Below are 72,089 nucleotides of genomic sequence, written 5' to 3' on the forward strand. Positions count from 1 at the left end.
CAGTATCACCGGTCTGAAATCAAGGTGTTGGCAGGGCTGTGCTCCCTCCAGAGGCTCTAGGGAAGAATATGTCCTTGCCTTTTCCCAGCCTCTGATGACTGCCCACATTACTTGGCTTGTGGTGGCATCACTCCTATCTGTGTCCCTGTGGTCACATTGCCTTCTCCTATTCTGTCACTGTATAATTTCCCTGTGCCTCTCTCTATTAAAGGCATTTGTGATGGTATTTGAGCTCCACTTGGATAATCCAGGATAATTTCCTTATCTTTAACGTATTCTCCAAAGACCCCATTTTTGGGGTTCTGTGCAAAATAAGGTAATATTCAGAGATTCTAGGAATTAGAATGTGGATATCATATCTTTTGGGGCATTTTTCATTCAGTCACAGGCATTGACATCCTTATTCCTCCATCTACAAACTATGTGATTTAGATGACCATGGTTATGTGATTAATTGGTTACAACTCCAATTTTCTTTTCTGTAAAATGTGGACTATATGAACTTCCTTATATATTATTGAGATTATTATATGACTCAATATATGTTAAGAATTTATGACAATATCTGGGGCTTAGTTGGAGCTAAATGACTGATAATTGTCATTATTACAATGTTCTGTGCTGGTCATGGTGTTGAGGAAACAGGTTCTTTCTGGGTCCTACAGGAGAATAAATTTGTAATATTTAGGGAAGGAGAATGAGGCAAGAGCCACCAAAATCATCATCACACACATATGTTTTGATTTAGCAATTGCACTCTTAGAAAGTTTTCTAATCCCATGCATCTATTAAATGTGGCTATACATGTTAATTTATTGCAATGTTATTTATATTGTTAAAAATGACTGCTGAAATAAATTCAGATACATTCATAAAACTGAATGCTATGCAGACAAAACAAAGAGGGAAGAGGCTCTTTCTTTGTTGACATGGAAATTACTGCAACATACATAGAGTGAAAAAGGCAAGGTGTAATAGAATGGGTTTGGAAAGCATATTTATAGTGGAAAAAAAAAACCCCAATAGTGTTTCTATTGGCTTGTATATGCAAAGAATATGCCTTGAATAGAACTCCAGATTTTAATATGGCTGGTTGCCCAAGGGGCCAGAATTGGGTGTCTGGCAGGATGGGGTGGGTACACAAATAGACTATCATTATGTATGTACTCTTAAATTTTTGTAATTTTGAATCATGTGAGTTGTACTTTTTGTATGAACATTTTTAAAACATAAAAAAGAACATACTCCCTTGGACATGAAGTCTTATATATGACTGATGGCAGTCTGATTTTACAGCTACTATTTAGTTTTCAACCTACCATTATCAGGATTAAACACCTACCTTGCGCTGGCAGTGGAAAATGTTTCTTTTGCAAACCTCAATGAGCTTTAGATACCGGTAGTCATTTTGCAATAAGTTTGGCAGCGGTGGGATTCGAACCCACGCCCCCGAAGAGACTGGAGCCTTAATCCAGCGCCTTAGACCGCTCGGCCACGCTACCACACCTGTATACTCTTGGAGCTCATCTTAATGATTTAAGAGACACAAGACTATTCTGCGTGTTACTACTTTCTTCTCAGAGCATTTCTATACAAATGATTCCGTAGCGGTCTCAACCACCGACAAAATCTGTAAATAGGTTCCTTGTCCCAGTCCCTTGTCTTGCATCTGAGATTTGCATGTGCTTTCCGTCCTGTTTCTAATACCTGAGAGTAAAGGGACAGGAAACCAGTACCTAATATCCAACAAATCTCAAGAGAATCGGTTCTTAAGAACATGATTAGAAATCACCGCGTAGGCCGACGCAGCACGGGGACTCTGAGGACTCTGAGATCGAATCTCCAGTTTGTCAGCTGCGTTTGGGGGTCTGGAGCAAGATGTTATTTTTAATGTTCGCAACCAGAAAACAGAGGAGCTCTCATCCCGATCCACCCGGAACTCGCGTCTTGGTTTGTGTGTCTGTGCGTGATTTCCTCTTGTGAAAGGGGTGGAAAGAACTATGCAAACAGACCTGCTTTTTTTGCTAAATGTGTTCATGACCTTAGTTTTTAAAGTTCAGGGCGAGGACTAGTTTGTATTTGGTGCGGAGCATCACATCCTCTCCGGACCCTAAGAGGATGTGTGGCCTGCTCACTTCAAGCCCACAAACGCCATCTGGGCTGGCACTCCGACCTCTTCTCCCCTGCTGCAGCCCCAACGCCGCTCATCTTCTTATTTAGTCTCACCTGTCCCGTTAGATGTTGCCCCTTTTTAAACGACCCCCAGTTGGACTATTTCAAATGCCAGCAGCTCCACTTAATAGCTGCAGGGTCATTGGCAAGGCACTTAAGCTCACTGGATCTCACTTTCCTCATATGTAAAACCAAGACAATAAAACTTGCCTTTAAAAATTATAGCAGAATGTTTTGATACAATGGATTTGGGGGACTCAGAGGAAAGGATGGGAGAGGGGTGAGGGATAAAAGATCACAAATTGGGTACAATGTACACTACTCTGGTGACAAATGCACCAGAGTCTCAGAAATCACCACTAAATAACCTATTCATATAGCCAAACACCACCCATTTTCCCCAAAACCTATTGAAATAAAAGAAAGAGTTAAAAAAAAAATAGCAGAATTTTTATTTTTAGCAAATGCATGTAAATTGCTTAAAACAGCACCTGGCTCATAATAAGCACTCAGTATAGTTCACTATCAGTATTTGTATTACTTATTAGCATTCACTGAACAATTTTTTATATCAAGTACTCAGTCTCATGAATGACACAGTGAGATATCTCATTTCACAGGTAATGAAGTTTTTTAAAGTAACATATTTACAAGAGAGTCGAGTGAATTATTTTTCCTAAATTAAGATGGCACATGGAAAGCTTACACCTCAACCCTACAATTTCAAACATTGGACAATTTTCGCTTTGTCAGGTTGCTTTATCTTGTATATTGTTTCTCCCTTTTCAATCATTTCACCTCATCTCTTCCCCCTTGTCTCACCTCTATTTATGCTATTCTGGAGCTCAGGACCTGTGAAGATCCTTCAGATGACAAGGTTAGGGACATTGATTTTAAGGAGAACTCTGGCAGGCAAGGAGGTGTAGCTTCAGACCCAGGCAAGCCTGCAGCTATGATTTCATTAGAGTTTATCTGCTTTCTGTGTCAGTCATTGCTTTCCGGCTGGGAGTCTTCAGGCTGTGGACCCAGCTCAGTCCCCTTGCGTCTGTATGTCACCTTCTAATAACATCTTTACACATGTTGTGGTGGGGGGTAGTGTGCAATCTAATGAAGTCTAACATCTCCCAGCAGAAAGTGGTGTTTAAGGCACAGTGGGAAAATCCACTGTGTTGTACATTTATTTAATCAAGGGGAAAGTCCCGAGATGATTTTTGTAAGTCATATGACATACTTGGAAGGACAGTAAACACATGACATAGCATACATTCTCATTTTACACTCTATTTTGAAAATCTAACTTTTCAGAAAGTTCACATAAACTTGAGAGAGTATAATTAATGGATTTGCTAAGACAGTTAGGAGTGCCTTCTTAGTGCAGGAGGCAGCACATCAGTCTCATAATATGAAGGTCCTGAGCTTGAACCTCAGAGAAGGTATGGTGATTTTGTAATTTCCATATCCTTCTGTTTGAGAAAGAAAAACCCCACCCATTAAGCTTGGATTCCTGCATCACTGACAGACAACATGACTGAAAAATGAGGCTGCAGTCCCTCAAGAACCCTACCAACTTCCTTTGTGAGTTAGATGCTATTTCAATGCACTGACTGCAGTATTATACAATACCACAGTCTGTACCAAATACCATAAATCTTTATTAGTTGCCTTTGGCAGCCGTTGGAAATTACCATGAATTTAGTGGCTTAAAATAACACAAATGCATTATCTTAAATTTCTGGAGGTCAGAAGTTTAAAATGGGTCTTAGGGAGATAATCAATGTGTGACACAGCTGCTTTCCTTCTGGAGGTTCTAGGGAAGAATCCATTCCTTGCCACATTGCTTGACTCACGGCTGCATCACTGATCTCTGCTTCTGCTGTTACATCTTCTCTAACTCTGGGAAGTCTCATGCAGCCTGGTCGATGTGTCTGTTTGGTGATGGGGAGTGCAAACTCAATATCACCCGACTGGCGCAGTTTGAGAAAACTAACCACAAGCCGGTGTTGCGGCTTTAGTTTTGCCTTCACCCAATGACAGAACCAGCAGGACAGAGATCGAGATAAACCTATCCCATTCTTAGTTTGCTTTGATAGGAACAAGAGGGCTGTATTCCCTACTGTGGGAGGCTTCCCCAAGAAGAAGACCCCTGTAGAAAACTGTCCATGAAGTCATAACTGTCTTGCGTGTGAAGGCAATAGACAGGTGGAAATAGGATCCTGCTCCCCGACAAGATGTGGACAACATGGTCCTGTCCCAGTGACCTTGGAGGCTTTTATGAGACAAGATCCTCCTCAAAGGCAGGTCCTCCTGCCCTGTCATAAATGGACCAAAGGGCCCCACCCATAGCATATGAGCAACTGCCTGCCATGGATCATGGTGTCACTCCTGGAGCCCTCCAATGCTATCGGCTTACCTCTACCCTTGTGAGAAGTCGGGATTCTTGTCTTTAAAACCTCAGTGTCCAGAAACCCCATAAACATCTGAACCCCCACTCCTTTCTCCCCTTCAACCCTTGTTGGTATGTAGAGTCACTCCACCACAGCAAAAACCAGGAGACTGTGGCCCCACTCCTAATTATTCTTCCTGGAGGGAGTAAAGTCAGGACACATGCAAGAAGAGTGGTTCTCCACCCCAATGGTGGCCACATTTTGACTAAGAGTGGATGAGGACCCTCTGTCCAATGTGCTGAACTCTGTGAGGTACTGATGGCTGTGTAGGCCACTACAACAGCAACTCCCTGCTACTTATTTATAGACTCATGGGCTGTTATAAATGGGCCAGCCATATGGTCCAGTGACGGTTGGACGGATAATTGAACAGCCAGGCCAACATGGTGAAATCAAAGGAAATATGGAGAGATATTCCCTTTGAATGGTTAGGAGGACTCAATATTATCAAGGTGTCAGTTTTTCCCAATTTGATCTATAGAGACAACATAATCCCAATCAACATCTCAGCCAGTTATTTGTGGATATTGACAAATAGATCATAAAGTGTATACGGAAAGGCAAAAGATGCAGAATAACTACACAACATTAAAGAAGAACAAAATTGAAATATTGGAGAAACACATCTGCCATGTGTTCAGATATCCATTCAGACTCTAATCTGACCAAGGCACTTTCTTCACAGCCCAGATAATGCAGCAATGGGCGTGTTCCTATGGTGTACAATGAACTTGATCTTCTCTATCACTTCCAGGCACCCAGAGTAGGAGGGGCGGTGTTAAAGCACTAGAATGAATAACTCAAGCAACAACTACAAAAGGACCATCAGGAAGGACAACTCAACGAAGGGTGGTACTCCTGCTTACTGAAAGTATTTGGGCCTTAAATAGTGCCCTCCAATGAAAGGGAAACATGGCATTGCAACGCACGCTGGGCAATGTTGACTTTGGAAGTGTGGTTGCCTGACGTGGCTACGCCCGAGGAATCCCAATCTCAGTATATCCAACCATAGTGTTTGGAGGTCAAGGCTGCAGGGAGCCACAGTTGAGCCACTGCACTCCAGCCTGGGTGACAGAGTGAGACCCTGTCTCAAAAAAACAAGCAAGCAATAACAACAAAAACAAACAAAAAACCAGAACAATCTATGCAGTAGATTGACATCCTGGACTATTGCTTCTGGTGGTAGACTGTGTTACATTGTTTGTTATCCTCCATCCAGTGACAATGGTATTTCTCTCATTCATTTAAGTATTCTTTAATTCCTCTCAGTTATCTTTTATAGTTTTTCAGTGTGCAGGTCTTGCACACATTTTTTAACTTACCTTTAAGTATTTCATAATTCTGAAGCTCATGTAAAAGGTATCTTTTTGTTTTAAAAATCCAATTTTTCTTTCCTTTGAATGTTTCACTAACTTAGGATTCTTGGAGTTTAATCCCAGGAATGTCCTGCTTGGTCATGATGTGTTATTTTATAAATGATTGAATTTGATTTGCTAAATTTTTAAGGATTTTTTTCTTCTTATGAGGAACACTGGTTTGCAGTTTCATTCCTTGTATGGCTTTGTCTGGTTTTGGTATTAGGTTAACGCTGGCCTGATAAGTGAGTTCAGATGTGTGGCCTCCTCTTTTGCTTTCTGAAATAAGTTGTGTAAAATTGATATTATTTATTGCTTAAATAGTTGGTAGAATTTACTTGAAACCATCTGGGCCAGATTTTATTTCTTTGTAAGACTGTTATAAAGCATGGATTTCATTTATTTAATCGATGTAGGGCTATTTAGATTATCTATTTCTTCTTGAATACACTTTGTGTCTTTCAAGGAATTTTTCCATTTCATCCATTGTCAAAGTTATTGGTGAAATACATTTAGAACATTTTCTTGTGTCCTTTTATTATTTGTAGAAGCTCTAGTGATATCTACTCCTTCATTTGTTTCTTTTTCTTTCTCTTTTAATACATAGTTTTTTTACTTTTTAAATGTAGAGATGGGGTCTCGCTATGTTGCCCAGGCTGGTCTTGAATTCCTAAGCTCAAACAATCCTCCTGCCTCAGCTTCCCAACGTGTTAGGCATGAACCACCATGCCCAGCCTACTCTCACTTGTCATATGTGTGTCTCCTCTCTCTTTTTTCCTGAAGAGTATGGCTAGAAATTTATCAATTTTGTTAATCTTTCCAACAAACCAGCTTTTGATGTTATTGTTTTTCCTTATTGTTTTTCAGTTTTCTATTTTGTTGGCATTTACTCTTTATTATTTTCCTCTTCTGCCTGCTTTGGATTTAATTTGCTCATCTTTTTTACTAAGTTTCTAAGATAGAAGATGAGAACATTGATTAGAAATATTTCTTCCTTTCTAATATGTTTAATGCTAAAATTATCCCACTAAGCATGGTTTTTGCTGCATCCCACAAATTTTGATATGTTGCATTTTCAGTTTTATTCAGTTTAAAGCATTTTCTAATCTCTCTGTGATTTCTTCTTCAACTTGTGGGTTATTAGAACTCCGTGGTTTAATCTCCAGATATGTGCGGCTTTCTCAAATATCTCCAAATGTTATTGATGTTCAGCTGTGTACAAGAAAAAAACTCTCTGTGATTTTAATCCTTTCAATGATTATACATCTATATATATACATATATACACACACAGAGAGTGAAAGAATATATATATATATATATATATATATATATATATATATATGGATTTGTGCAATCATGCAGATAAAGATATGGACTTCATAGCTTTAAAACATGTCTGAACTTTTTCTTTTTTGCAACTCCTTCCATCAAATTATATTTTATGTCAGTTTTCCTTACACCCACATGGACTTTGGGGGCTGCCTCCATTAATAGAATGAGCAAACACAGTGCTATGCAACTCTTAAAGTCTAGGTTAGAAAAGGTTTTGCAGCATCTACCATTTTCTCTTGGGGCACTTGCACCAGCAGTCTTCAGCCATCAGCTACCATCTTGTTGTTCCACATCCTTGGCAGCATTTGGTGTTGTCAATGTCTTGAATTTTAGTTATTTTAGTAGGTGTGTAATGGTATCACATTGTTGCTTTAATTTGCAATTCCATAATTACATGTGATTTGGGGCATATTTTCATATGCTTAGTGGCTATCTGTATATCTTATATCTGTTTAGATCTGCCTATTTCTTACATTGAGTTGTTTTCTTATTGTTGAGCTTTAAAAATTCTTTGTGTAATTTGCATACCAGTCCTTTATCTGGTATGTGTCTTGCTAATATTTTCTCACAGCCTGTGGCTTGCCTTTTCGTTTTCTTACTTGTCTTCTGCAGAGCAGATGTTTTGAATTTTAATGAAGCTCAACTTATCAATTTTTTTCTTTATTGAAGATGTTTTTGACATTGTATGTAAGAAGCTGTTGCCAAACTCAAAGTTACCTTGATTTTCTTCTATGTTATCTTCTATGAGTTTTATAGTTTTGCATTTTATATTTAGGTCTGTGATCTTCTTTGAGTTTTGTGAAAGATGTAAAGCCTGTGTCTAGATTCATTTTTTGTGTGTAGATGTCCAGTTGTTCCAGCCCCATTTGTTGAAAGTACTATCGTTTCTCCATTGAATTGCCTGTGCTCCTTTGTCAAAGATCAGTTGACTATATTTGTGTGGGCCTATTTCTGGACTCTCTATATTCTAGTCCATTGATTTATGTATCTTTTCTTTGACTAATATCACACCGTCTTTATTTATTTATTTATTTTTTGAGATGGAGTCTCGATCTGTTGTCCAGGCTGGAGTGCAGTGGCACAATCTCAACTCACTGCAACCTCCGCCTACCAGGTTCAAGCAATTCTCCTGTCTCAGCCTTCCGAGTAGCTGGGATTACAAGTGTGTGTCACCAGGCCTGACTAATATTTTCATGTTTAGTAGAGATGGGGTGTGCCACCAGGCCCAACTAATTTTTTTATTTTTAGGAGAGATGCGGTTTTGCCATGTTGATTTCCTTCATCTGGAGTTTTGTAGATTACCACATGCAGGTATGGCATATATTTTGTTAGATTTATATCTAAGTATTTCTTTTCTGGTGCTAACATAAATGGTATTGTGTATTAAATTTCATATTCCAGTTGTTCATTGCTGGCATATATGAAAATAATGGACTTTTGTATATTAACCTTGTATCCTGCAGCCTTGCTATAGACTCATATTACTTTCAGGAGTTTTTGTTAACTCGGATTTTCCACATAGATAATCATGTTATCTGTGAATAAAGATAGTTTATTTCTTCCTTCCCAATCTGTATAACTTTGATGTTGTTTTCTTGTCTTATTGCATTAGCTAAAACTTCTAGTACAATGTTAAATAGGAATAGTGAGAGTGAAGACTCTCACATTGTTCCTAATCTTAGCAGGAAAGAAACTAGTTTCTCACTATTAAGTATGTTGTTGGTTGTGGCATTTTTTGTAGATGTGCTTTATTAAGTTGAGGAAATTCCCCTCTATTCCTAGTTTAGTAGAGTTTTTGTTATGAATTGGCATTGAATTTTGTCAAATGCTTTTTCTGCACCTATTGATATAATCATATGATTTTTCTTCTTTAGCCTTTTGATGTAATAAATTGCCTTGATTTTTGAAGGTTGAACCAGCCTTGCATACCTGGAATGAATCCCAATTGGTTCTGGTGTATCATTCTTTTTATGCCTTGTTGGATTAGATTTGCTAATGTTTTGTTGAGAAATTTTGCATCTATATTGATGAGAGATATTGGTCAGTAGTTTTCCTTTCTTGTAATGTCTTTATCTGGTTTTGGTGTTAGGGTAATTCTGGCCTCATAGAAAGAGTTAGGAAGTATTTTCTCTGCTTTTATTTTCTGGAAGATATATTAGAATATTGGTATAATTTCTTTCTTTAATATTTGGTAGATTTCATCAGTGAAAGCTGAGCTGTTTCTTCTATTGCTTTAGTTTCTTTAGTAGATATAAACCTAACTGGATTATTTATTTCTTCTCATGTTAGTTTTGGTAGACCATATCTTTCAAGGAATTGGTCTATTTCAACTAGGTTATCAAATTTGTGGGCACAGAGTTGTTCATAAAATTATTTTATTATTGTCTTAATGTTCACAGACTCATAGTGGCCTCTCCTTCACTTCTGATATTAGTAATTTGTGCCTTCTTGTTTGTTTTTATTAGTTACCTGGCTAGAGGTTGATCAATTTTTCTGAATTTTTGTAAGTAACCAGCTTGCAGTATTGTGAATTTTCTCTATTAATTCTGTTTTTTATTTCATTGATTTCTGCTCTAATATTTATTTCTTTTCTTCTGTTTACTTTGAGTTTAATTTATTCTTCTTTTTCTGGTAGCTTAACGTGCAACCTTAAATTACTGATTCTGGATCTTTCTTCTTTTCTAATATGTGCATCCAATGCTATAAATTTCCCTCCAAACACTGCTTTTACTTCATCTCACAAATGATTGATAAGTTGTGTTTTCATTTTAATTAAGAAATGTTTTTAAAATTTATCTTGAAACTTCTTTAACCTATCTGTTATTTAGAAGTATATTGTTTAATCTGTAAGTATTTTGTACTTTTCTAGTTATCTTTTCATTACTGATTTCTAGTTTAATTCAATTGTTGTTTGGTAGCATATTTTGTATGATTTCTTTTCTTTTAAATTTGCTAAAATGTGTTTTATGGTCCAGAATGTAGTCCACCTTGGTGAATGTGAGCTTGAGAAGAATGTGTATTCTGATGTTGTTAGATGAAGTATTTTATAGATGTCAATTATTTACAGTTGATTGGTGGTGCTGTTCTGTTGAACTGTGTCCTTACTGATTTTCTGCCTGCTGGGTCTGTCAATTACTGATTGAGGGTTGTTGAAGTCTTTCCAGCTCTAATAGTCGATTCATCTCTCTTTCTCTCTCTCTCTTTTTATTTTTTTAATTTTTTTGAGACGGAGTCTAGCTCTGTCCCAGACTGCAGTGCAGTGGCGCGATCTCTGCTCACTGCAACTTCCGCCTCCCAGGTTCAAGCGATTCTCCTGTCGAGGCCTCCGGAGTAGCTGGGACTACAGGCTCCCGCCACCACGCCTGGCTAACTTTTTGTATTTTTAGTAGAGACGGGGTTTCACCGTGTTAGCTAGGGTGGTCTCCATCTCCTGGTCTCGTGATCCACCCGCCTCGGCCTCCCAAAGTGCTGGAATTACAAGCGTGAGCCACTGCACCAGGCTTGTTTTGTTTTGTTTTGTTTTGTTTTGGCAGTCTCGCTGTGTCATCCAGACTGGAGTTCAGTGGTGCCTGGCCTCAAGTGATTCTCCCAAGGTAGACTTCCAAAGTGCTGGGATTACAGGTATGAGCCACTGTGCCCAGCCTATATTTCTAGTTTTGTCATTTTTAGTGGTTGTTTTCGTATTTGCTATATACACTTACAACTAATTCAACTCCGTTTTCGAATTACCCTACACCACTACACAGGTATTAATAAGTCTTCCCAGTTCCTCCCTCTGGCCCCTTATGACATTATTGTCATTCATTTCACAGCATCTGTAAGCTATATCATTGAAACATTGTTGATATTATTTTGAACAAACTGTTACCTGTTAGGTCAATTAAGAATAAGAAAACTAAAATGATTTTACTTTCTCTAATTCTCCTTTAACACTCTTCCTTTCGGCCGGGCGCGGTGGCTCAAGCCTGTAATCCCAGCACTTTGGGAGGCCGAGGCGAGTGGATCACAAGGTCAGGAGATCGAGACTATCCTGGCTAACATGGTGAAACCCCGTCTCTACTAAAAAAATACAAAAACCTAGCCGGGCGCGGTAGCGGGCGCCTGTAGTCCCAGCTACTTGGGAGGCTGAGGCGGGAGAATGGCGTGAACCCGGGGGGCGGAGCTTGCAGTGAGCCGAGATCGCGCCACTGCACTCCAGCCTGGGAGACACAGTGAGACTCCGTCTCAATAAAATAAAATAAAATAAAATAAAATAAAAAAATAAATAAACACTCTTCCTTTCTTTATGTAGATCCAAGTTTCTGACCTGTATCATTTCCTTCTTTCTCAAGAATTTTTATCATTTCTCGCAAGGCAGATCTTCTGAGTACAAATTCCCTCAATTTTTGTTTCTCTGAGAAAGTCTTTATTTCTCCTTCATTTTTGAAGGATAATTTCATAGAAATACTGTATTATATGTCTTTTTATTTGAAGAATATTTCTATTTGCTACATCATACCCACGGAACTAATAATTTAAAGACTTACAAGACTTACATTGTAGGTCTTATTTTTTTAAAGCTGTTATCTCATGCACTAGATGGTCATAACTTGAGGGCTCATACTCAGTTATAATGTATAGGTACTTTACTGAATACCTTACAGGGTCTTGCACCTTGTAAATTTCAATAATGAAGATAAATCCTGAGTAATGACTTTCAAATGGAATTTGCTTTTCTGATTCAAAGCAAAAAAGACACTGAAAGAAAACAGAAAGGTCAATCAGCCACCAATTTGTTTGGTACCTCTCACATTCTCCACACTGGATGTTCAAAGTTTTCATTTTCAGGATCTGATGCACAGTGTGAATGCCTTCCTCATGTGTAAAGCTCTTGGGCTGAACTTTTCCATGTGAAAACTTTGTTCAATTGATTGAATATGGAGAATTAGTAAAAGGAATTTATTAAATTATTATCATTTGAGACAGAGTCTCACTCTGTCACCTAGGCTGTAGTGCAGTGCGATGTTGGCTCACTGCAACCTTCACCCACCCAGGTTCAAGCGATCCTCCCACCTCAGCCTCCCCAGTACCTGAGACCACAGGCATGCATCACCATGCCTGGCTAACTTTTGTATTTTTGATAGAGAGGGGTTTTTGCCATGTTGCCTAAGCTGGTCTTGAAATCCAGGGTTCAAGTGATCTGCCTGCCTCAGTCTCCTGAAGTGCTGAAATCTCAGGCATGAGCCACTATGGCTGGCCAAAAATTTACTTTGAAAGTCTTTTTAGGCCAGACTTGTTAGCTGGGCATGGTGTCCTACGTCCATAGTCCTAGTTACTTGGGAGGCTGAGGTGGGAGGATTGCTTGAGGCTAGGGGGTAGAAGTTGCTGTGAGCTGAGATCACGCCACTGCACTCCTGCCTGGGAAACAAAGCCAGACTCTCTAAAGCATACCCCAAGACAAGGGATGTGCCTTACTGAGTATGTGACTTACTGAGAAAATGATCCTCTGGATGGGGAAGGAAAAGTAACAACGCAAAGATGTGGTCTCACATAAAGTCTAGCCTTGGCCTGACCCATGAGACAGGGGCTCTGGAATATAAATTGCATAGCAGAGTGGTCACTGAGTCAAGGGACTTGACTTTTATACTCCTTCCCCCCATCCGTCAGTTATCAGCTGCTGGGAATGGAATGGTGATGTAATCTACTAGATGTCTCCAAACAGCCAAGGGCAATTCATGGGAGAACTTCACAGAGTTACACCATTGTGGGGATGGGTGTGTAACTTCCCAAGGGGTCCTTCCTGTCCACTGCACCCAGAAAGATCACAACATTGCAGTAAAGAAAGAGTTTAATAGACACAAGCTCAGCCACACCACATGGGAGATGGCATTAGTACTCAAATCATCTCCCTGAAGGCATGGAGGTTATGGGCTTTTCAAAGACAGTTTGGTGGGCAGGGGACCAGGGTAGGGGGCAAGCTGATTGGTTGGGTTGGAGATGAAATCATAGGGAATTGAGGCTGTCCTCTCATGCTGAGTCAATTCCTGGGTGGAGGCCACAGGAGGGGTTGGCGGGTCCAGGTGAGGACATGTGGTTGTCAGAAATGCAAAAACCTGAAAAGACATCACCATGTTGTAGGTTGTACAATAGTGATGTTATCTGCCAGAGTAATTGGGGAAGTTGCAAATCATATTACTTCCAGAATAATGGCTGGTAAGTATTTAGAATTCAGACCTTCTTATCCTCTAACTTGGTGGCCTTTTATTAGTTTTATAAGAACAGTTTAGTCTTTGGGAAGGGGCATTACCATTTAAATTATAAACTAAATTTCTCCAAAAATTAGTTTGGCCCATGCCCAGGAATGAGCAAAGACAACCACCCACTGAGGCTGGAAACAAGATGAAGTCAGCATGCCAGATTTCTCTTACTGTCATAATTTTGCAATGGCTGTTTCAGGTGTAGTGGCCTGTAAGAAACAAACTAGGAAGAAGAAAAAGAATTGAGAGAGTTTCCAAGATTCTGTGCTAGTGTAAAACAACCAGGTAAGTGGAATACTCTACATTTGTAATTTTAAGCTGAGGTGTGACTGTCCCAGATGTCGTCTGTTATTTAGGAAAAATAATAGATTTCATTTACTTGCTAGTATAAATCACTAATTTTGTTTTAATGTTTTGCGTTAGCTTCCTAGGGATGTCATAACAAATTACCACAAACTGGGTGGCTTAAAGTGATAGAAAGTTACTTTCTCACAGTTCTGGAAGCCAGAAGTCTAAAATTAAGGTGTGGACAGGGTCATGCTCCTTTAAAAGCTCTTGGGAAGAACCCTTCCTTGCCTCTTTCAACTGTGATGATTGCCAGAGATCCTTGGTGTTCCTGTAACCACCTAACATGTTCTCCTTGCCTGCTGCCTAGACAGAGCCAACTTATCAAGACAGGGGAATTGCAATAGAGAAAGAGTTTAATTCATGCAGAGGTGGCTGTACAGAAGACTGGAGTTTTATTATCCCTTAAATCAGTCTCCCCCAAAACATGGGGATTGGGGTTTTTAAGGATAATTTGGTGGGTAGCGTTCAGTGAGCTGGGAGTGCTGATTGGTTGGGTCAGAGATGAACGCATAGTGAGTTGAAGCTGTCTTCTTGTGCTGAGTCGGTTCCTAGGTGGGGACCACGAGATCAGATGAGCCAGTTTATTGACCTGGGTGGTATGGCTGATCCACTGAGTGTAGCATGTGTTAGGTTTTACAATAGAATAGTGATGTTATCACTAGTAGCAATTTGGGGAGTGTCAGAATCTTGTAACCTCCAGCCGCATGACTTCTAAACCATAATTTCTAATCTTGTGGCTAATTTGTTAGTCCTACAAAAGCAGTCTAGTCCCTAGGCAGGAAGGGGGTTTGTTTTGGGAAAGGGCTGTTATCATCCTTGTTTCAAAGTTAAACTATAAACTAAGTTCTTCCCAAAGTTACTTCAGCGTACGCCCAGGAATGAACAAGGACAGCCTGGAGGTTAGAAGCAAGATGGAGTCAGTTAGGTCAGATCTTTTTTACTGTAATAATTTTCTCAGTTATAATTTTGCAATGGCAGCGTCATTCCTTGGCTTGTGGCTAGTAACTGCAATCTCTGCCTCCATCTTCACAGGGCCGTCTTCCCAGTGTGTCTGTGTCTCTGTGTCCAAACCTCCCTCTCTTTCTTCGAATACAGATCCAAGTCACTGGATTATGCCCCACCCTAATCCAGAATGACCTCATCATAACTTGATTACTTCTGCAAAGACCCTAGAAAGGCGATTTATTAGAGAAAGTATAAAAATAGATTGCAAGAACGCAGTGGCCAAATCAGCATGAGAGAAGCTGACTGCAAAGAAACAAAGGCTTGCTGGAGATTTTATAGAATAGTGTTTATGCTGTAAACTGAAAAGGGCTTTGTGCAGTACTGATAATGCCAAAGTTGAAATGAGCTACCTTGCAGGTGTGTGGTGATGGTTGAGCTCAGGAAGATTGTGAATTGTTTGTACAAGAGGGCTATGTGTCCTGGACCATGAAGAAAGGCAGACTTATAGCTTATCTGCTTTCTGTTCTTGCTTTCCCTTGGTCCTGCCAGCTTGACTCTTTTTCCCTAATTAGGACTCCACAGTTAACTTGGTCCATGCCCAGAAATGAGCAAAGGCAGCCAGCCTGTGAGGCTAGAAGCAAGATGGAGTCAGCCACAGCCATCTCAGATTTCTCTCACTGCCATAGTTTTGCAAAGGCAGTTTCAGAGTAAAAGGATTAAACACTTGGCCCTAATTGTTCAATAAATAAGACAAATGATAAAAAAGCAGCAATATAGTGAAATTTATTGCTTGTTTACGTGCCAAATATCCTTCTAAACTATGTTGTGTGTATTTACTCAACAAGCCCTCCCATCAACCATATTAGGTAGGCTTATTACTATTTCAGTTCCACATGTGAGGAAAGTGATACTCATGGAGCTAGAGCAATTTGCTAAAGGTCCCTTAGGCATCAAGTGGAGCAGCTGTGACCTATACGGGCAATGTGACCTAATTCAACAAGGTCCCAATCAAAATGTACAGCAGTGAGGTCCAGACATAAGGGACCATTTTCCAATTATTTTACCTTGCTACTTACGATACTTAGAGTAACATAGTAGCCACATTGTAAAAATATTTCTCATTAAAAAGTAAAAACCAGGCCAAGCGCAATGGCTCACGCCTGTAATCCCAGCACTTTGGGAAGCCAAGGCAGGCGGATCACTTGAGGCAGGAACCGGAGACCAGCCTGGCCAACATGGTGAAACCCCGTCTCTAATAAAAATACAAAAATTAGCTGGGCATGGTGGCACACGCCTGTAATCCCAGCAACTCTGGAGGCTGAGGCATGAGAATATCTACCGCACTGGAGCCTGGGCGACAGAGTGAGATTCCATCTCAAAAAAAAAAAAAAAAAAAAAAAGGCAAGCATGCCCCTGCAAATGTCCTAATTTTTGTTTGTATCTACTAATGGGTTTGTTGCTCATTAATTTCTTATCTTATAGAGCTGGAGATTTTTAGAATCTAGAAAGATTTTATTTACCTGCAAGCCTACAACAGTTATCTACATGCTTTAAACTGTAACACGTTGTAAGTGCTCAAAAACATTTTACCACAGTTTAAAGCAAGACATATGAAATTGATAGAGGTGGGTCACATGCGTTATTCTTTGGCAGTGCTTTGCATTTGCGTTGTCTTCCTCCTAAGCATTTACTTTTTAAAAGTAAGGAATCTGAGCAGGATGCGGTTAAAGAACTTGGAATTTATCCAATTGTGTTCTACTGCTGTTTGACAATTTCTTTCCTCATCAAGAAAACAGTTTTCAGAAACAGCTGATTTTCTCGGGAAAAATATCAGGCCCCACTGGGAGTCGAACCCAGGATCTCCTGTTTACGAGACAGGCGCTTTAACCAGCTAAGCCATAGAGCCACGCGGAAGCGCCATTTAAAAGTGAATCTATCTCATTTTACTTTGACAAAATGAGTTTATTGAGTGTTAACTGCTGTCTTCAAAAAACATGCCAACTCGAGAGATGCTTCATTTCCTCAGTCTCTTTTGAAGACATACGAATACACGGGGAAACGTATTCGCCTGTTTACAGTGTCAAGGGATTTTTCTATTAATCCAAGAAAGAGCATTACAGAAAGCTATACAATACGTGAAGACCATTAAAAGGAATATATCTATACATAATTTTTAAAAACCTTCGAATCTTGAAAGTCACTCACTTAGGGTACGTGAAGCTGCCAAATTTGTCAGAGGAGGAACAGGCATCTCTCGCATGGAGCCGTGGGACTCGGCGTTAAGGCACTCTTCAGCTACAGGTGTCAGCCCGTTTAGCTCCTCTTCAGGTCTTGTGATGTCATTCTCAAGAGGAGAGTAAAGTTCTGTGTCGTGTGGGGCCTCTCAGGAAGGGTACGGAGGTGGGGGAGGGGCGGGGCGTCAGGACTCTCTGCAGTTTCGCCCTGAAGGAATTTGGTCGACACTTTAAGACTGACCAAGAAAAAGTCATTTGGCCCAGTTTTCTCCCACCCTTTGTTTACTTCTGCTCCTCCTGGGCTTGTTTTTTTGTTGTTGTTGTTGTTTTGTTTTGTTTTTTTTCGGTTTTTTCTCTTTTCTTTTTCTTTTTTTTCCCCCCTCAGTTCTGAAAATCACCTCCCAGAGCAGATAACGCGTTCTCCTCTGTAACCCGTCCTTGCACTCCCCGCGGGGGTCCCGGTTCTCATCCCTCCGGGGACCTGCAAGGAACCCCGCCCGCGGGGTTTGAACCGCTTGCTGCTCAGCGTCCAGGAGCAGGCCCCGCGTAGGGCCGGGGAGGGGCCGTGGGAATTCAGGTGCTTCTGCGGGGCCCAAGGCCCCCAGGGCAGGCGGGGACTGAGACGACTGAGGAGTGAGGGACAAGGAGGCTGGGACTGGGGAGGGGAGACCCGGGATCCGCCCAGAATGCTTTCGTGGGGTTGGAGAGGGCAGGACACAGCCTCTTCCGGCCCGGTAGGATCCGAAGACACGCATCAAATGCAAACGGATTCCCGTCCTGGACTTTGGGAATTAAGGCCCTGAACGCAGTCAGCAAAAAGTAGATCTGTCTGTACAGACGTTTCTTTCCACGTCTCTCATAGTAAGGGCTTTATTAAAAAGCAGGGACTCGAATCCTAGGTGGGTAGATGGGAGGCTGGGACTGGGGAGGGGATGTCCTCTGTTTTCTGGTTGTGCACATTAAAAATAACTCTTTGCCACCTACTCCTAAACACAGCCAGCAAAAATGAGACGTCAACTAAGCGCTGTCTCAGCCCCAGAGCCAGGTCGGCCATGGGGTTTTTCAAGCGTTTTCTTAATGACTCATTTTTCTAGAAGCTAATGGATTTTATTCTCCCAGATGTAAAGGCTAAGGCTACCGCCTGCTTCACACCCGGATAACATAAAAGACAGCGATGGGACCGAAACTCGTGTCTCCTGGGTCCTGGTTGGCTGGAGAGAGGGGCAGTGAACTCCCCGAAAATAATTCTGTCTTTTCTCAGTATCTGGGAGGACTCATTACAGGGTAGATAATCAGGGTGGATGTTTGGCAAGTGGGAATCTTTGAGATCTGTGCACACAGTTTTAACTCTACTTTTGCCAGTTTGGAGGACATGAAATTCCCGATGAGTGTATAAAAGTATGTTAAAAGGGAATACAGAAGGCAATATACACAACGTTCTAAAAGAATTGCTTTTCATGGAGGCAAAGTGGCTAAGCAGTCCAAAGCGCTGGATGAAGGCTCTAATCTCTTGGGGTATGGAGATTCTAGCCTGTTTAGCCACAGAAGTCATGAAACCACTATGTGGTATTTTTTAAATAATGAGTTTTGATACTTAAAATAGAATTATTGGAGTGAATTTTGTTTGTTTCTGTTGAATTCATTATTCTTACACACACCAGCCAGATTCTACTTATTAATATTTTATTTGATATGTTGACCTTTAGATGTATGAATTGGATTGTTCTCATTTGATACGTTTTGTTTTTGTTTTGGGTTCTGTTTATGTCTGGTTTTGGTAACCTTAATGAATAGATTCGGCAGTCATCCCCTTTTTATGTCCTGAAACTACTCAACCCACAAGGATTACCTGATCCTTGACAATTTGACAGCACTTGCCTAAGAGAATGAGGACCTTTCATGGGGCTTAGAAATAGAAAGACTTTTGACAGCCTCTTCATCTATTTCTGTGGTTCTTATTCTATGAGGATGTGTCACTTGAGTATGTCATAGAGTGTCTCTGATTCTCAGTTTCTTATTTGTTGAGGGATAATGATACTGAAGATTAAATGACTTATTGTTTATAACATTCTAGTATGATGCCAGGGCCATTCAAGCTTTCAATCAATGTTATTCTTATTGTCACATCAATATTGGTAATTTATATTGTCCTAAATCCTATCTCATTCACTATGCTTAGATTATCAGGGATTATCAGACATAGAGATATAAAGTTGTAAATAATATTTGCTTTTCCCTTAAGACACCTATCTCTTCTCTATTTATAAATGTCTCCTCTCTCATCACTAATTTTGAATTCTAATTTTATATTTTCCCTTGATTAGACATTCCACAGATTTGTATTTCAGTTTTATTTACAAAAATACTTTCTTAGCTCTCCTAGCATGTAAACAGATTTTCCCTGTGAATTCCTTTCTTCTGCTTTCATTTGGTGTGTTTTGTTGGTCTTCTAGTTGTTTCTGAAGTGAAATACTCACCAGTATTTCAGTCATTTAAAATCTTTCTAATTTACTTAAAAGATACACTTAAGTTACAAATGTTCTCCTCTGACCTGCTTTTGTAGCATTCCGCAGGTAGTGATATATGTTGTCTTATTGACATTCTATTCTACCTAACCTGTAATTTTAGTTTTGATTTTCTCTTTGAGCCAAGATATTTTAGAAGCATTTGACATTTTTAAAGTATAACATTTTATACTTTTCTGATTATATTTTGATGCTGATTTCCATCTTTATTTTCTAGTACAGTATGAATTTTCTAAATTAAAAAGTATTTTGATATTTTCTTACTGGACCATTGTATAGTCAATTCATGAATTTCTTGGGCAGTTTAAAATAGGGCAGTTAAAAATTCGCTATAAAGAATGTTATGATATCTATCAGGTCAGTGTTTTATTCTTATTTGTCTCTTATAATATCACTTATTTCTTTTTCCACTGATATTTCTTGAACTGAGTGCAATAAATTGAAGTCAATTACTAAATTGTGTCTGCCTTTCCACTTGGGTCTCCGCTGAATTTCTGCTGAATGAAAGTTGCTGCTTTATTTTGAGGATGAATATCAAAAACACAAAAATCTTTATCTCCACTTAAACTGTAATTTTTAGCATTTTGCAGTACCCTTCTTTGTTTTTTTTTAATAAGTGTTGTCCAAAATCCCACCTCACATGATTTTAAGTCCTTGAGTTCTTTCTTTTTGTGGATTTGCCTGATATTTTTGTCTCTTCTTTGTTTTCAAACTTCCGGATTGTTTCCAAGCCTGTGTGTAAGTGGCAAGCTGTGGGGAGGCTATGTGACGAGGTATATGCAGGGAACAAAGAGCTCAGAAAGACTAGTTTTTTATTTTCATAGCATTTTAAAACCCTAATTAAGAAATACTTAATCTTCCACTGGTTTATGTGGTCATAGTGAGCATTGTAATTGGATATTGAATATGTCAAATGTGTAGCTCTATAGAGAAATTGTGGGAATGGAATCTCTGATTCTAGCCAAGAACTTCCCAGCGGCTTGAGTAAAATATGTTTCCAACCTGAAAATCTAGTGCAAGTGGAAGATTCAACCTTTTAATGTTGATGTTTTCTAGGTTCCATGTTTGGTTGCCCTTTTTTCTGAGATGGTATTCAAAGGAATATTCCATACACACATATATTTGAACCTTCCAAAATACTTTCAAATATCTTGCATATTTGGAATACTGATAACTTCCAAATATGTTACATAGACGTTTTTAGAATACCATATGATTATAGCCACTGCCTATAAGACATTTCCACCTTAGTATCTCATAGACACTCTGGACTCATCAAGTTCCTCCTATTATTGCTTTTCCTTTTGAATAGCACCACAACCTATTCTGTTAAACTGAAAACTATGTGATTACTGTAAATGACTCTCTTTGTCCCCTCATGCATTTTTTTCCTCAAGTGAATATGATGTCACTGCTCTTTAGATTCAAATAGTGATCCTTCCCTAACTAGCCACGGCAATTAGTATGATATTCTAAGCAGAACCTGCTATTGTGAAAACATGATTTCATGGAATTGAGAGTTTTTGCTATTCAGTTAAACTCTTTTTAACTATTTGCTATTCAGTCAAATATGCCAAATGTAAAATTCCATTTTTAATTTGATATTTGTTTTGTCTCTAGAGAAGCTTTTATTCTCAACAGAGAGATACAAACCTGATGTTTTGATGCACACATTTAAAAATCTGAATCAAGTTTGACATAAAGAGACAGTTAAATTTGCCAAAAAAAAAAAAACTTATGAGAAATAATCACAAAAGATGGAATATATTATGCCAAATTTATTCTTTTTTGCATGAAGGGAATTGTGAACATTGACCTGATTAGTTTGGACCATCAAGAGCAGAGTTGAACCGTAATCTCCACAGCACCTCCAAATCCTGAAACAAGCTTTTCATCCCCACATTAATGCTGATTTCTGTCCCTTCTGTCCCCCAACTGATGGGGCCCCTTAAAATGTAGGATAAGTTTGAGCTTTGGTTCTTGACAAGGGACCCAGTTATGGAGGATCTGGAAGTCTTTTTTTCCCCCCGGGCCTTATACCCTATGCATATAACGCAGAGTCCACATTAATTGTCCGTTCACTCTTAAATTGAGAGAAGACAAGTTGGAATAAGGAGTTTAAAGTTTGTTTGTATTTGGGACTTAGATAGGCTCTGTGAAAATGCAGTGCTGGTTTAGGAAGGCATAAAGTGGCTGGTTTCAGAAGTCCTTGATAGCAGACATTGAGAGCTTGGCTTTTACATAATGTTGCAAATTATGAATATAGATTGAAGCCAGAAGGTACCCATGTACCCTTAGAACTCACAGTGACTGATGCAAATTAACTTTTTAACTTTTTTTTTTTTTTTACAGAGTCTCGCTCTGTCAGCCAGGCTGGAGTGCAGTGGCGCCATCTTGGCTCACTGCAACCTCTACCTCCTAGGTTCAAGAGAGTCTCCTGCCTCAGCCTCCCAAGTAGCAGGGATTACAGACACCCATCAACACACCTGGCTAATTTTTGTATTTTTTAGTGGAGACAGGGTTTCACCATGTTGGCCAGGCTTGTCTCGAACCCCTGACCTCAAGTGATACGCCCGCCTCGGCCTCCTAAAGCGCTGGGATTACAGGTGTGAGCCGCCACACCTGGCCAATTTTTTAAACTTTATATTAAGCTTCTGAAACAGATTATTAAAGCCATTAATAATTCCTCTCCTCCTTTGGTAGGAAGTTACAATTCGAGGACTCAATTTTTCTCTAATAAGAGAATAGAAAAATTGAATGTCATTTAGTTTTGATTACCATTCATCTTTCTGCTCCTTTCCAAATAACACTATTGTTTGTTCCATTATATATTCTATTTATGCTGTCTGTAACATATCTTCCATGTTACTAATGTACTTGTATGTGCATTTAACACAACTTACGAATTCTGCCTCTGTATCACAAGCTACTTACTAATTTATCTGTAGTTAACACATCTTGTGAATTTTGCCTTATCTTGTAAGTTATTAGTTTATGTACTATCTCTATTGGTTTTATCCATCCAATTTGTTTTCCTATTTCCTATATCTGAATATAATAAAATCATACAGCAAACTCATATTTCAGGAGCCACTGAACTTAGAAGTCTTTGTTTTTGGAACGGGAGCCCTAGAAAGTCAGTATTCTGAATAGAAATGACTCTGAGGTTCTACAGATAAAGATAAAGCTATCTTTCTCAGGTGTAGAGTGTCTTCAAACATAACTTATTAGGTGATAATTCCATTTCTATTAACTTGTCTGGCTGGAGGCAAAGAAATACAGAGGAAATTGGAAAAAGAGAAAAGAATAAAGACCTGGAAAAAGGGAAGATCCTTGAGTTATCTTTGCCTTAGTTCCTCTGAAGTTATAATCTAAAAATTGGTATAAGCTCTACATACACTCTAGGTGGCACTCTGAGGTTATAAAATGGTTTTATAAAATGGCCACTGTGTTTTATTTTATTTTATTTTATTTTATTTTATTTTATTTTATTTTATTTTATTGAGACAGAGTTTCACTCTGTCACCCAGTCTGGAGTACATGGTGCAATCTCTGCTCACTGGCGTCTCGACCTCCTGAGCTCAAGTAATCCTCCCATGTCAGCCTCCTTAGTAGCTGGGACCATAGGTGTGTGTCACCTCACCTGGTTAATTTTATTTTTTGTAGGAATGGGGTCTCACTATGTTGTCCAGTCTCAAACTCCTGCCTCAGCCTCCCAAACTGTTGGGATAACAGGCATGAGCCACCACTCCTGACCTCACTGTATTTTAAAGGCCAAAAGGAGTCTGAAAGAATTAAAACTAGTTTGCTCTTCCCTTTACAAGGAATCAAGAAAAAGTAGACAGTCAATATGGTTTTATAAAGAAAATTTTAGAGGGACATGGAATCCCTATCCAGGAACTTCACAGAGATTCAAAGAAGAGAAAGTTTGTAACCTAACACTTGAAAGAGCAAGAGAAAACTTGCAATCAGAGCAATGCCAGGTGGTGGTCAGGAGGGGAAGGGATAAAGAAAGAAGAGAAAATGAGAACTTTTTATTTTACTCCAAATCACAAAGTATTTGAAAATACATATTAAAGAAAGATTATTTTGGCACTTGGTAAAGTGCTAGTAAAGACTTTATTTAAGACTATTGCAATTAGAGAGAGAGACTGAACTCAACTCTGAATACAATCGGAACAAGTGGAGATTTACAGCCAACAGGCAGAGTGAAGGCATGGTAGATGATGGAAAATTACTAAGCACAGATATCAAAGGGAGGAAGATTCTTGCTAAACTGGCCTAACAGGATTCTTGCTAATGGTAGGCTAAGGACTTAGAAATTAAGGGTAGAGGATTAATAATCTGTGCAGATACCAGACTTGGGGAGATGCTCAATAAACTGATAAGAGTCTTGCTGAAGGCAGTCAAAAGCCAAGGCCTACCTGAGAAGGCTAAAAGAAAAGACTGTTTTTCTATACTCTCACAATACTTATGACACCATATGTGTGGGTTTTCCGCTCCAAGCAATTCTCCAACTCTGCAGTCACAAACTGGGTGTTGACACTGCAACTCAATTCTGATACTAACTACCTGTAATTAGTGCAGACCCTACAGGTGAAGGGCTCAGTTCCACAAGACTGCCCCCCACTTCACATGTCAATCATAAGTCCCAGGTTGTCATTCATATTTCTAACCAACTGTTGTAAATTGAGGGTTCCTACAACTTCCTCCTGAAGTTTGATAATTTGTTATAAAAACTCACAAGACTCAGGGAAACATTTACGTATGTTCATCGGTTTATTATAAAGGATATGACAAAGGATATAGATGAAGAGATACACTTGGCAAGGTATGGGGAGGAATATAGAGCTTTTGTGTCTTCTTCGGGGCACCACACTCCCAATAACTCCATGTGTTCACCAACCCAGAAGCTCTATGAGTTCTGTTGTTTAGGAGTTTTATGGAGATTTCATTACACAAACATGATTGATTAAATCATTGGCTTTTGATGACTGGGTCAATTATCAGCTCCTCTGCCTTCCTCAGAAGTGGGCTGGGGTGTTGAAAGTTCCAAATCTTTAATCGCCATGGATGGTTTCTCTGGCAACCAGACCTCACTCTGAAGCTATCTGGAGACTTTCAGCCACCAGTCATCTCATTAACATACACAAAGACAGTTACTATTTAGGAGATTCCAAGGGTCTTAAAAGCTCTTGTGCTGGGAACCAGGGACTAAGACCAAATGTAACAAAAGAACCTCTTATCATCCCTATCAGTCAGGAAGTTATAAGGATTTTAGAAGCTCTGTGCCAGGAGTTGGGAGGAAAGACCAAATATATATTTCTTATGATGTCACAAAGGCTCAGAGAACCCTGATTAAAGCTGGGTCAAGGAGGGAGTCTTTGTCAAGATAACACATCTTGAATTTGGACCTAAATGAAGATGATGTGGATCAGAGACTGAGGAAACTAATAAACCAAGGGCATGGCTGAATTGTCCATGTTAACCCTGGGGACACCTAAAGGCTGAGTGGGAGGCAGTGTGGCTTGACTGTGCAGAGGAGTCAGTAGCCACATGAAGTACAAGAGTTCTCTTTACTCATCCTATGTCAAAATGACAATATTTTTTGCAAATTCTCCATTCCTTAGAGCAACGGTCCTCAAACTTTAGCATGTATTAGGATCAATTGGAAGCCTTTTGAAAACAGACTTCTGGGACCACCCTAGGGCTTCTGGGTCAGTGAGCCCAGGAGAGATCTGAAAACTGCATTTCTAAGTTCTCAAGTGATGCTACTGCTTCTGGCCAGAGGACTATGCTTTGAGAACCAATTTCCTAGAGATAGAAGTCAAGAAAGGGAAAATGATGATTGATTGAAGGATTGCCAATGTCCTTTTCTCAGGGCCTCTACTCGAAATTTCCCTCAATAGTGACTCATTTGAGGAAGGTGATAGGTGGTCTCCACAGCCTTACCCAGATGGGCTTTACTGGGCTAGTGCCTGCATCTCCACTTGCTCTGAGTTTTGGCTGCTAATGGCTCAGAGCTGCCCCTTCAGAGTATTACTCTCAGTGGCCACCTTCTCCAGAGAATTTTCTTCAGCCAAAGGGAGCCACCTCACCTGGGAGTGTATGCCTCTAGAGTTCAAGGGTGGGTCCATAAGCCAATGACTGACTCACGTGGGCTACCTTGTAGGCTATGTCTCATCCTTCAAGATGGGACTGATTATAGCGTGATTTTTTCTGAAGTTAAACTCCAGCAGAAATTGCATTTTAATTCTCTCTTTTCCTGGCCCTGTCCTGCTTCACAGATTCCCTTTCTTCTGAGACCATTCTTTCAATAAGTTATATGTACCTCAATTCTTGTCTCAGATTCTGTTTACAGAGAACAGAAGCCAAGTCAAGAGGTGTTCATAAGACCACAGAAGCAAGATTTTATGTGCTCTGGGATAGACTGTGTCCTACTTCTCGTATTTTGAGACTTCACCTCCCAGAATTGACATGGGCACTCTCCAAGGCTAAGAGCCACCTGTGTCCACACAGTCCACAGAAAAGATATTACATCCACAGATTAACTGCCACAGGGGAGACCACAGTGGTGTATTACCTCCTGCTATGGGCTGCTTTGCAAATCTGGGAATAGGGTGATTAGAGGGGGTCTGAGTCCTGGTTTTCTAGGACCTTAGAATCTTCCTGTCCTGCCTGATACTCTTTCCAAAAGTTTTGTGATCAGCAGAGCCTTAATGATTCTAGATGCCTGGTAGGTTGTTTGTGGGGTAGTGGATTTATGGACCCAATTAGCTCTAGTGTACCTGATTTGCATAATAAGTTGTGGGAACTTCTGGTTAGAAGAAAAAATTCCACAGCAATAATGGTGCCTGTGATGGTAATGATGATAATCACCTGATAGTAAACTTTTAACTACTATGACAGACTGGAGCTCCTGAGGCACTGCTGGGAAGTCCACCTACTTCCAGAAGGTTCTAAGTGTAACTTTCCTTGGGGACTGCGTTCTGCTATAGGGATTGGTTGAGGAGGAGAGAAGTGGAAAACTTTATGTCTTGATCCTCTCTTTATAAAGACATTTTACATGATTATTATATTTTACATTATTATTATTGCCATCATCATCATCATCATTTGTGGCACTTTGATCTGGACTGCTACCCCCAAACCTACCCCTCACCTATGCCCACCTCCCACTGCAAGGACATTTCTGTTTCTCATTTCTGTGGTCTTGGCTCTCTCCAGAACAATGTTTATTTTCTCTTCAGGGACAGCCACTGGAAGGCATTAGGAGTATGGAACCTGGATTTTCAGAGCAGTGGCAGGATGAAGACTTTCCTGGATACTCAAGCACAATGCATTCAGGCTGAAGGCTGCAGTCCTCTTTCTTCATTACTATAGGAATGTTGGTCACCTGAAGCAACCGCAGGTTCCTGGGTTAGGCTGAACTGGTAACTGGAGAGAATTTTATATTGTGTCAGCTCATCCTCCTCCACCTACTTTCTGGACCTTGGTTATCCAGATCTTACCAGGTCTGGAACCCTTCTGAAGACTATTACAGTCCCAGAGGTACTCAACCTCTTCAGAGATTTAAAAGAAGCTAAAAAATGAAACGTGTTTCTTAACACCACTGGTAGCTGGTTCTGTAATCTCCTCACTGCCCTCACAACCGCCATAGTGGTTAGTAAAAGATTTATGGAAATCTCAAATCCTATGGTTTACAGCCAAGGAAAGCCAGATTTTTAAAAATTCATTTTTTCTTACTAGATGTTAAGTTTAAGAAAAGAAAACATCCAAATATTTTGATAATATTTCCCATTTTTCATGTATTAAATATCCACCACTTATGAATTTTAAGGTCTTAAGAATCATTTTCCTAATAGTTTTTAGTTTAGTCAATTTTCATGTTACTGAATAAAGATTAAGTCATGGATCACATTTCTTTTTCTTTCTTCCTTTTTTTTTTGAGATGGAGTTTCACTCTTGATACCCAAGCTGCAGAGCAATGGTGCGATCTTGGCTCACTGCACCCTCCACCTCCAGGGAACAAACGATTCTCATATCTCGGCCTCCCAAGTAGCTCGGATTACAGGCATGCGCCACCACACCTGGCTAATTTTTTTGTATTTAGTAGAGACGGGGTTTCACCATGTTAATCAGGCTGGTCACGAACTCCTGACCTCAGGTGATCCACCTTCCTTGGCCTCCCAAAGTGCTGGGATTACAGGTGTGCACCACTGTGCCCAGCCTACATTTCTGTTAGGTACACAGCAGGATTATGATCCCTACAATGTTTGAAATTACTCCCTGATAATTTAAATTTCCTGCATTTTTTATGCAAAAAAATATTTTTAAGTGCTACTACCTATGTTCCAAGTAATTTATGAAAAGGAAAAGAAAAACAGTGATTTTATTTTACTTCCTTATCTAATTTCTTTCCTTAATATCTGGTTTTCTGAAATCTACTTCCATTATAAAACACTGTATTTTAATTATAAAACGGCACAGGGCAGATAGGGCTTCCTAGCAGGTCCTTTGCACCTCTGATTAGAAGTGGGTTTTGTTCCATTTTGTTTTGTTATGCTTTTTTACTTTTATGTGCTTTCAGATTTTAACACTGAGCATGAATTAATTTTATAAACAGAAATGTATGCATATTTGTTGTAGAGAGAGAGAAGATTCTTTGAGAGGCAAGGATTCCTGTCATGTAGGGGCCTGGTCAAGAGACCTGAACGGGAGGGTACAGAGGGACCTGATCTGTGCTCACGGTCACAGCAGCTCTGAGCAACCAGTTCCAGCCGGTTCTTTTATATGTGCCGAGGAAAGTTCTAGAGCATTTTTGAGAAAAACAAAATACTGAAGAACAAGGCAAGGGAATCAAGAAAGCAGGGACAAAGTGACAGAGAAAGAAGAAGTATGACTCTGGACATAATATGGGACTGGGAAAACACCACACAGAGCCAGGTTGCTGCAGAATTTTTTAATTTGAGACAGTGATCAGAATAAGTTTAAGGTTGAAGAGCCTCAGGGTGAGGAGAAAGCCCATCATTCAGAATACAGGAACATCCAGCCCAGGTGCCATGACCTGAATGCACTAAGGGACAGGCACCAAGGAAGGCTCTGGCAGGGTCCGACCCCGAGAGGTTTTGGGACCCACCGTCATGGAGATGCCCCTCCCTTCATGTGAGGTGAGGTTTCTGCTCTCACTCTGCCTTCAGAGGTCCTACATGAGAACTACTGGGTGGCAGGGGAATAAAGGAGAATTAAGGAGAGAAGAGTTTACCAATGCATGCCTATCTTAGAGGAGAGAGGCTATGAAGGAGGCCTAGAGTCTTGCGGCCAGCTCCTGCTTTCTTTAAACTTTCAGGAAGGGGAAAGGATAGACGTCACAACTTCTGGGGATTGCTTTTTTAGAGACACAAGATAGTATGATTCATCTACCCTAAAACATGATTTTCCTTTGGAATAGATATTTCAGGATCAGAGAGTTGGGGAGATAGGTGTTCTTTTCCTTAATCTTCAAACACACACACACACACACACACACACACACACCATACATACAAACACCTATGCATATACCAACAAATGCAATTCTACATATCCATACACACACACACACACAGCTACACACACATGCTAAGCAGCTGCTTGGGTAGTACAAGATGGTTTGGTCATCAGGAGGCTGGGTAGGCAGGAGTGTGGAGCAAAGATGGAGGAAGATGGACACTTTGTTAGACATTCCTGCAGGTGGGAAACAGGGTAGTTACTTCTGCCAGTCGCTAACCCTTCCTAGTGGGCATTGAACTGCTTTAGGTACTCCAGGATGTCTGATTTGACTGTGCTGACTGGAGCCCGGTGGAACCAGCGCATGACAGGGACTCCATCAGGCCTCACCAGAAATTTCTCAAAGTTCCAGCGGATGTCATGGACCTTCATGGGCTCCCAGAAGAGCTGGCTTGATGAGCCCAAAAGATCAGAGGTTGGAGGGCAGGAGTTCTGGAGCGGAGACATGGAAAGTGGAAACATACATTTATTTCTACTTTATTTCTACTTCTGTGTGGTACAGTCTTATCTCCAGACTACAGAGTCTACTCACCACTATGTATTTTAATGTATTAACTACTTTGCATGCTTCCAATCAATCACAGACACTGCAATGTATCAATACCAATACACCAACTACTAAACAACCGAGAGCTAGAGAGTATAATGGTAAATAGAAAGCATTCCTCCTTCCCCTGTCTTTCCTCTATTCCCATTATTTTATCACGGCAATTCAGTAAAAGACTATTTTCTGTTTCCTTGGGCGAGTCATATCATTTCTACAGTTTGTTTCCTTAGCAGAAAAAAAAGATAGGTTGATTTAGAGTAGTGGCTCCCAGAATTTGGGGTTTCCTAGGCTTCATAAGCCAGTAAAATTTCAATAACTATTTCCTTGGAGATTAACGTACAATCACTAATATTCATTTTGCCAATAAGAAAAATTAAAAGTCTACTATAAGCATAAATTTAAAAATTAAAGGGTTTTTAATACCATGTTGAACCACATAAAATTGATTATAGTGCCATTTTTGAGTAAGTAAAGGGCAATTTATATGGGTAAACATAATAGTAATTTAATGTCAGAATAAATGTCAGTCTTATATTCAATAAGTTGAGCTGTATGAAAAATTCTGCATTGTCTTTTTTCCCTTGTTTGCTGTGGATGAGTGAAAATTTCAGCAGGACCAGCCTTGTTTTGCAGACCAGTATTTGAGGCTGAGTAGACAAAGAGATCCTCGGGGGTCCTTCTATCCTGGTATTCTGTAGTTCTAACACTCTGTGACTCTAAAGGCATTTAGCACATGGTATTCTGTATCATCCATGTCTGTCTCCTGATTAAATGTGAGTTCCTTCAGGGAAGAGACTATGCCCTATTAATGTTTGTTAACTCATTATATGGCACATACTGAGATCTGATAAATGATTGCTGAATGAATGAATCATTACCATTCAATACAGGCGGCTAGTCCATGTCAGAGCTGTTGTCCATCATGGGCTTCCTCTACTTAAAGCTAAAGCCTCACAGCAGATATTGCCATGAGCCTTGAACTTACCTGAGCATCTGTTTTCCAAGGGGTCCAACCACAACCCTAGACATGAGCCCCACTGCTTTCAGAGCATTTCTAGCTAACCAATCCATGCCAGGTTTATACTCACTCACCTTCAGGAAAGTAAAGACCTTCTGTTCTTTTTCTCCATTCACATCCCCTTTCTCAAAGAGCTGGAAATTAGGGACAAAGCCACTACCTGGACGCACATACCTGCAGTGAATCAAAGTGTTCCCAGCAAGATCCAAATTAAGACATGGATGGAAAATAATGACCACCACCAATTCACAGGAAATTAAAGATAAAGGGAAGAGGCTGTGCATAGGGAAGATAAGAAAAGATAGTCTGTGGGAAGCAGGACTTCATGCAATAGGCTTTATGGAGCCAATAGAGAATTCTAAGAAAATTGGAAGGCAATATCTTGAGCTTAGGTTTCCTGCTTCATTTCCATTTCTTATAATCCCTTCTTTCCTCTATGCTTCTTTTCCATTCAATCTTCCCTTAGCCTCATCATTGAATAATTCAAAAGTATAGAGAATATTTGAGCCCTGCAAATAGAATAGATTGAATTCAAAACATCATAAGGATATGCTTCAACCCATGTATCTATATCCTATCCCAGAAGTTTCCAGAATAGGCAGGCATCTAGGTGGAATGAGGAATGGAAATCCTGACAGGGCACCTGCAGAGTCCCATGCAAGCACTCACTTGAGTCCAAGAAGTATTTCTGAGTTTGTTCCTGGTTCTTGTTTTCCAAACTGGTTGCAGGGAAAGGCCAACACAACGACACCAAAATTCTTCAGCTCCTCCTGTAGTGCATTCAGTTCTGTAAGTGGAGAATGAATAGCATTGGTGGCTTGGTCGGGAGGCCTACCTCAAGCAGTGAAAGATCACTGAATGTATCCATTTATGCTATGAATAAACCAAGGACTATGAAGGGAAAGATTCAAGATTACAGAGATCAAAGGAGTAGAGAGAAAAAAAAAAAAAAAAAAAAAAAGACTAGAGCACATGTTTCCAGAAATGCATCTAAATGGCTGCTGTTTTTCTTGTACAGTAAGCCATGCCTGGCTATACTTTACCATCCAATGAGAACTCTTATTTTTTTAAAAAAAAAACACAAACACACACACACATTGGTAGCCTTGTGTGGGAGTCCTGTTTGATTCTAAAGAGAAGTCAGATTTGAGTGCCACTGTCTTCCTTAGTTGGTGAACTGATCAAAAAAATTTGTAAGGAAAAAGTAAACAAAATGGAAATACTACCCACCTATCCCCGCATCCCCCCAGCTCCACTCATACATTGTCCCATGGTGACACAACCAGACACTCCAGTGCCAGTTACATTCCCAGGAGTACTCCTTGGTGCTCCACCCTGAGAGTGGTAGAGAAAGGGAAATTCCAAGGCTATCTCTACAGTATTCTGTACCCTCTCCTCAATTCCAGTGACCTAACTGATGCTGGAATATGCCCTAGAACACTCCCTGGGACTCCAGGCCACAAACTCCAAACTGCTCTTTACCACTGTCAGGAACCTTCCAACTTGTGTGTTTAGACTTGAACAATAATTTCCATATTCAGCTATTTTCAGGTCAGATTTATTCAGACCTCAGAACCTCTATTGGCTGTTCTCATTCAGATTCAGCTCTGCCTGCTGGAATGTCCCCTAAGAACCTCTTCTTAAATAGAGAGTGTCTTCCTATTTTTCTACAGTTCTTTGGTTACTATCAATACTCATCCCTCTCTTATCTTTGGCCATCAAGAGTATTTCCTTTCTATAGCAGACACACTTAACAGACCCTGATTCTATTCCTTTGGTAAGTTTCTTTAATTCTCTCAATTTCCTCATCTGGAGTAAAATTTGAATGAGATGCTCTTTTAAATTCTCATGAACTAATTTAATAAATTATATCACAGCAACACAATGGAATACTATGCCTTAAAATGAATAAGGAAACTCACCATGTTTTTTTCTTTTGTTTTTAGACAGAGTCTCTCTCTGTCACCCAGGCTGGTGTGCAGTGGCAGGATTTCAGCTCACTGCAACCCCCGCCTCCCAGGTTCAAGAGATTCTCATGCTTTAGCCTCCTGAGTAGTTGGGATTACAGGCATGTGCCACCATGCCCAGCTAATTTTTTGTATTTTTAGTAGAGACAGGGTTTCACCATGTTGGCAAGGCTGGTCTCAAACTTCTGATGTTCAAGAGTGATCTGGCCACCCTGGCCTCCCATAGTGCTGGGATTACAGGTGTGAGCCACCACTCCCGTCCCCAAGGTATGTGATATATGTGAAAAAGTAATGTGCATAATCATTTCCATGTGTATGTTTGTGTATGTGTATGTGCTTGAGAGAAAGAAAGTGAGAGGGAAATGTTTGCTTGTATATGCATAACAGATTTCTGGAAATATACACCATAAACTGATAATACTGGTTGCCTAAAGAGAAGGGAACATGGCAAGTGTCACTGTTAAACCTTTATATCTCTTGAATTTTGAATGTTGCAAGTATATTGCCTATTCAATATGTAGCAAATTTAAGTTAAAATTAAATTAAATTAAAACAAATTTAAGAGCAGCTTCATATTCCATGGAACTGCTGTTTACACATCACAACTTTTAAAATTTACCACATTTTTCAAATTTAACTTTTTGAAGAGAGGAGAATTCTTGCTTGCTAAATGATACAAAACTGTTGTTTGGGCTCTAATACCTAGGTCCTGAGGTCCTATAGTAGATACACTTAGCGGACCTTGATTCTATTCCTCTGGCAAGTTCTTTTAACTTTCTCACTTACTAAATGATACTAAATCATTGTTTGGGCTCTTATAATAAAAATTTAGTCTGTAGCTTTTCAGGTTTTCCCTAGACTTGATTGTACATAAAAATAAAAAAACTGAGGCCAGATGTGGTGGCGCATGCCTGTAATCCCAGCACTTTGGGAGACTGAAGCAGGTGGATCACTTGAGGCCAGAAGTTTGACACCAGCCTGACCAACATGGCAAAACCCAGTCTCTACTAAAAAAAAAAAAAAAAAAAAAAAAAAAAAAAATTAGCTGGGCGAGAAGATACACACCTGTAGTCCCAGCTATTTGAGGCTGAGACAAGAGAATAGCTTGAATCCCGGAGGCAGAGGTTACAGTGAGCCAAGATCGCACCCCTGCACTCCAGCCTGGGCAACAGAGCAAGACCCTGTCTCAAAAATAATAATAATAATAAAGTGACCCCAAATTATTTTAAAAGTGTGATTCTTATCCTAATATGTACTTTTGAGAGTATCTTTTTATGCATAATTTTACCATTAAATTGGAAAAATATTTAGCTTCTTTTGGTAAATGTAAGCCATTTGTACTTCAGAGGAGCAGGCATTTTATTAGAATTTTTGCTTAAATCATAAAGCATCCTCTGAATGTTAATTTTAAAATGTCAAAATTTGGTGAGCCAGATCTTTTAGACATGAGATTATAATATGCTTGACTTTAAGTGTTATTTAAAAGGGATACAATTCTGGGATTTTTATTATTGAAAATCCATTAAGAAAAATTGATAGGGTTTATATATTTTTGATCAGTTGAATAGATAACAGTGTCAACATGTGGAAAATTTTTCTTAAAACTTGTTTATGTAGAGGCCAGGTGCGGTGGCTCACGCCTGTAATCCCAGCACTGTGGGAGGCCAAGGCTTGCAGATCACTTGAGGTCAGGAGTTTGAGTCCAGCCTGGCCAACATGGCAAAACCCTGTCTCTGCTAAAAATGCAAAAAGAAAAAAAAAAATTAGCTAGATATAGTGGTGCATGCCTGTAATCCCAGCTACTTGGGAAGCTGAAGCACAAGAATCACTTGAACCTGGGAGGTGGAGGTTGCAGTGAGCTGAGATCACACCACTGCACTCCAGCCTGGGCAACAGAGCGAGACTGTCTCAAAACAAAACAAAATTTGTTCATGTATTATTTTGATCCATTTCTCTGTGGCATTTGGTGCAATAAATATTTTAAATTTATCTTGAACCGTTTTTTTTAAAGCATAAAATAAAGTTCTTGGCCTGCCCAAAGTTGTATCTATCTCTAGTATAATTGATCTAGAATTTTAAATAACCTTTTTTGGATCAATAGTAATACCAAACTCTTCTCTGTTAAGGGCACAAAGAAAATGGAAACACACCTCAGCTACCACAGAAGGTTAGGCCAAGGTTGGCAAGATGGAGCATTCTTCTACATTGCCAGTCACATTACACAGCCCTTGCACTAATCAAAGGCTGCCCAGACAGAAAACTTCATTTCCCTCTTTGTCATTTGGAGTTGCCTACAGAACCCAAGGGCATTTTCCGGAATGTCAAAGATCACTCATCTCTCCTGTTTTTATCAGAAGTAACCGCTGAGAAGCATAAAATCAGTGCTTGAAAGCCAGGTATCTGGCCTGGGAGTCACAGCTAGGCTTTAGCACTCTCCTAGAAAACATAAACAATTTCATAGAACTTCAATATCACATAACATGTGATCATGATGAATCAAGACAAAAACAAGGTCACTGCATAATTGTAACTGAACATAGACAAAGCATGAACATTGTCCAAATCACAGCAATGACCAGGTACCACCCTATTCTTGCCAATATGAATGACTGGTGCTTCTTTACCAGGTACAACTTTAGCCTTAGTTTCTCTCCCCATGTAGATATAATTGATCAAGATACCAAATCATATAATTGCTCCCAGTTCTTGATGGCATCCAATTCAGAACAGAACTTCAATTCCTTGAACTCGTCTCCAAATCACCTAACAAAAGCTCAGATTCTACAGTAAGTACTTTCTAATACTTTCATGTTAAGAAGCCCCATGGTTCTCCACAGAACATGTTCTCTTTCAGGGCACCGAGTAACACACTCAACTTGTTCAACTACAAGTGTGCTCCTGGTGGTCTTTAAGTCTTTGGGAAAGTCTTAGTTCTCAAATCTGGAAATAATTATCTTGATATTCTAAGGAGCAGAGCAGGAGCAGCATTTAGGGAGGCAGAGTCACCTGATCACTTCTCCCACTGCATCCTCTAATAACACATTAGTAAAACCTTCTGGAATTAGAATATGGTTATCTGGCAATGCTGCTTCCAAAAGAGTTGAAACGTGAGTTCTTACCAGGATACTGAGCTGCCAAGCCTCAATAGGTGGCCACATTGACAAACAGGACATGCTTGCCTGCAAACTGCTTGAACTGGATGTACTCCTCACCGTTCAGGGTGAGGGCTCCATACTCATAGATGGTGCCTGTCACTCCTTTGTTGCAATCCACCTGGAATGTTACAAAAATAACCATAACGATATAAGATAAACAATAATTTCCAACATTTGTGGACTTTTTCAAAACACTCAAAGACCCTTCATGTAACATCTTGAAATTCTAAGAACTGAAGGGACATTTCCAAGTAAAATTTTTAGTTAGAGCTGATGCCATAGCTAGAATTTATGTCTTCTAACTTATAATCCATTTTTTGTGTGGGGGTGGCAAGAGAAGCATTTCATAATATTCTTCCTGTTTCTAGAAGATTAATACCATTTACTTCTGTTCCCTGACATTGCATTCTTCCCCGACATCCTAACACCCCATTCAAGTCATGCCGTCCTCTCTCAGATACTCTTAACAGATTTTTTGCAGGATTTCTCATAAGTAAGTTTTGCACAAACTTCTCATCTATATGTTCTTTTTTTTTTTTTTTTTTTTTTGAGACGGAGTCTCGCTCTGTCGCCCAGGCTGGAGTGCAGTGGCCGGATCTCAGCTCACTGCAAGCTCCGCCTCCTGGGTTCACGCCATTCTCCCGCCTCAGCCTCCCGAGTAGCTGGGACCACAGGCGCCCGCCACCTCGCCCGGCTAATTTTTTGTATTTTTTAGTAGAGACGGGGTTTCACGGTATTAGCCAGCATGGTCTCGATCTCCTGACCTCGTGATCCGCCCATCTCGGCCTCCCAAAGTGCTGGGATTACAGGCTTGAGCCACCGCGCCCGGCCTATATGTTCTTATATTGTAATTCCTATCCCCCAAAATCAGGCCCATAACTTCTCCAGATGCCATTGAAGGGCCTTTCCAGGCTTCCCAGTGGGGTATTCACTGGTGATGGCGGGGAGGGGCAGCGGGAAAGTGCTGGGTAGAGAAAGGTGGGTCCCTGACCAGGGCTCCACCCTGAGGCTTGTGCCCACGGACCTAGGTGAGGACAGGCACTCCTGCCTCTCACCCAAATGTTGCCTGCCCCGCCCCCATCCCGTGACTATAAAAACCCTGAGACCCTACCAGGCAGACACACAGACGCTGGACGTGCAGAGGACCACATCTGCGGAGGAACACACTCGACTGCTCGGACGCGGAGAGGGAAGCACCAGGGTAGGAGCACACTGGAAGGCCATTGACGGCGGAAGGACAAGGAGGTTGGCCGAGAGGTAGGAAAAGAGCCCGGACTCCAGGGAAAAACCATCCATCTTTTGGCTCCCCCATCTGCCGAGGGCCACTTCAACTCAATAAAACCTTGCACTCATTCTCCAAGCCCACGTGTGATCCGATTCTTCCTGTACCCCACGGCAAGATCCCTGGGATATAGAAAGCCCTCTGTCTTTGTGATAAGGCAGGGATCTAATTGAGCTAACACAAGTCGCCTATGGATGGCTGAACTAAGAGCACCCAGTAACACACGCCCTCTAGGGCTTCAGCTGTAAACATTCACCCCTAGACACTGCCTTGGGGTAGGAGCCCCACAGCCTGCCTCTCTGTATGTTCCCTCTCTGCTCCCCTAGAGGTTTGAGCAGTGAGGCACTGAGGAAGCGAGCCACACCTGCCATCGCATGCCCTCTGAGAGGGACAAGGGAACTTTTCTGGTTTCACTGGTACCTTCAGAACTCATTCTTGACACCCACTTCTCATCTTTATATTGTGAAACATCCTGGACTGCTCATGAATTAAAGTTCATAAAATAGAAAGTACAGAGCGGAAAAACTTTCTACCCACAAGCATGCCAGGAATAAAAGGCATGCAGAACCTGGAACAAAAGGCTAAGATGTTATCTGGTAAGAGAGGCTATATTCCTGGCCATATGACGAAAAGTCATAGAATTTTAGAGTAATTTAAACTGGGCTTCACAGGATCTCAGTCCTTAAAGGCATACCCCATGCAGTGAAGGGATTGCCTATGGGTGAGCTACTGTGGGGAAAGTGGGGCAAGAAACTCTTTACCATCTTCGGAGTCTGTCACCAGGACACAAGACCATAGCTTCTCCTTCATTATCCTTGGAGAGAAGGAGGCTTGACCTAGGCACAAGCCCTTTCCTTCTGAGTCCATACTTCTCTACACATCTGCGCATATACATCAGTCACAATATTTGGGAACATTAGCCTAAGAAATCCACTATGATGGGGTTGTCATCTATGTGCCTGCATTCTCTTTGCCTTCATGACACCTTACCTCTGAGCTAAATAATTTCCAGCATTTGTCTTTCTTGCTACTATAATAAAAAGTCACACGGAAATCACCATGTGAGCTGTCATTTGTATGCCTCCATTTTCTTGCCTTTGTGCTACCTTAGCTCTGAGTGTGACACCTTCCAAAGGTTTGCTTCTCATGTGGATGTCACTCTGTGAAATGAGATGCAGAATCCCAAGAAAATTGCAGACTCAAAGAGCTCAATCTTTCCTACCCAGCTTCCAGTTCTGCTCTAGTTTGCTTACATCTGTTTGAAGAAGACAGAATACCCTAGAACACAGCTCTTAATTCACAAGATGATATTTTACATAGAAAATTCCACATCCAACCAGGCAGCAGTGGCTGACATAGATCTGGATGACCCTCGGAGGTTGTCCCTTCAAGTAATCTGTTACCTTTCTTGAAAGTAAGTAAGTAAGCTGTCTTACGGCATTTAATAGACACCATCTTACACTTCATATGAACCCAATAACAGAGATTAAAGCTCAGAGCTTCAGGTTTGTAGACCTGCATGAGTATCAACTGGAAGCATTTTAGAAAAGCAAGTTCCTGGGCTCCCCCTAAAACTTACTGAATCAGAAACTCTTGGGTGGGGCCCAGCAATTGTGCTTTAAGCAGCTCTCTCTGAGGTAAGCTCAAGTCTGGGAATCACTGCATTATATGATGGGCATTGTTCCCCACCTTTTATAGAGGAGAAAAAGGAACTAACAAAAGATATATAATTGGCATACGGCCACCACTGAGGCTGCTTTTGAATAAATTCATCTGATTATAAAGTTAAACTTTGCAGGTGCCTCAAGTGAGCTGCTCAGTCTGCATCCTAAGACATATATACACATCTTTTACAGGGGTGGCTATTGACATCCAGTGGGAGAACTTTTCTAAATGGCATCAGGAGATTTGGGAGCAACACCAAGGTCTGAGAACAAAGCCTACTCTGAGCTGAGCTTTGTCTCTACCTCACCTCATGATCCTCCCTAAAATTAATATTGGTGGACAACCATATTGGCCTTGTGTGTTTTATTTTTCTAGGGGTGTGGGAGTAGGAGGAGCTCCTCTTTCCGTGACCTTGAAACTCCTGGTGCAGATCCCAACACCAGATTCTCTCACCTCTCCCTCTGGGTTTCTGGCTGAGCAGCCTCTCCAGGAGTAGCAAGGGCAGCCTCCCTGCCAATCCATTTGCTACTTCATGCCTCATTTGTTGGGATCCACAACGCTACCCCAAGTTACAGACAAGCATGAAGGGGACAGGCTCTAGGCTATCAAGGGGCCACCAGGGGGAAGTGGCAAAGGGGAATGTGCTGAGGCAGCCCCCAACCCCACTCCACATACATGCAGTTCAAAGAGCCACTAGGTGCAGAGGAAAAGATGCAAGTAAGAGACAGTGGATTTAGGGAGAGCCCGCTAAGGATAGCAATGTCAGGATTTGTGAAAATCTGCTGGGAATGCAGATCTTGTCCTTCGAAAGGAGAGAGGAGAGAACTCCTCACAACTCTGGCAGCCCGGTTGGTCATTATGTGCTAGAATCAGCTTGGATCTCCTGCCCCATGCTCACCTTCCTATTTTGAGGCTTCAGGGTCTGCTGAGCAAAGCCGACCAGGAACAGCAGGACAAGACAGCAGGCCTGAAACTGCCGGATCATGGCTAGGAGTTTTAGTCGACTCTGAGGTCCCCAGGATTTCAGCCCCTTTTGAACCCTTGGCAGGGACCAGTTTGAAGAAGCACCCTCCAATCGCAGAGTGGCATTCATACACACCCACCTCCACTCCCTACACACACCCCCTTCTTCTTCAGTTGTAAACCCCTCACCATCGAGCTTGCTCCACCTGCCTTGCCTCTGCCAGCTTCACACAAAAGGCATTCTCTGCCTCTTGAAACTAAAGTCTGGGTGAGGTTGAGTTCTTGTGAACTCTCTTGAAATACAAGCTTTTAGTTATCTCAGATTTCTGAGCTCTTTTCAAAAGCCTATAATCTATGTCCTAATCACTGATACCTGATCCAGCTATGCAGCTCCTTAGGGCAGCAGGTCAGATGCTATCCTCTTATGGAACAGACCTACACACATTCCCAAGCTCTTTACCCTTCTGCTTTTAGCTCAAAAAAAATGGCTGAAGCTTTGACTACAAGGCTATAAAGACCATTGAAATCAATACCTATCAGTGCAACTGACTAGCTCCTTGACTCTGAAATAAAAGTTAACGTGTCTGTCCCCAGTTTTCTCATCTGTGAAATCAGCATAATAATATTATCTACCTTATAGGGCTGCTGTGACAATTAAATGTGATAATAACTATAAAGCACTTACCACATGGCCTGACAATGGTAAACAACTAGAACTGTATTCACACAGTTTCATGTATGAGAAAACTGAAGCTCAGAGAGAGACAGAGATAACATATAAAAAGTCACACAGTGGGTAACAGTGAAATGGGGCAACTTCTGCTTCCTACTCCACATCTCTTGCTCTGGTTCCATTTGGATCATAATTATTGTGATGAAATCTTTACTATCTGAGACAATTTACATTTGCTCACCTTGTAGTAATGAGCCCTTGAGAGGTAAGGAGACATTTCATTATAGACCCCATCAGTAGGTCAAATGGCCTAAAACCGCAACTTCATAGGTTTTGGTGTTCCCACATTCTTGATAGACTTTTGAGTACCTTGGGTACTTGCCTCCAGGAATGAGAAGTGAAAGTACAGGAGCACACACTGAACAGGAGGAAACAAAGAACATTTTATATCCCTGGTCCACCCAAAGGTATCATGGGGCTGCAATTGCCCTTCACCCATCCTCCTTCAGAGCCTTGGTTCCATGTTATCTCCTTCCAGGAATTTTGCTTTCATCCCTTAGCTGTCTCCTCACTTCCAGGATCTTCTCCAGTCCCTATTTCCTTCACACTCTGCCTCTATAACTTTTCTAAAGGTCAGGTTTGTTGATCTTGCTCATGTTAAAGTGCCCCAATTCCTCCTGAATTCTTACACTTTTAGTTTGAAATTATCCCATGAAGCACTCAAGGTCCTTTCTGATTTGACATCAGCCAGATTTCCCTGATGTAACCTTCCCTCCAGAAATGTTCTGATTGTGGCAGATAGAACTGTCTTCATCATCAGAGTCTACCTATCTGGGGTTGACTCTAGATCAAATCTTGGCAATTACTTTGGGGATCATTCCTGAGAGATTTTATGATATACAAATTACATATTTTTATTCAAAATGATGGATACGGCTTTATTGAAGAAGACTTCCGAGGTAACTTTCTGAGACTTGAGTCACAAATCAGGGTTCTGGTGAGCTTGACCAGGCCTCAATATATATTAGGAGCCAGTTCACATCCTCACCCTCCTCCTTAGAATTTGACTTAATTTATTAATTTACATTTTAAAACCTATTCTGTCCACAGATAGAAACATTATTTCAGGTCTGATTTCATCAATCAAGAGCATACTCTTTGGATACTAATCAGTAGAGTCCACAATGGCATTATTTTCTCTAGTATCTTTGAAACATTATTGGTTCACTTATTTTAGTTTTTAATTTTTATTGGTTCACTTTTAACTTAAGGTCAAATAAACATCAAAGTTTATACGAATTGCCCCTGCAATGTTGGTGCCTATTATTGCCTATCCACCCAAGCAATTGATCTTTTAAATCTGAATTCTGTCATCTATCAGACTAGCTGTATTTATCATCTATTAATGATCTACACATTTGATTAGCATACGTTTTGCATCTTCCACCAAATACATTAAAGTTTATAGGATAGAAAGAAGCCAAACGCAGAAGTTTCTGCCCAGGACTAGAGTTTAACTTACTCCTTCTTATTCAAGATGCTTGTGGTTGATTTTTGGTTAAGCTATGTTCCCATTCAGTGATCAGTACTCACATATGTTCATAAGTCACTTGTTTAAAATATGTCTTAAAAGGTAGTAGAAGCCCCAAGTGGAGCTTTTTCTTAGGTTCTGAAGTTTATTTCCCTTACTTTGGACAGTCAAAACATTTGCATGTCTACCAAGACATGTAGCATTCGTGCTTGCAGGCAGGGATGGTCCTCAGTGTGTATACACAGGAATATGCACGGCAGTTGTTGGAGCCCAGGATTTGTTCTGATTGGTTGTGCCCATGGCATACTTCTAAATATATATATACACACACACATACATTTTGGGACAAGGTCTGGCTCTATCAGCCAGGCTGGAGTGCAGTGGTATGATCTCGGCTCACTTGTAACCTTTGACTCCAAGGCTCAGGCCATCCTCCCACCTCAGCCCCCTGAGTAGCTGGGACTACAGTCGCATGCCACCAAACCCAGCTAATTTTTGTATTTTTAGTAGAGATAGGATTTTGCCATGTTTCCCAGGATGGTCTTGAAGTGGTGATCTCAAATGATCCACCCACCTAGGCATCCCAAAGTGCTGGGATTACAGGCGTAAGCCATCCCACCCAGCCCTGCTAAATATTTTAATGTCAGCTTTGATTGCAGAACCAATACAGGCAACATAAGGTTTTAATTTTTTATCTTGAGATCTGCTTGTCTGTGCTGTGCTGTGCCAACAAATTCACATAGAACAAGTAGATGACTTTTATTAATATCTCAGGTTTAACTTTAAATTTCCTTTTTGTTCTACATTTTTTTCTTCTTTTAAATTTAAAAAATGTATTTTTCTTACTGGAGAAGAAAGAAGCAAAGGATGTGTTAAAAACATAGCTTTTTATCACTGTCAAGGTGTAACACTCTACCATTTTACTCAAATTATGTATTACCTCTTCCTTATTCCTGTTCTGTTATAATTTAGCTTGAGCACACACACACCGCCCCCCCCCCACACACACACACAGAGACACACACAAGAAGCCAGTGCAGAGCCATCAGAGGGGAGGCACAAATGTTTGGGAGATCATGGATCCTCCTGGTTGTTGCCTCTGTTTGAAGATAGGCACTATAAAATTTCTTCTTTCCCAGCAGCAAGCGCGGCAGAAGGCATGTAATGAATTTTCTATTAACTTGCCTTCTATGAAAGATTAATCATCCCTCAGAAGGGTCAAGGTTTGAGCAATGCCAGCCCTAGTTACCTCCTATTCCAGTGATAGCTTTGGAAGGCTTCTTAACTGCTTCCCTGATTCTGAATTCACTGAATCTCACTTTTTTCTTTTTCTTTTACTTTTTTTTTCATTTCTACACTTTTTACCCATTGCCATCTCTCATTACTTTATCCTTTTCTCTCTCCTCATTGTGTACAAGAAAAAGAGTTTGGATTCAGGATTTAAACAATCCTGGCTTTAAGTTGTTTCTCACTACACAATTTTGGGCAAGTTATTTAATTTTTCAGTGTATCAAGTTCTTTTTCTTTTGTAAAAGAACATAACAGTAATGACTTCTAAAATAAAGATTAAGTAAGAATTTATATCTGGAAATGCCGGGCACATACAGTAACAACTCAATAAATGCTGATATAAGTTCCCATTATTTCTTTTTCTTCTTTCTTTTTTCATTTTCCTTCCTGCTCCATTTATCTCTTATTTATCTTCTTATCTGCTCTATTCCTTTTCTATTCATCAACTAAAGAAGCTCCCAACCTTGAGTATCTCCAGCTTATTACATTTTAATTCAACTTTTTTATTAAGGAAAATTTCAAACATATATAAAAAGTAGAAAGGAGTATAATTAGGCTCATATACCTGTTGCCCACTGCATCTATGATCTATGATCAACACAACTCACCACCAATTTCATTTTACTTACATCTGAAAAAGCTTGTTACCACAGCCCCCACCCTTGCACACATACCCATCCTCACTGAATTATTTGGAAGTAAATTCCAAATGACATATCACTTTACCTGCAAATATTGTCTGCCCTTTCTGATCATAGCCAGGAAAACAGCCAATATTTGTCCCTGGGATATCTCTGGGATGTCTACATGGTGTTTCTATATCAAAACCTGGTGTTTTCTGACTGGCTTTGATGCCTTTCACAAGTTGCCACAGGCTGAGGGATTGCAGAGTGGGAAAGGAGAAGCCAGACTGTCTCAGCCTTTAATTTGTTCTAAATCAGATTCTGATTGCAACTGTTGTGGGGGCACAGTTGTAGATTTATCTAACCTAGGCCTTGTGACTTGGATGAGACAATCTCTAAACTTTACTGAGCATCTGCTTCTTATGAATATTGTTGTGGCCTGAAAAACATGACCTATAAGACATATGTTTGAACTCAAAATGTATTGATTGTTACTCGTGTTTCCCAGTCTTCTAGGAGTAAGAATTGGTCAGATAAGTGCCAACGATGAGAATCTCTGAAAAGCCGAGAAACTAAACTGTCTGCCTTAAAAGGGACTTTGGTGGTTTTTCTGATCCAACTCCCGCTTTGTGCAAATAGGTAAATTCAGGCCTGTAGAGGAGCGGCGTTCTCCATGTTCCACAGTTCTACTGAGAACTGTGATGGTCTGCAGTGTATGCTGGTGATGTAAGGCATATTTATTCTTTCCTGGGGAGCAGTAAGGATCTGAGTCATAGATTGCAGAATTTCCAGGTGGGAGGGCATCTGGTTTTGAATGGTGTGGGTCACTCAAATTCCTGTGTGTGGGCAAGGACACAGTGCTCTCTCCCCCACGTCCTTCCCAGTCCGTTAAAGCAGGAGTAATAGGAACACTGTCTAGGGGAGTGCGCATTATTTCTCTCACCACCTCCCCACCCCAACCTCCAAGAAGCAGAGTTCTTCCTGGAGCAGGTTGGAGGAGGAAAGCTTGGCATTAGTAACAGACCCTTCAGGAAGTCTGTGTGTCAGGGACAGCTGCCTCAGTGAAAGATGAGGTTTAGGGCCACAGCCAGCTTCAACCATAGATGAGTCCCAAACTTCATCATGTTTGGGGAAGAAGATCAGAAAGTTAAGAACATGTGAGAATGAAGATTAAATTCCAAAGGACATTCAGTGATCTCTCTAGAATTTGCTTCCATTTCCAAACACATACATTATGAGTAATTGAGCCTTGAGGGTGAAGCTGCAAGTGGATTTGAAATTGAAACTCAAGTTTATGGTCCATTTACACTATTGTGAATCTTTGGCCAAGTCGCCTTTCCTTTCTGAACTTATTTTTCCATTGCAAATTCGAGCTGAAGATGCCCATCCTACCTCTGTAACTGGCTGATTGTAAGGGCTAAATGAAATTCTTGATGTGAAACAGGCTCGTAAACTATAAATTCTGTATAAACATAAGTGAGAGTAACTTAAAATGGCAGACTTGGAGTAGATCCTATGCTTCATGCTTACAAAACTAGAGTAAGGAAAATCCTGGAGGCCTGAATGGAGATGCCAGATGCCAAGGGAGATTTTCTAATTCATGGAAAATAGTCAAGTGAAACCAAAGGGTGGACAGAGATCTCTAAGTCAGATTTCGGTGGTTTCAGAGGTTGTGGTTTGAATCTGAATAAAGAGGTGTACTGTCCCTGAGAAGGAATCAAACCTATTTCCTTTATAATCAAAGGAACTAAAAACAAAAAATCTGATATTGACTTTCAGGTAGGATTAAGTCATTACCAGAAACTAGGACAGGGAGTCTGAAAGGCCTCATTTCAATTTGTAAACTGCCACTCACTAACTACGTGACCTTGGGCAAGAAACTTATTCTCATAAGAATAAGGAAAAATTCTCAAGGAAAAATTAGAGTCCGGTTGGGAAAATTAGGCAGCGATTGAGACACTGGTTTTTCCCACCCAGGTGTCCCACCACGTTTAAGATCATGAACTGCTTGTAATTACAAGATTGTTAAAGTCAGGAAGTGACAGATCTTATAGCTTAATTTAGGCCTGGATTGGCTTTTTAGCTTTAATCTATGGCTCAGGCTATAAACATTTCCACCTAAAATCTTGATAGGTAGGCCAGGTGCAGTGGCTCATGCCTGTAATCCCCAGCACTCTGGGAGGCCGAGGCGAGTGGATCACCTGAGGTCAGGAGTTCGAGACCAGCCTGGCCAACATGGTGAAACCCCGTCTCTACTAAAAATACAAAAAATTAGCCAGGTATGGTGGTGGACACCTGTAATTCCAGCTAACCAGGAGGCTGAGGCAGGAGAATCTCTTGAACCCGGGAGGCAGAGGTTGCAGTGAGCCGAGATCATACCTTTGTACTTCAGCCTGGGTAAGAAGAGTGAAATTGTGTCTAAAAAAAAAAGATAGGTAAAATTTGATAAAATTGTATTTCCTGTCTTTCAGTGGGAATTCCTTCTCCTGTCAGATTACATATATGTATGTATAATTTGCATAATATATATAATTTGGGCCAGGGGAGGTGGGATCTCAATGTTCTCAGCACAATTGACCCCCAAGGTTAAAAATTTAAATCCAAAGAGGTGTGTTTTAAAGAATGGAAAGAATATAGCTGTCTGAGAGATTCACATAGGGAGCTAGTAGGAGTGAAGACTAGAAGGAGGTTAAGAGCACATCAGGAGAGCTTCGAATACCTTGCTGGAGATTCTGGATTTGATGCTGTAATAAACTGGTTAGCAACGCTGGCTCTTTTTAAGGGGAGAGATGTCATCAGATAGGTGTTTAGAGTTTCCAGTGGCCATAGGGTAAAGGAAAAAGTATAGAAAGGAAGAGTCTGGAAGACAGAAGACAAGGAGGAGATGATTTCAGCATTCCAGAAAAGAGGCAACAGGGATTTGATATGGGCTCTGGCTGGGAGGCAGCTGCTATGTGAGACAGTCAGGGGAAGATGACAAGTCCCTCCATGTGGCCTCCTGCTGAGCATGAGCTCCCTGAACAGAGTTCTTGCCTCCAGGGAAACTAAACCAATGGAACAAGGGGCTTGAGAAGGCCATTCGATCTGACCATTGAGGCATAGTTTATGATGAAAGTTTCTCTTCTGCTCTAGAAGTAAGGTATCATGTGACAAGCAAAGATAAAGTGGCGAGGAAGGTAAGGCATTTATAACAGCAAGGGGGGAGCAGCCATCACTAAACACAGGCTTTGGGTAAGTCGGATTTTCTATTCGAGCACCAGTTTGTTCACCTGTTGAATTAACACTGGGTGTTTTTCTTGGGCTGGGTCCAGTGCTAAGTTTAAACTAATCTCTTTTTTTCCCCCTAAAATTAGCCCTATGAAGTTCATATTGTCCTACCAGTTTTACAGATGAGGGCCAGAGGCACAGAGAGCAGATTAAGTCACATAACTTGGGAAGGAATGAGGTTTGATATTTTAATCTCCACAGTTCTTTGAACTGTGATAGAGGGGAGGAGGGCAGGCAAGTCAGCATCTGGGGTCAGGAGGTGCCACAAAGCAGGAAACCTGAAGGGCTTTGGGTGTTTTGTGGCTAGGTCAGGCATTGCATGGGCTCCTTCCCTTAGATTAGAGGGCTCTAAGAAGAGATGAGACATCTGAGATAACAAAAAATTTCTGTTTTTCAAGAGAGCTCTTAAATGCCCAGACTTCCCCAGACTGGTGGAAAATTAAACCCAGTAAGACTTCAAGAATTAAACCTCACTCAGACTTCAGTTACAGGGAGGCAGAGGCAGGATTTTGTGTGAACCTGGAAGAGGCAGGGCTGGTGGAGGGGGCTGGTTGGAGACAAACTTAGAACTGGAGAGGAAGAACTTATCATTTCCTAAACACGAAAGTTCAACAAAGCTGGGCTGGCAGTGCCAATCCTATGGGAGGACGGGAGATGTGTGGGAAGAGCGGTAAGGGAAACCACACTGAGCCTCTTCACTAATCCACAGATTTTTCAGCATCTCTTTATCTCATTAGAGCCCATTTGTTCCTGAATTCACTCCTTTCTTGTAGTTTCAAAGCATTAGAAACAGCCAACGCACCAACACTTTCCAGTCTGTAATATTTGTTCCTTAGCCACTCCTTCTCTCCAAAAGGTAGGAAAATGGCAGTGGACTGGGGACAAAAAAAAATTTATATTAATATGAGAGAATCCCTGCACAGCCTAATGATGAGAGATGCCATAAATTTAAGAGTTTAACTCAACCCTTTGAAACTGAGGTCCATATGGGGGGAAAAAAATGAGTAACTAATTTTTTAAACTTTAAAGAGCTAATAATCTAATAAGGAATATATAAATTGTTCAAGAATACAAATAATATGCATATTAAACATATTAAATATACTTATGATAGTGAGGGGAAGGAGAGTGGAGTTTGGGAATCAAAGGATATAAATAATAAATAAAACAAGACAGGGGCCTTGCAAGGACAAATGATTATGAACTTAGGAGTATGATTAATTAAACATTAATTAATGTTTGCTAGGGGTCCAAACATCAAAACTGTATGGTAGCCAAAAGGGAAGAATGTCTTGGTCCATCTCCTGTGAAGTCAGCAGGGATTAGCTATGTCATTTATGTGAGAAACCCAGCAATTCCAGGGGCTCCAGGCCTGCATTCCTCAATTCACACATTCTAAAATTTTAGCCAAGACTACTGAGAGGTCATTGGGAACTGTTGCTGAATGAATGGGGCTTGTATGCCAGTTGAAAGGCAAAGCAACTTTATTCTTGAAGGGACTTCTGTCTCATTTCCATGATTCTTCTTGGGCTCTGGGCTTCCAGGCTATTAAGAGGAGTGTTTGCCACTATTCACAATAGTAAAGACATGGAATCAACCTAAATGCCCATCAATAATAGACTAGATAAAGAAAATGTGGTGGCCAGGCACAGTGGCTCATGCCTGTAGTCCTAGCACTTTGGGAGGCTGAGGCGGGCCGATCATGAGCTCAGGAGATCAAGACCATCCCGGCTAATGCGGTAAAACCCCATCTCTGCTAAAAATACAAAAAATTAGCTGGGCGTGGTAGTGGGTGCCTGTATTCCCAGCTACCAGGGAGACTGAGGCAGAATGGCGTGAACCTGTGAGGCGGAGGTTGCAGTGAGCCAAGATCACGCCACTGCACTCCAGCCTGGGCAACACAGCGAGACTCCATCTCAAAAAAAAAAAAAAAAGAAAAGAAAACGTGGTACATATGCACCATGGACTACTATGCAGCCATAAAAAAAAACAAGATCATGTCCTTTGCAGGGACATAGATGGAGCTAGAGAGCATTATCCTTAGCAAACTAATGAACAGAAAACCAAATATCACATGTTCTCACTTATAAGTGGGAGATAAATGATGAGAACACATGGACACATAGAGGGAAACAACACACACTGGGGCTTATTAGAGGGTGGAGGGTGGGAGGAGGGAGAGGATCAGGAAAAATAACTAGTGGGTACTAGGCTTAATACCTGGGCAATGAAATAATTTGTATAACAAACCCCCATGACACAAGTTTGCCTATATAGCAAACCTGCACATGTACCCCTGAACTTAAAATAAGTTTTAAAAAAATAGAAAAAAAAGGAATGCTTGCAATTTTTTGTAATTATATAATTATTTTTTAAAGTGATTTACTTTTTTAAAGCACTGCATTCAGAATGTCAGATTATTGTCCAGAAAGTTGGCAACATTAGTATTCCCCATTCCCCCACCCATCATGTAAGAGCCTCCTATACCAGACTGAGCCCAGGCTGGGAACCACTATTCCTTTTAACTTTTGCCAATCTGATAAGTGTGGAATGTGTCTTTTCATATTTATACTTCTTTGATTATTGGTGAGAGAGAACATTGTATCCTAACATAGATGCCATTTGATTTTCTGTCTCATGCCCATTTTTTTCTGTTGGTCTAGTAGTTTTTTCTTACTGCTATATAAGCACTTGAAATCATTTCCAAGCATTTGTATTAATTTGCTGTCCTTCACATATATTGTGACTATTTCCCCTCCTCGGGCCAGTTTCCTCCTAACTCTTTTTGAGAGATACTAGATGGCTGGCCCATCCTTTGATTTTTTTCAAGCTCAAATAATATAAGAAATAACATTTGAAATGTCTAGACCAACCCTTTTGCAGTGACTTTACTGGGAGGTTGCATCAGCATCTAGACACCTCCATACATTTAGGAAAAACAGACTGCAGTGTTTAAGGACCTCAGAGGGCTTGCCATCACCCATTTATAATTTTCCCAGAACTTGTGAGTCCCAGGTCCTCATTGCACTGGTGAGCGCTGAGTGCTCACGGGGGTGTGTGTGGGACAGGATGTGGTTTGAGTTCTGTGATCCTCACCCCGACCTCATGCGCCCAGAATCCTTGCAGCCCTGTGATTGGCCTGTGGGGGCTTGGGCTAAGTCCCTGCCAAGATACCAAAAGACTGCGGAGGTGGGCAAGGACCTCAGGCCCCCAGACTAGCAATCTACAAACACTAGTCATGACTACACAGTTAAGGGTCGTCCATCTGCTTCCCCTTCTCCTAGCCTGCTTTGTGCAAACAAGTCCCAAGCAGGAGACGATGAAGGTGAGTGAGCTCCAGAGAGGGCATGGTAGTTACTCTTCTGTCCTACTTCTAGACCCTGCCCTCCAGTCCTTCTTGTAAGACTCCAACTCCTGCTTTCTTCTTCTTTGCCTGTTCCCCTAAATCTCGCTTGTTTTCTCCTTGAATCTTCTTCACTCCTATGGATGGGTGTTCCTTGCGTTGAATATGACTAGGGAAGAAAGGGTCTCTATACTGTAGTCCTTTCTCCCTTTCTTCAGGTGGAGGCCCCCTGGAGACCTCTCCGGCCACATCAGTCTCTGCTTCAGAGCTGGGTCTGCGGCTGGGACAGCGATGGGCCTTACAGTAGGTGGGGACTGGGGTTTGGAGGAGAAGCTGAGTGGACTCATCTCAGACACAACTCAGCAAGAACCCCTTGAAGAGGAGGAAAAAACAAATGTGGAAGTTTTAAGGATGGATAAAGTCAGAGTTATCAGAGAAGCATAAAACATGAAAAAAAAAGAATCAGAGCCCTAAAACAACTGGATTTGGGGTCAGGCATCTTGGATTCTGGCCTCTGTTCTATGCGCAATTAATGGCTCGTTACCTTCTTGATAAGACACATGTGTCTGGCAGCAGAAGGGGCAGTTCAGGAAAGGATAATAATGAATGCGATTAACTTGGAGGCAAAAAATAATCATGAAGTTAGGTAAAGGCAAACTTTCATTTACATAATGGGTTACCACTTTTGGCTTTGGACAAATTAACCTCTGTTTTCTCATTGTAAATTTATGGGTAACGGTAACTACCTTGTGGGCAGGTGAACAACAATTTTATGCATATAATACATTCTACAAAATGCAGTTCTAATAAGATCTCCCCATCCCTCGCCTCTAAAATTAACTAGATAATTTCCTGGGTGAACTTCTATTTTGAGAATTGATATGGTTTTTATGTTACCTGTGGTGCTTAATTGAGTATGGAGACTCTGGGCTACAGAATTTGCTTAATAAAAGCTGCATTTAGAGATAATTGAGACGTGGCATATAGACTTCAATAAATTTGAAACAGCAGTCAATATCAGAAGTAAACTGGACTAAAAGGAGTCTTCGAACTGAGAGTCTCTCTAAGCTCTTGCATCCTGGTACCCAACACGACTGTGAGTAATTGTCATTGCAGTAGCAAAAGAAACAAAAAGGCAAATTCTTGCAAATGTTTAACTTGATACTAGGCAACATGAAGATAAGAATGGATACTTTCACACAATATTCTCTTTATAGATCCCTCAATTTTGCTAGTGCACATATATGTGTATAAATTTAGGGAAAGGCGTAAAAACCTGCATAGAAAAATATCTTTTTCCTCAAGAGTAAGAAGTGAGTAGCTACAACCTAGTATGCTAGTGATAAAATCAGCGGGATTACAGGATTCGAAAAGTTGTGTTTTGTTTTGCGTTACTCCTCTGAATGGGGGCAGATGGTGTTCAACCAAAATCCTTACTAGACTACTGCATTTCCAGGAAGTCTAGTTTAATCGTAGTTTAAGTCTGGACATTCCTTATTAGATAATGCCCTTCTTTCTTTTCTTCAGCCAGTTCCTTTCCACCTTCTTCTCACTGGATGGTTTGGAATATAGCTTCCTTTTCATATTCCTGTCATATATGTTTTGTATTCCATGAGCAGTTTGTGGCAGCTTCCCCAGTATAAGAAAAGGGATCAGCGTGTGCTGGTGAGTACTGTGGCATCAGTACACTTTGGGTACTGCATGAACCCTGTAAGGGTAGAGACAGAGGAGGAATAAGATGAGACCTGCCTTGTAGAGGAATTTAATAAAAGAACATGCGATGAGAATTTCAGGCAGGACTAATTTATGTTATGTGGAACTTAACAAATGTTGCGTGGAAGTCTGCTCAAATATTAATATGTTCATGAGATTTGAGAAGGAAGGGGATAGGCGGAACGGAGGATGAAGGTGGATATTAGACACCTGGAGCACAATGGGCTGAAGAGCTGGGTGAGTCGCGGGTTGGATGCTGCCGGACAGATTTCAGGGACTTACCTGCAGATGGACTTTAGGGTTCTCCATCTCTTTTCTTGAGAGCTACCAAAACCTGGGATTTCACAGTATTGGCTTACACGACCACCATATTAGTAGGAGAGTGACGAGAAAGTTATTCGAGGTGAAGATAATATTAGAATCTAGAATGTTAAACATCGAAGCTCACTTGGAGTTCTAGTAAGAATCTAGGTAAATATCTTCATTTTACTCATGGGGAAACTGAAGGCCTGGGATGGGAATTGCCCAGATTCACAGAGGAATTTAACAATGGAGCTGGCTTCTGATTCCCAGGACAGTGTTCTTTCTACTCTATGTGCTAATGAGTGGAGTAAGAGGTCAGAAGACCTGGGGAAAGAGAAGTAACTAAGTTATCCTAAAAACAGTTCAGCAATTTAAAACACGCCCTTCTCAGAGAGTCCAGGCAGGAGGCCTTCAATCCAGAGCCAAGGAGTAGCCTCTTTTACAGAAGCATGTAAGGCAAGCGTGCTTTTCTCTTCAGCCCCACTTACTTCCAGCTCCTACCATCCCAGCTTATGAATCAACACCCTTTTCCATTATCCATGCATTTCCTGGTATCTCACATCTTTCAAAATAATAGGAAACTTGATTCTTATGTGTGTGTGGTGCAGAGAGGGTACATAATAAGTGTGTATATGTATAGGGTACAGGAGATGTTTTGATACGGACATGCAATATGTTATAATCACATTATGGAAAATAGGGTATCCCTCCCCTCAAGCGTTTATCCTTTGTGCTATAAACAATCCAATTATATGCTTTCAGTTATTTAAAAATGCACAATTAAGTTATTATTGACTACAGTCACCCTGTTGTGCTATCAAATACTGGGTCTTATTCATTCTTTCTAACTATCTTATTTTGTATCCATTAATCATCCCAACCTCCCTCCCACCCTCCTAGTATCTTTCCCAGCCTCTGGGAACCACCCTTTTACTCTCTATCTCCATGAGTTCAATTGTTTTCATTTTTAGATCCCACAAATAAGTGAGAAAATGCAATGCTTGTCTTTCTCTGCCTGGCTTATGAGACTTGGTTTTTTATTTCCAAGTTACAAGAACCAAGTTTCAGTCTTGTCACTGATACTTTAGACAACTCTTGTTTTCTAGGTCTTGGTCAGAATGTACCTATTCTTTGACTTCTTTGAAAGATTACACAGATGCTAGGAATTGTTGTTACCAATATTATCACTTTAAAAAAAAATCTTCCAGATGGATTGTCACAAAGATGAGAAAGGCACCATCTATGACTATGAGGCCATCGCACTTAATAAAAACGAATATGTTCCCTTCAAGCAGTATGTGGGCAAGCACATCCTCTTCGTCAACGTGGCCACCTACTGTGGTCTGACAGCACAATATCCTGGTAAGAATTCATAGCTCTTTGGGACTAAATTTTCCAGCTGATTATATTCTAAATTATACTTGGAATTATAGTTTAATTCTAATTATGTACCAAAATAAATACTCATAAATCAAGTGACTTCATCCCCCATATCAGAAGTCAGCAAGTTCTGGCATACAGGCCAAATTTGGTCAGCCTGGCTTTGTTAACAAAGTTTTATTGGAATGCAGCCATCCCCGTTCATTTATACATCACCTATGGCTGCTTTCATGCTGTAAAATAGAGGTCAGTAGTTGTAGGAGTAGTGGTGATGGAAACCATATGGCCCACAAAGTCTGAAGTATTTCCTATCTGGCCCTTTACAGAAAAAATGTGCTAACCCCTTCCCCATGCCCTGCCTCTGCTTTTCCCTGAGATTTCCAGGGGAATCAATATGTACTTGAGAACTAGGAGCCTCTCAGAAGATTCCAGAAGTCTTCTTGATAAATACAGGACAGAAGACCCATGTTTTTGAGACTTTTGCAAGGTTTTACAGGTAACTTACAATGACAAGAAAAAGGAGTTTTATACCTGGAACTGCATTTGATTAGAGTGAGGGCTGGCAGATGAGGCTGTAATAGAAGCAAATACTCCCTCTCTAACCTCAACCCCTTTTTAGGATGTAGTTTTTCCTCCCTTTTTGTACATTATTCAGGGAAGAATTTTCTCATATTTTAGGGCACGTTGTTTAAAAATCAGTGAAAACAAACAGGATGGATTATACCAGAGACAAATGTACTTCTTATATTTGAAGTAATAAGACCTTCATTTTTTGTTTTTAATTATGTTTTGAATAAGTATTATATTCACAAGTCTCAAAGTTCAAAAGGAAAAAAAATTTGAACCAAAGGTTTCCACCTTCTTCCCCTCCCTTCAGTAGACCAATATTATCATGTTTACAGAATACATAGATATTCTTTTTTCTGCTTCTCCCTCCCAAGCTGATAACACACTATAAATACTATTTGCTGCCTTGATTTTTTAATTAATAAAATACATTTGAGTTCAGATCATTTCCTCATTCTTTCTTAAGACTGAATAATATTTATTGGAACATAATTTATTTTCCCAGTTTATAGGGACTTTAAGAATCGATTTATTCAGTTTCCACCCTGCAAATAACAGACAATGGAAGGATATAGGGAGGGGTACTGAGGAATCCTGTGAAAACAGGAAGGCAATCTCTGTTTTTTTTTTTTTTAAAGGACTAGAGGAGGTGCCAGTTGGCTGAGCTGAATCTGAGTGGGACTGGTTAGTGTTTGTCAAGGGACTAAAGGCATCTGGCTCAGAAAGGGTTAACAAAGAAGCTGATTATAAAAGTCTGAGCAGACAAGTTGGAGAATTTCCTGGTAGTGGACGAAGGCAGCTGAAGCTTGTGTTTCAGCATATCACTGAGGATTTTTAGGAAGAATGCATCTTCAGCATCATGAGGATTGTTGAAAAATGTTAGGATAGTTGACTTCAAATTTCTCTGGTTCTCTTTGTCTTTGTCAATTTTACTTCCACTCCACTCAGGGTGAGCCAGGCTGCACAGAGGAGAGGAGCTCAGTCCTCATTATCTGTGTCTTTTCCTTTAAAAAAGAAAGATTCAGGTCGGGCGCTGTGGCTCACGCCTGTAATCCCAGCACTTTGGGAGGTCGAGGCGGGCAGATCACGAGGTCAGGAGATCAAGACCATCCTGGCTAACATGATGAAACCCCGTCTCTACTAAAAATACAAAAAAAATTAGCTGGTCATGGTGGCATGCACCTGTAGTCCCAGCTACTCGGGAGTCTAAGGCAGGAGAATCGCTTGAACCCAGGAGACGGAGGTTGCAGTGAGCCGAGATCGCGCCACTGCACTCCAGCCCGGGCGACAGAATGAGACTCCGTCTCAAAACAAACAAACAAAAAAAATCACCTGTTGAGCTTTTGAGTAATAAAAATGACTAAGCCGCATTTCAAAGGAACAGAAAACTCTCTGAAATGGGACCTGGGCATCCCTATTTTTAGGGAAGGGCGTTCAGCTGATTCTGATGCGCTGCAGATATGGGAAACACGGCACCATAACAAAAGGCTTTTGAGTGCACGTCTGAAGATCCGGCCTCTAACTTCAGCTATGCCACTAACAACCTTTCTGATGTACAGCTGTTTCCCTCCCTGGGCCTCTGTTTCCTTCTCTGTAAAATGGGTAACCCCAGGGAAAGATCCCTGCACAAGGCAGAATCTCCACCCAGACTAATATGTTGTCCCTCCTCTAACCGCAGAACTAAATGCACTCCAGGAGGAGCTGAAGCCCTATGGTCTAGTTGTGCTGGGCTTTCCCTGCAACCAATTTGGAAAGCAAGAACCAGGAGATAACAAAGAGATTCTTCCTGGGCTCAAGTAAGTGTCTTCTTTAAATCCAATAGGAGGTGCCTGTGTACCTTTCCTCAGTCTCCAGAGGCCCTTCCAGCTCAGGAACTTCTGGGGAGGTTTGGATTAATAGGCTCAGGGGCATTGCAAGCAGCATTTAACTTCGGCCTACCCTGATAAGCGTCTGGCAGTTTCCAGAGACTCTTTCTCCATCCCTGGCTGAGACTTGGACTATGGAAGACAGAAGGGATGGAGGAAAAGAGACGGGTCATGGGATAGAGAGAGAATAAAGTGAGTCAGAGAGCCCAAAGCCAAAACATGACCGTATTCCTCCCTATGCACAATGATACTTTCCTCTTTCTCCCCTTTTTCATGATTTCGAATCCTAGTATCCCATTATAACCTTTACTTGCATATCCTGGAGCTTCCTGGGAACATTATGACTTGTTGCAGGTATGTCCGTCCAGGGGGAGGATTTGTACCTAATTTCCAGCTTTTTGAGAAAGGGGATGTGAATGGTGAAAAAGAACAGAAAGTCTTCAGCTTCTTGAAGGTGAGTAAATTCCTGGCATAAGCCGCCTCCTCTTTTCTAATATTCCTAGCATAGAGTTGGTGTGGCAGAAATGGATCCATGGGCTCTGGCCTAGAGGTAGGATTGGTCTTTTTGGAGAAAATCTCCAGATCAGCATTCCACATTCCACATGCTGATCTGGAGATTAATCTGTGAGTATCTGTGGGGCTCTAACTTGTGTGGTGAAGAGAGTTGTGTGGAATGGCAACTTTTACTAGGACCACCCTCTTTTGCTCGTTGACATTCATTCATTCATTCCAGGTACACTTGATGAATGCCTGCTATTTATAAAGCAATCTGAATAATAAGGATATAAAGATGAATAAGGCACAGTCTCTACCTTTGATGAGTTTATAGTGGAGAGAGAGTTAGAAACCATTAGCTATCTAGCTGGTTGTGGTGGTTCATGTTTGTAATCCCAGCACTTTGGAAGACTAAGGCAGGACAGGAGAATTGCTTGAGTCCAGAAGTTCAAGACCAGCCTGAGCAACATAGTGAGACTCTGTCTCTACAAAACAAATACAAAAATTCCTGGGTGTGGTGGCATGTGCCTGTAGTCTCAGCTACTCGGGAGGCTGAAGCCAGAGGATTGCTTGAGCTCAGGAGCTGGAGGCAGAAGTGAGCTATGATTGTGCCACTGCATTCCACACTAGGCAACCAAGCAAGACACTGTCTCAAAAAAACAAAAACAAAAAAAATAACAAACCAACAGGTATGATACAGGGTAGTAGGTACCTTTTATGAAAAACTGATTTTTAGACATAGAGAATGCCAGAGCTGAAAGAACCCTAAAGATTACCAAAGTGAATTGTTCCTAAATGCTGGACTGTGAACCAAGACTAGTCCATGTTAAGACTTTATATATCCTCAATAAGTTGAAGACAATAGAACAGTGTATCATGCCTCTGCACCCCAGCCTGGGGGACACGGCAAGACTTTGTCTCAAAAAAAAAAAAAAAAAAGAAAAGGAAAAAAAGGAACAGTGTAAGAAGCTTTTTTATGAACTCAACTCGTCTAACTTATAGGGCTTCCCTTTATTCACAAATTATGACCCACATGTAGTTTATTTTTCCAATGGTCTTTTTAAATTAAGTGATAAATGATGGTGTTTTAAAAATTTTTGTTTTTTGACAAAATATTAGTAATTCAGTGTTGGTCCCAAAAGATAATTATTGAAATATTAGTGGCCCATGGAACCCTAAGACCTGGAAAACCACATTCCAATCCAAGCTATTTACTTTGAAGAAAAGGAAACCAAAAGCATAAAAGGTAACATGTCTTATCCGTGGCAGCAAAATTTTGTGATAGGGTTATGGGGAGAAACTGAAAGAGAGCAGATTTTGCTATAATATCTATAATATTCTTGGTAGTTGGCATAGTGGTGATTCAAGAATCTATGGAGATTTTTAGGAATAACAGGAAGTTAAAATATCTAGGTATAGGAGGGGGTGGGTTACCCGTGGGTAAAAATAGCCTGGATCATCCAGGAGCAGAAATAACATTGTTTCTCTTTTCCATCTCTCTGCTTTAGCACTCCTGTCCTCATCCCTCTGAGATTTTGGGCACATTCAAATCTATATCCTGGGACCCTGTAAAAGTCCATGACATCCGCTGGAACTTTGAAAAGTTCCTGGTGGGGCCTGATGGAATCCCTGTCATGCGCTGGTCCCACCGGGCTACGGTCAGCTCAGTCAAGACAGACATCCTGGCGTACTTGAAGCAATTCAAAACCAAATAGGAAGGTGTAGTTAAGGGCAGGAGCAATCCTACTTCTACTTCTCACCTAATGACTTGCTCCCCCTCTCCCCGCAAAAAAGGAATATCTATCTTCTCACCACACTCTTTTCCTGCATGGGCTCCACCTGAGCAAATCACCTCCACATACTGCCAGAATTCCCACTCTCCACAAACTAGATTTATATTTGGAAGGATACTGCTCTTTTGCCTCTCAAGAGTATGTGGGTGAAGACTGAAAAAAATGGAAACCTAAAATCCCCAGACCTCTGTTACAGGTTGAATCATTCGTATCCACCAGAGGGAAATCATCCTTCCACGACAATGGTTCAGTCGGCCATCACATCCTGAAGAAGAACATTCCTAGACGTTCTGACGCTTCCATCTCTCTCCACCCTAGAGGTGTAGAAATAGCAACGGGGTCATAGTCACACAGTTTAGGTTCCACTTCATAACATTTTTTGTCTCCTAGGACAAACATGTATCATCAGTTTCCAACTGTTTGGGCTCAGTTTTCATCCATGACACCTCCCCCCACCAGCCATTCTCCTGTGGGAGCAAGAACATTGCTTCACAAGAAGAGAGGGCATCTCCATGCTGGTGGGACCCAGAACCTGTCTCTGGCCCTAAAAAAGTTTTCCTTATTGTCTGATCTTTAATGCATTCAGGTTACAGCACCTGGACAGGAATGCCCTTTATCTTTTGAAGGATGGGATTTCCCATCTCAACCCTGGATCTCAACCCTCAGCTTCAGAATGAGCCCTGCCACTGTCTCCAATAAAATGTTTTCTGCAGCATCGACGATCTCTATGGTGGTTTTAAAATCCCGTCTGGTCCTTGAACTCATTTTATCTCCCTCCTCCTTCTTACTCTGTCACAAATGATGTATTGCCCACATGACCTGAGCCCCCCCAGACAGAAAGATTTACATTTGGAAGGTTGTCTCCCGATACCTCTCAGTTGTCATTCCTCTTCAGAAATTGCCTCAACCTAAGTCTGTCCCCTTTCCAGGGCAGCCTGTATCTAGTTACTGGTCCCCGAGAGGCATAGAGGCCAAACCCTGACTGCTCAACTTAGCACAACTTTGAAGGGCCGTACTAGCTCTAGACATGCACAAGGGGTAGGCCGGTGGCATTTTGTGCTTGCACTGCACCCTGATTTTTCCCTCTGACAAATTCTGCTTCTCTTCTTTGCCACCCTCCCAACCCTCCATGCTGATTCTCAGTTAGTGCCCTAGTAAACTTTCTGAACGCAAATATCCATCTTAGAGTCTACTTTCTAGGAAATCCAACCAGTAATTGTTGGTACCAAATATGATCTGAGAAAGAAGATGCTGAGAGGAGGTTTTTGAAGTTGAATTATTCACCGTCTGGTTGACAATGAGGAGATGGGTGGAGCACAAACAACCACCGGCACAAGTAGCAGTGCGGTTGTCAAAACTTTCGCCAAACCTGAACTTGTATGGTAAACTGGCGGAAGAATACGCACTAGCAGACATGAAGTTTCAGGTGCTTAAGAAACATGAGGGGAATGGTAATTATAACAATAGAATTGGATGGTCGTTGCCAGAGGAAATAGATGTTTTGGAGAGCGATAATTAAAGACTGAGGATGATATATTATTAAATTAAGGCTAATTGTGAAAGTGTGTCTCCATGGGATGTATAAAGGACCTCTCCTATCTGCAACTTAAGAGCACCAAAATCTAAAGTTCAGGCTCAAGACTTAATCATAGGAATAGTATGTAAAACTCTAAAAGAAGTTAGCTTCCAGCTAGGCATAGTGGTTCACGTCTGTAATCCCAGCACTTTCGGAGGCAGAGGCAGGAGGATCTCTTGGGTCCAGCAGTTCAAAATCAGCCTGGGTAACACAGGGAAAGCCCATCTCTGCAAAATAAAAAACATAGCCAGGCATAGCGGCACACACCCATGATCCCAGTTGCTAGGGAGGCTGAGGTAGGAAGACCACTTGGGCCTAGAAGTCAAGGCTGCTGCAGTGAGCTGAGGCTCAACATGGAGACCTCTGGTTTGAGGTATTAGAATATCCAAATCCCCAAAATTTCCAGGACCCTCAAAACTTTTAAAAGTGGCCCACCCCTTCTTATTGAGGGTTAGCATATCCTTCTCACTTGAAAACAATGCGGATGACTCTGGCCAAATATTATGTGCCTCTGCTCCCACTCAGAATCTGCCTCATATCGAACTAGGTTCTCAGAGTACCTGAAGAAGGGGAGTGCAACGTCAAGTTAGATAAGGAGACTTCACTGATATGGGAGCGCTCTCCCTGAATACAGAATTTTTACCCTCTGTCAAGAACCCAACACACTGTTCGGATGGCTCCTACTCAGAAAAAAGGAAAAGTGTCTCTCTCTCAATGTGGTGGAAACACCAGAACTGTTTCAGCAGGTGGTAGAAATAGGGGATCAAAAGTTCAGAAAAGTGGGTGGGTTCAAGTGATTTACCATGCAGTGCTGGGAACTCCACTAGATAAATGTACATCACCGGAAGGCCAAAGGACATTCAGTTTGAAAAAACAAAAAAGGAATGTGCTGGTGAGAGGGGCCATTTTGTTATGTTGTTCAATTACTTTAACAAAAATTTTAAAAACATTTAATCTTTCTCTGTTGAACCTTCATAGAAAAAGCCTGACATGAAATATAACAAATGTAAACAATGGATTTCTCAAGATATGAGACTTTGGCAAATTTTTAAATAATTATATTACTGTTTTTCTGTATTTACTTAGCCTGCGTTGCATCTATACGTCGAAAACAGTGATTTTTGTAAAGGAAATACTCGCTCTCTGAGTGTTTCCCAGCAGCAAAGCATTTTAACATTAGATTTAAAATCAGCGAGTGTCTGGATGGGAGTGGGAGGCTGGCATTTCATTTAAAGTAGCAAATAGTGTAGCCGAACGCAGAGTGGAGAGACAGGAACTAGAATGTGGAAGATGGATAGCCCGCGGGATTCCGAAACAATGGAAAATGCGCTCGCTGGTTTTGTGCAGGCGGAATACGTACTTTTTGGTGGAAACTTCGCTCGGAAGGTAGTGATTGACACGTCCATTTTACATGCAGCCATCTTAGCTTCCTGCTGCTTTTGGTGAACCGATGTGACTTTCATTCAAATGTTTTTAAATTATTGTCTGACTTTAGAGAAGCTGTGGGAAAATCTGAGCAGAAATTCAAGGTACCGGTGAAGGCAACCCTGAGTCCCCAGGGCATCTCTGAGTTGGGAGGAAAAGGGCTCCGGATCAGCTAATTCCGGGGTTCCCTTGATTGTTGCTTTTAATCCCATTCGTGGAAGTCCCGTATTAGAAGGTGCCTAAAACTCATATTATTTAATACCTTAAAAAACAATGTTTAAAGAGTTCATCTTCAATCTGTAACAGCGTCTTCTCTTATACCTTTCCAAATCCATATTATCTCCGTGGCTCCAGTGGCGCAATCGGTTAGCGCGCGGTACTTATAAGACAGTGCACCTGTGAGCTATGCCGAGGTTGTGAGTTCAAGCCTCACCTGGAGCAGTTTTACTATTCTCTGACCTGTAGAAATCCGAAAATGGGGATCGCTTATTGCATCTGCGATTCCTTTCAGCGATGTATGTACCGTTGTGATTTAGACTGTACTCAGAACCCTCGTGTGATTTGATTTAAAATTCCCTGCTTAAGGTCATGCGTGATAAATGTCGTCACACGGTCCTTTTTGATGCTTGCCTTTGTCCAATACTTCGGGAACAAGTATGTGACAGTCGCTAAAACAGCTCTTCACAGTATTCATTTCAATAAGAAACTGACCGGGCATGGTGGCTTACGCCTGTAATCACAGCACTTTGAGAGGCAGAGGAGAGCTGGTCTCTTGAGCCCAGGAGGTCAAGACCAGGCATGGGCAACGTGATGAAACCCCGTCTCTACAAAAAATACAATTTAGCCAGGCGTGGTGGCACGCGCCTGTGGTTCCTGGGTGACAGAGTGAGACCCTGTCTCAAAGAAACCGGACCTTCACAGTCTCAGGCCCAGATAGATTAGGCATATATAAAATTTCATGACAAGTATTTCTGTGTGACTTTTCAACTCTGTGAAACAAGGACGATCTTAGGTTTTAAAATCATTGTATAAGTGGGACTTTTCTTGTCTCTGAATCTGCTTTCCCTACCTCAGTTTCTTCATTCCTCTGGGATTCTTAATGAGTCTATGATGTCTGTAGTTATGACAGAGACACGGGTATTGAGTCTCAAAAAATAAACTGACCCAGTACAGCCTCGGAGCTGAGCAGGAAGCCTACATGTGGGCCACCAATCTCACCTTCTGGATCTTAAACATCTGAGACATCCTGGAGACACAATACAGCTCTCCCTCTTCACAGATTTATGACTGCCCATTTGCAAATGCTCAGCACTACCCGTTCTTTTCTAGCTGCTGCTGCATTTTGAAGTATTTACATTTGCCCTAGTCCCATCCTGAGCTGCCCACAAGGTAAAAGTGGGTTCAAAACAACACCTACAGACCAACTTGAATTAACACTTGGTTTAAAAAAAAAAAAGTGATAGTGGATAATTTACTTAACCAAGATATGCAATGAACATATCAATAGGAGGGCTATTCACCGTGTTGTTTGATAATAAATTAACAATTAATGGCCGCAATAATAAATTAACGATTAATGGCCGCAAGTTCCTCCCATCTCTGTATGCATATCCCTCTGTAATGTGTGTGTGTATGTGTGTTTGGTTTGTTTTGTTTTTTTGAGACAGGGTTTGGCTCTGTCCCTCAGGCTGGAGTGCAGTGGTGCGATCTTGGCTCATTGCAATGCCACCTCCTGGGTTCAAGCGATTCTCATGCCTCAGCTGCTCAAGTAGCTGGGATTACAAGCATGCGCCACCATGCCTGGCTAATGTTTGTATTTTTATAGTAGTAGAGTCAGGGTTTCGCTATATTGCCCAGGCTGTTCTCAAACCCCTGAGCTCAAGTGGTCCGCCTGCCTCTGCCTCCCAAAGTGCTGTGGTTACAGACATGAGCCACCACACCAGGTCTGTAATGCGATTTTGCAGCAGCTTTCATCAAGAGGCCAAGTCTGTTTCCTTCCCTGTTGTATGTGAGTTGACTTTGTGATTTGCTTTGACTAATAGAATTCTGTGAAATGGTGTAGAAATGGTGGTGTAGGAGTTCTAAGATTAGGCCTCAAGAAACCTTGTCACTTACCTCTTAGAACCTTGTTACCACTGTGTATGGAAACCTCATCGAACATCTGAGGTGGAAGACCACATAGAGAGACAGTCTCAGCTATCTCAGCCATCCCAGGCAGTCCAGCTGACACCCCACACATGTTAGTGGGACCATCACGGACCATCCATTCTCAGCCAAGCTGCCAGGTGACCACAATCAAACGAGCGATACGAGACAAAACCAACAAAATAATTGCCCAGCTAAAGATAGCTCAAATCATTGACCTGAAGAATTGTAAACAGAAGAAACAATTGTTGTTTTAAGCCACTAAATTTGAGTAAGATTTGTTACATAGATATAAATGATGGATATAAGCAGTAAGCATATTTCTGAGCACAAAGTAAGCAACCTAGGGTAAGTTAGGAGTTATGATTTTGGGGGATCTTCTCATTGCCCCAAGAAGTTGGTCTTCTCTCCTCTTGCCACAACACGGAAACTCCAGAATCATTTGGAATCCTGGGCTGTTCAAATTGATCCTTGGAGTAAGCTTCTGATTCTTGCACCAAGCTCAGGGTTCCTGCTCTGAAAGACCCAGAGCTTCCATATCTCTAGAGTGAGTTGAGGTATTACTGGATAGGGGTGTCCCACAGTCCTTGCCTGATTTTGTAAACTAAACTGCAGAGTCCACAGTTATTTCTAGCTGCATTTTCCTAGTGCTGGCTGTTCTTTTGGTAGGTGTGCTGATTTGCCTTGTCACCCATGACAAGGAGAAAAGGGTTTGATATCCATATTGAGAAATATTTGAATACTTAATTTTAAATAATTGTAGTAGTTTAGAGATGCCAGATAGTCATACTTGGTAGCTTGTTTCCAGTTTGCCTAATATTCTTTCAAGAAAATTTCATAATAGACAATTCTTATGTGTCACATACTTGTCATCATGGTGGCTAGAAGCAGGGTGTACAGTTCTTTTTTCCAGATACTCCTGAGTACATTCCCACCAGGCAAGATACCAGAATCAGGCAAAACTTTTTTTTTTTTTTTTTGCTTTAGATTTTAAACTAAATCTGAACAGAAAGCAGCATCTGTGAGTTTTATTCAGAAATGTTGCATTTGATAGAAGAGTTGAAAATGACAATTGAACAATGTCATAAATTATGACAGAATTTCCTAATTTATTAGTAAAACTATCAATCAAACAAACCGAGTATGTTATAAAGCCATTTACAGACAGAGTCACCCTCTCAGAAAATTCCTAGAGGTTATTCTCCATCAGAATGATACAACACTAAAAAAAACCCGAAAACATAGGGGTCAAAAACAGGAAGAAGGCAAAGTATATCCCAGGTCGTTGGAAGAAAAACCCCAGGAAGACACCTGTGTAACATGCCTAGAGAACAGCCAGTCTAGATTGAAGCAGGGGGATGAAGGCTCCAGAGAGGAGACCACTAAGAAAAATATTAAAATTCATAAGTTCCTTGAGGTATTTCACCATATTGAGAGTTGCTTAAATTCAAGGAAAATCAATTGAGAATGAATTGGTTACATGATCATAAAAGAAAAAGTAAAAGGCAGTTAATAACTTGGCAGAAAACTAAAAGGCACATAAGATACAAAATATAATCATAGTACTACATGGCACAGCTGTGAATAATTTTTTATAACCAATAAACTCTGAATTTAGAATTATGATGAAATTAAGTAGGAAGGATGAGGAAGGAGAAATATATATGGAGGGATGAGTAATGTATGAGAGATACCTCCGGAGATTGACTTTCAACATGAAGTGAAAAGAGCCCTGCAGACCTGCTCCCAAGTGAAACTGGTAAAAATTATTTTTTTCAAATCAACCATTTAAAAGTCTCTGGCAAAGTGCCAGGCATAGTGGCTCATGCCTGTAATCCCAGCACTTTGGGAGGCCGAGGTGGGTGGATCACGAGGTCAGGAGTTCGAGGCCAGCCTGGCCAGCATGGTGAAACCCTGTCTCTACTAAAAATACAAAAATTACCTGGGCATGGTGGCGGGCGACTGTAGTCCCAGCTACTCGGGAGCTGAGGCAGGAGAATTGCTTGAACCTCAAAATAATGATAACGAATGAAAGAATTGTTCTAAGAGTACATACGGTATGATCCCACTCCATGAAATTCTGAAAGCTATGAACGGATAACAACGGAAAGCATACCTGGTTGTAAGAGGGGAACAGGGCTTACAAGAGTGCAGGAGGAAGCTTTTCGGGGTGATGTCTATGTTCATTATCTTTATTGTACTGGTCATTTCATGATTACACATATTACACATATATGATTATGTATGTGTAAAACTTACACATAGTTTAAACTTGTGCAGTTTATTGCATGGGAATTATGCCACAATAAAACTGTTTAGAGTACATTGTCTGGAAAAATATGTCTATGCCATTCTGCGAGTATAGTTGTGGGTCTTTTCCTTCTCTGTTTTCTATACTGTGGAAGAGATCGTGTCTCGTTGGATTTTTTTGTTTGTTTGTTTTTTGTTTTGAGATGGAGTCTTGCTCTGTCGCCAGGCTGGAGTGCAGTGGTGCGATCTTGGCTCACTGCAACCTCCGCCTCCCGGGTTCAAGAGATTCTCCTGCCTCAGCCTCCCCAGTAGTTGAGATTACAGATGCCCGCCACCACGTCCAGCTAGCTAATTTTTTATATTTTTTAGTAGAGACGGGGTTTCACCATGTTGGCCAGGATGGTCTCGATCTCCTGACCTCGTAAGCCCCGGATAAGTGATGGGACATGGGGTTTTCTCACTAGGAAGATGTTTGACAGCTAATTCAATTTATTTAGTAGTTTGACTATTCATTATTGCTCTCCGTTCTTTAATCATACTTAATAAGTCACGCTGTCCTAATAATTTGTCCATTTCATATAAGTATTCAAATGTATTTGGCCAGATTCTTTCCCCTTTTGTTTTGTTTTAACGTTTACTGGCTTAATTTTTTTGTTGTTCTATTTTTTTAATATCTTCCTGCCCAGGCAATTGTTTTGACTTTTACTGGTTTATTATAAAGGGCATTACAAAGGATCTCTTTCGCCTTTTGGAGAAGCGGCTTCCTCTTCAAGATCTTTTCCTGGCTCGCCTCTCCTCCTGTTTTCACCTGTTTTCAGGTCTCTGTTAACACCTTGGTTCCTCAGATATTGCGGACAGTCTAATTCGCTCCGCAATGTGAGGGAGAACCCAGGAGCGGGCCACGGCAGAGAAAGAACGCTTCCGGTCAACGACCACATCCACCTGAATCAGGAGCGGGTTTTAAGGCTTGTGTTTCTTCAGCTCCTCTAAAATGTGGGAAGCTTTCCTTTCGAAAGGGGGCGATATTTAAACTGACCTCAAAAATACAAGGCTCTCAAGATACACTCTTTTGTTTGTCTGCGAGTCAAACTTGTAACCGAGCGCCGGGACCAGTGGAAACTTGATGGTCGCCCCCTGCGGGACCAGGTGAATAAAGCTCCTTAACATGCACTCAACTGAGCTCACTGAACCCACTCAGCAGGCGGGAGGAGGATGCGTCTGGACCAGGGCGCACGTTCTTCCTATCCCACCCCGGACTCCAGGCACCTGTGTTCCAGCCTGGCCAAGTGCTTCCTCTAAAGTGCAAACAGCTGAAAGGTGGTGTGCTGGCCCCACCTGAATCACTCGCACCTCCCAAGAGGTGTGTGATTCAACTTCCCATTTCCTCGGGAAAGGACTGCAGAGAATTCACGTTCACTTTCCGAAAGTAATTGAATGCTATATTTTTGGGGTGTGGGAGGTTACGCAGTGTTGCTTGAAAGTTAGGGACGGGAAAGTGAAAAAGGGAGAATCAACCACGAAGGGATTCGAACCCTCAATCTTCTGATCCGAAGTCAGACGCCTTATCCATTAGGCCACGTGGTCCTACGACTTCCCAACTGCAAAAAAATGTAAGAAATGTTGTAAGTCTTGGCTATTAACCTGGATTTTATATATATAGTATGGTTCTACTTATATGACATGATTTCTGTTGTTAACCTAATTTCAAAGATAGTGTAATAATACAAAAGCTAAATAACTTTCCAGTGTCACACAATAACAGGGTAATGCAAATTGAGTATTTCGATTTTCTCCAAACTCCTACCCTTAACTTGACACCAAATGTTACACCAAATTTTGCACATGCACCACATTGCTTCTCTCAGCCAGTGACAAAAAGCTGTAAAGAAAGGGAAAAGGAAAAGGATTGAATGTCTCTCTATAATCACTACTACGACGAACGAGAAAGACCCCCTCAGGCGACCTTCTCAGCTGGGCGTCCAATTCAGCTGCAACAGCTGCAATTAGCATTAAATAGAGACATCTTCCTAGGCCTGGCTCCGCTTGGTAATCAAAACTAGACCCTGCTGAATACTCTCTAGTGAGACGTTTGTTAAAAGCCCAAGAGTCTAGCGGTCACTTAGAGAATAGTGTAGAAAATACCTATGATCTTGTGTAACCACCCGGTGGTGGCGCTGTGTGGTTCAGGGGGCGGGAGCCGCGCTTTAGGCCCGGAAAGTTGAGGTTCGAACCACTTCTTAGTGGTTGTGTATTTTCATTTCAATTCTTCATTTGGCCCAGCCATCCTTGACTCGCAGGATTTTAACCTCCCACTAGTGATGTGCCGGTGGGAAACACACAGGAAGGAAAGGCGCACGCGAGGCCTGGCCACGGAACGAACTACGCCTGTGTGGACCCCTTCCTGTGGGTGCCCGGTGCGTGGTGAAAGCAACTGGGCGCATATGGTGATCTCATTCCCCCCATTACTGAGAACTCTTGGAGAGCCTCTATGGGACCTGCCTCTTCATCTTGGCTTCCGGCTCTCCCAAAGTCTGTTACACAGATTTTTCACATTCCAGAAGGGCTGGAGAAACATTTATTTACTGAAAAGTTCTATCCAGCAACTGCACCCTGAGGAGGCTGTGCTCTCTTTCTCTTGCCCTCCACGAAAGCACCACCCAGATTCTCTCACCCACCTGGTCAAAGTGTCAGCTTGCAGGGATCTGTTCTTAACCCAGCCTGAAGGGGTTCAGTGAACACCTAGGAACGAAACTTACTCTGAGACCTAAAAGATGAGAAAGAATTAGTTTTAAAAGAAAAAAAAAGTGCAGAAAGAGGCTGCACATTGTGGCTCACGCCCGTAATCCCAACACTTTGGGAGGCCAAGACGCAGTAGGGTGGGGGGGTAGTTGGGGGGGGGGGGAGTTGGTGGGGGGTGGGGATTGCCTAAGGCCAGGAGTTTGAGACCCTCCTGGGCAACACAGCGAAACCTCTCTCTCTCTTCTCTCTTTAAAAAAAAAAAAAAAAAAAAAAAAAAAAAAAAAACCAAATAGGTGATCTAGAAGATGGATCAGTATGTGCAATGGTATAAAGAATTTTACCCAATTAATTTGAAAATTAAAACAGCAAATTCTGCAAAAGTTATCAATTATGAAATTTGATTCAAGACGAAATAGCAAGTAACTGTCACATAAATTGAATAGTCAAAAATTGTCCTACAGAGAAAGTCCTAAACCCAGATATTTTCACCTGAAAGTTCTTCAAAACAATCCAGGGAGAATAATTTCAATTGGACACAAACTTTTCCAAACATAGTGACACAGGGAAGACTTTTCACCTCATTTTCACCTTCATCCTAATACCAAACCAGACAAAGAGAGTGAGAGAAAGAAAAATCACAGGTCAATCTCATCCATGAACACAAAATCAGAAATCAAAAAAAAAAAAAAGTTGAATCCACCAATGTTTAAAAATTATAACAAATCCAGATTTATACCAAAAGCAGGATGTCAATTTAACATGAGAATAACAGTGTTATGATTCAGTACATTAAGAAATTAAAGGAAAAAAATATGTTCACCTCAAAAGAGGCAGAAAAACATTAGATAAATTTCTATGTCTGCTCACAATGCAACTGTTAACAATCTAGAAATAGAAGGAAATTTCTTTTACTTAATTTTTAAAAGATAAAAATAATCTACAGAAAACAATTCTTAAATAAACAGTTTAAAACACTTTACTTGAGATTGGGACTACAAATGGTATACTAGGAATTACCACTTCCATTCCTTCCCAGACAAAAGGAAAGTAAAAAAGTTATAATTCTCAGAAAAGAAGAAACAGAACTATCTTTTCTTTCTGTTTTTTCTTTAACAAATTGTTTGTGTACAAAATTAACAAATTTAAAATTAAATTATTATAATTATTAAGAGTCTTAACACATTTTCCTGATTGCCATAACAATTTACAAAAGCAATGACATGCAATGCAAAAAAACCTAGAAGTTACAGGAAATGAGATATTTTGATATTTCAATAACAAAAAAACACAAAAATATGGCATAATTTCATTTATAGAAAGTACAAACTAAGCATCCTAAAATATCTATTGTTTATGGATACAAATATAATTAGTAAAGCTAACAAATAAAAGCAAGAGAATGATTATTTCAAACATTATTATAGTGGTTATCTCAGCATGAGGATGAGAGAGGTATACTACAGAGTGGGGTAAATGGAGTTTCTGAAATAATGGTAATGCTGTCTTTCTTAATGTGGTTTCATATTTTTTAAGAAAATTTTTAATTGTAGTATAAGAAACATACAGAAAAGTGCCCAAATACAAGCATATATAGATCATTGAATGTATATGAAGAGAATATATCTTTGAACTCCCACCCAGGTCTTCTGTTTCAATGTATTGCCACTGTTTCCATCAAATAAGATCCCAGAACTAAGTTTTGTCACTTGAGCTGTGTCAAGAGATAGAAAATTATCAGTCCCTCCAAAAGCCACCCTCATGCCCCCTCTTAATCACATTCTCCATAAGCATAACCACTTTCTTGACATCTAATATCATCTTTGAATTGTGCATATTTTCATACTCCATATAAATAGGATTATATAATAAATACTCTCTTATGCCTGGCTTCTTTTGTGCAAGAATATGTGAAATTCATCCATGTTGTTGCATTTAACAGTTGTTCTTTCTCACTGCTGTGGATGTATTCTGCAATATGAATATAACAATTTTTTATGTTTGTTTACCCATTCTGCTGGTGATGGATGTTTGGGCTGTTTCCAGTTTGGGGATATTATAAACCGTACCTCTAGGAAAAGTCTTGGACTTGCCTTTTTTTTTGGCGTATATTTGCACAAGTTTTACTGGGTATTAAAATAAAGAGAGTAAATCGATTTTTAATGTTTGCTAACAGTTTTCGAAACCTATTATTCTCTTTTATCCATCTGCCTCACATTTAGGTCAGCCTATAAGAAAGTGTATTTAATCTATGGATTACTTTTGATAGTGTGGATATTTTAATATTATTAATTCTTCCAATCCATGAACGTGAAATATCTTTTCATGTATTTGTGTCTTCACCAATTAATTTCATCAATGTCGATAGTTGGTTAAATTTGTTCCTAAGCATTTATTCTTTTTGATACTATTGTAAATGGGATTCTTAATTTCCTTTTTGGATAGTGTTCATTGTTGGTGTATAGAAATGCGACTGATTTTTGCATGTTGATTTTGTACTCTGCAACTTTACTGAATTCATTTATTAGTTCTAACAGTTTTTTGGTGGGGTATTTAGGGTTTTCTGTACATAAGATCATGTATACAAAAATCAACTCAAGGTGAATCAAAAGCTTAAATCTAAGACCGGAAACCATTAAAATTCTACAAGACAGCATCGGAGAAACCCTTCTAGACATTGGCTTAGGCAGAGAGTTCATCACCAAGAACCCAAAAGCAAATGTGACAAAAACAAAGATAAATAAACTAAAAAGTTTCTGCACAGCAAAAGAAGTAATCAGCAGAGTAAACCAACAACCCATAGAGTGGGAGAAAATCTTCGCAAACTGTATACCTGACAAAGGACTAATATCCAGAATCTATAAGGAACTCAAACAAATCAGCAAGAAAAAACAAATAATCCCATCAAAAAGCGGGCTAAGGACATGAATAGACAATTTTCAAAAGAAGATACACAAATGGGCAACAAACATGAAGAATGCTCAACATCACTAGTAATCAGGGAAATGCAAATCAAAACCACAATGTGATACCACCTTACTGCTACAAGAATGGCCATAACAAAAAAAAATTTTTAAAAATACATGTTGGCATGGATGTGGTGAAAAGGGAATACTTTTACACTGCTGGTGGGAATGTAATCTAGTACAGCCAATATGGAAAACAGTATGCAAATTATTTAAAGAACTAAAAGTAGATCTATCATTTGATCCAGTAATCCCATTACTGGGTATCTACCCAGAGGAAAGTAAGTCGTTATATGAATAAGACACTTGCATACGCATGTTTATAGCTGCCCAATTTGCAATTGCAAAAATATGGAACCAGCCCAAATGCCCATCAATCAACAAGTGGATAAAGAAAATGTGTTATGT

The 72,089-nt window shown here is 40.8% G+C and overlaps 2 protein-coding genes and 4 non-coding genes across 7 annotated transcripts; 2 read left to right on the forward strand and 4 right to left on the reverse strand.

The window, feature by feature from the left end:
* Nucleotides 1-1,420: 1,420 nt before the first annotated feature.
* TRNAL-AAG lies at nt 1,421-1,502 on the reverse strand. Its single transcript has one exon. It is a non-coding gene; the product is annotated as a tRNA-Leu (tRNA).
* A 15,165-nt stretch (nt 1,503-16,667) lies between these two features.
* On the reverse strand, nt 16,668-16,741 carry TRNAT-CGU. Its single transcript has one exon. It is a non-coding gene; the product is annotated as a tRNA-Thr (tRNA).
* Nucleotides 16,742-29,368: 12,627 nt separating this feature from the next.
* On the reverse strand, nt 29,369-39,762 carry GPX6 (glutathione peroxidase 6). Its single transcript, XM_025383912.1, has 5 exons — nt 39,676-39,762; nt 35,795-35,948; nt 31,378-31,495; nt 30,783-30,882; nt 29,369-29,575 (listed from the first exon to the last, which is right to left on the reverse strand). The coding sequence occupies exons 1-5, from the start codon at nt 39,760-39,762 to the stop codon at nt 29,369-29,371; spliced, it is 666 nt and encodes a 221-aa protein (XP_025239697.1).
* Nucleotides 39,763-50,360: 10,598 nt separating this feature from the next.
* Nucleotides 50,361-59,300, forward strand: GPX5 (glutathione peroxidase 5). 2 transcript variants are annotated; one of them, XM_025383594.1, is made up of 5 exons: nt 50,361-50,449; nt 53,692-53,845; nt 56,109-56,226; nt 56,650-56,749; nt 58,299-59,300. In XM_025383594.1, exons 1-5 carry the CDS (start codon nt 50,363-50,365, stop codon nt 58,503-58,505), a joined length of 666 nt encoding a protein of 221 aa, XP_025239379.1. In that variant the 5' UTR covers nt 50,361-50,362; the 3' UTR covers nt 58,506-59,300. The 2 variants fall into 2 exon arrangements, with proteins under 2 accessions (XP_025239379.1, XP_025239380.1); XM_025383595.1 differs by lacking the exon at nt 56,109-56,226.
* A 2,631-nt stretch (nt 59,301-61,931) lies between these two features.
* Nucleotides 61,932-62,025, forward strand: TRNAI-UAU. The gene is made up of 2 exons: nt 61,932-61,969; nt 61,990-62,025. It is a non-coding gene; the product is annotated as a tRNA-Ile (tRNA).
* Nucleotides 62,026-67,490: 5,465 nt separating this feature from the next.
* Nucleotides 67,491-67,563, reverse strand: TRNAR-UCG. Its single transcript has one exon. It is a non-coding gene; the product is annotated as a tRNA-Arg (tRNA).
* Nucleotides 67,564-72,089: the final 4,526 nt, after the last annotated feature.

The sequence above is a fragment of the Theropithecus gelada genome, chromosome 4 (genome assembly GCF_003255815.1).
Source record: "Theropithecus gelada isolate Dixy chromosome 4, Tgel_1.0, whole genome shotgun sequence".
Taxonomy (NCBI): Eukaryota; Metazoa; Chordata; class Mammalia; order Primates; family Cercopithecidae; genus Theropithecus; species Theropithecus gelada.

Excerpts from the sequence above, each read along its gene's own strand:
- GPX5 (XM_025383594.1), top strand. The coding sequence starts at position 50,363 with ATGACTACACAGTTAAGGGTCGTCCATCTGCTTCCCCTTCTCCTAGCC. Across the intron at positions 53,846-56,108 it reads TCTGACAGCACAATATCCTG|AACTAAATGCACTCCAGGAG; the intron begins GTAAGAATTCAT and ends CTCTAACCGCAG. Across the intron at positions 56,227-56,649 it reads GAGATTCTTCCTGGGCTCAA|GTATGTCCGTCCAGGGGGAG; the intron begins GTAAGTGTCTTC and ends GACTTGTTGCAG.